Raw genomic sequence first — 51174 nt, 5'->3', positions numbered from 1 at the left:
TTCGTATTAGCAATTATCATCGATCTCTTATGAATTTATATATTTTCATTTTAGCTGCTGCATGCGTTTTTGTTTTTCACTTAGATTGTGCTTTATAGTCCATAGGAAAATATCAATCTGTTAATTGGATGAGTTTGCAAAATTGATTTTGAATGAAATTTATTTTGGTTAATGAAGTGATTTATTTTTAGATGTTTTTATTATAAAAATAAATTGAAAGTGAAGAGGTAAAGTATTATATACATATATATATATATATATCAACTTATCAATTTAAATATATTATACTAATATATTAAAATTTTCTATTTTAAAAATGTTTATTAATATAATTCTAAAATATATATTAATATATTAATAGTGATACATAAAATAAATATGTATTATATTTATTAAATTTAATAAATATAGTACTTAATACTACTATTAAATTTAATTAAATATAATATTTAATAAATAAAATAATTAATATTATGGTTACAGACTTAAAAATATATTAATTATATTTTATAGTATTCTAAATTATCCCTTACAATTAATTGGTTTCTTTATGTAGTATATGTAGATATTAATACTACCATATTTTTATTTCATTTATTAGAATTAGTTTGTATGTATTATGGTTAGAATTGTGTATATATATTTTTCTTATTTATTATATTATTTTATTACCATATTAAAGTATTAAAACATGCAATATATATATATATATATATATATATATATATATATTAGTTTGAAATTTTAGGAATCGTAAAATAATATTCAATTTTTTCTTTATAGTTCAAATGTTTTTTTTTTATTTTACCAATGTTAGTAATTACTGCTATATATTACGTTTGATTACCTGAGCAACTGCTTCAAATTCTGAACCAACCGAAAGCCTTATTATGTTGACAACAATATCGATTTTGTGTTCAATGTATAGGGACCTTTACTTCACCAAATGGACATAATTGGCAATATACACACACACACACACACATATATATATATATATATATATATATATATATATATATATATATATATCGATTTTGTGTTCAATATATATATATTCATCCTCTATGGAACAAAATTGCATCAATTTCACAGACTCGAAAACAATGCATCATATCTGCTTTTGTAGACATTACAAGTGGAATATGAGTACCAATATACTTTCAAATTCTTTAGGAATGAGAAATAACTTAATCTTCATTAAATCATATATGTATAGCTGATAATGAGTATTTTTTATGGTATATTTTAGTATCTCATCAATCTCCATTATGTTCTTTATTTGCAGTAACCTCAAAATGATACAGAAGATATTCCAAACTCTTTCTCTACAATTTTAACTCCTTTGAAGACAGCTGGTGAGTCTTTCTCTTCAATTTTGACACCTTTGAAACATAAAGTGTCAAACAAATTGCATATGGAAATATTATATTATGTATGGAAATATTTAAAAATATCTTATTTATATTTATATATTGGTTTATATATTCTTCTTAGAGTTTTATCCATTTAGAAATCATAAAATAATATTTATAATCATTTCCTTATATTTCAACAAATATAAGGAAAGAAATCTTCTTATTTATATATTCATGATAAGTTTTTATATATTATCCCATCCTATATCCATGAAATAAGTTTTATCGACGAAAATACGAAATAAAATGAAGGGCAAAACTACTGCAGTGTACTTTTATGGATTTACTTTATCTTTTGGGGGATTAAAAGGCAATAAATCAAACGATAAATGACGCTATCTCGATATAAAATTAATTTGGAAATCATTAATTTTAATAAATAAACAATATATACACTGATAGTATAAAATTTTTACAATACCATTATATACTGTCAGAATAAAAATAAAAGATATACAATTAATTAATAATAATATTTTAAAAATAATTATTGTAAAAATTAATAAACTTTAGCAAGAGACGGTTTATGATTAGATAAATTTTTTTTCTTACATTTTTAGTACATGTATTTAAATTAAATCGTTCAAGAAATAATATCACAACATTGTAATATGGGGACTGAACTTTTTAAACATTGGTAATTCTAATCCAAAGCGCGAAGCTACCATGTTTGTTTTGACATTGATTTAATTACTTAAGATTGGATTCATATTAGACTCCAATTATCACTTTTCAGTACATCACCTTTCTCTTATTTTATGTAATATTTTAGTGGCGTGTTTCGCTCTTTCCAGCGTAATTCATTCCCACTAATCCCGTTTCTATGCCTATTTCTTTTCTCCAATCTCTTGCTATTCAGAACTGCGTTACGTGGCTTTCAAATAATTAAAGGTAACCATTTCTTCTTTTCATTTCTTTTTCATCTTAACTTTATGTGCCTGTCCCTATGACTATTTATATATATATAGAGAGAGAGGGTTGCTTTCTCTTTCATTTTCGATTTTTCGTATTGGCAAGTATCATCACTTATGAATTTATTAATGGAAGCTTATATACTTTTTCATTCTAAGCCTTACATATATGCTGTGCTTTTGTTCTTCACTTAGATTATGCTTTTCATATTAGTCCACATATAAAATATCTATAGGTTAATTTGCAGATTTACACTCTTTGATCAACATACCTTTATCTTATTGTGACCTATTCATTCAACTTATACTTCCCAGTTTATTCGCTGTTTAGACTCGGTCCAATCTTTTTAGCCCTTATTTTTTTGTGATGATGTCGCGTTCTACTCTTTAGTTTCTCATTCATTGACATGTTTGACGTTTTCTTTTCGTTTATTCCTCTTTTATAATCTGTAACCCTTGTTTACATTCTGGGTACTACAACGTGTTTTGTGATTTTTTTGCCTTTGATATCTGTTTTTCATTGAGTGTTTTTTTGTTTGTAGAGCTTTAGAAAAAATAATTTTGAATGAAATTTATTTTAAAATGAAGTGATTTATATTATTTGTATATTTTAATTTTAAAAACAAATTAATGATAAATTCGGTAATTGGTATAATTTCTTTTTATCCAATACAAAACCTATCTGAAACTATTTTAACTCAACCAATTTTGTATTCATGATCATTTTTTCAAGTAGAAATAAACATGTGAATATTTATTTAAAATCGGATGCATGTTAATAATTTGAATGTGGATTCAAAGTTTAAACAAGCACTAATTATGCTGGAGTGTTTCTCTTTCAGTGACTGAGGGTAGTGAACTGTTTTGAGTTTTGAGAGTGATATTTTCATTTTTTTGTTCTGTTTTTTCTTTCATGTCCTTTTTGCACTTTCTTTATTACCACAAATAGTCAAATTATATTTATCCCTATTTTTCTTTGGTTAAACCAATGCAACAGTGTGCCATTGATTCCTAACGAGGATAGCTACCAGAATGAGTTTGACAGAAAATGCCACTGGCTGCTGCATGGCACCTGATGAACATATAATGACAGGTCATCACTCTTGTAAGCTTAGAAACCAAGTGGATGTTATTTGCCTGCGAGTATCATCAGACAGCAACATGAAGTTTTGGCATTCGCTATCTGTTGAAGACAAAAGCTATGCTGTTAATTCATTTCATCTTTTTGCTAATGTGTTGGTAGCTTTTTGGTTGTTCCTGGTGGCAAGCTCTTACTTTCTCTTGAGCAAAAATGTCAATCTTTCTGGCGGTTGTAGAGGAAAACGTGCAGAGAAAGTTTCTTCATCTGTCAGAACTATCTCAGATGCAACCACAGAGAATGATGCAACTGCTGCAAATGATACGTTTAGCTGTTCTGAGAGTTTTTCGTCCAATAATAGCTGGGGTGAGCTATGCACCAAGTGTGATGCTTACTATGAGATTTCAGATTTTGATAAGGCAAGTTACATGCATTCTTTACTCAGTCTTGAAGGTGAAGATTCTGAGTGGCTCGCAGATTCAATGCCTTGTGAACTTTCATATGAGAACCCTTCAACTCCTCTTAGCAGCTACAAGTGTGATGCTTACCATGAGATTTCAGATTTCGAGCAAGGAAGTTACATGCATTCTTTACTCAGTCTTGATGATGAAGATTCTGAGTGGCTTTCAGATTCGAAGTCTTTTGGATGTTCATCAGAGAACCCTTCTACTCCTCTTAGCTACAAGTGTAATGCTTACTTTGACATTTCGGCTTTGGAGAAAGCAAGCTACATGCACTCTTTACTCAGTCTTGAAGATGAAGACACTCAGTGGCTCTCAGATTCAAAGTCTTCTGTACGTTCATTTGAAGAGCCTTCAACTCCTCTTAGCTACAAGTGTGATGCTTACTTTGAGATTTCAGATTTTGACAAAGCAAGTTACATGCATTCTTTACTTAGTCTTGAAGATGAAGACTCTGAGTGGCTATCAGATTCGAAGCCTTATCGATGTTCATCCGAGAACCCTTCAACCTCTATCAGCTACAAGTGTGATGCTTCTGAGATTTCAGATTTGGACAAAGCAAGTTACATACATTCTTTACTCATTCTTGAAGATGAAGACTCTGAGTGGCTCTCAGACTCGAAGCTTTTTGGAGGTTCAATATCCGAGAACCCTTCAACTCCTATTAGCTACAAGTTTGATGCTGCTTCTGAGATTTCAGATTTTTCCAAAGCAAGTTACATGCATTCTTTACTCAGTCTTGAACATGAAGACTCTGAGTGGCTCTCAAATTCGAAGCCATTTGGATGTTCATCCGAGAGCATTTCAACTCCTCTTAGCTACAAGTGTCATGCTTCTTCTGTGATTTCAGATTTTTCCAAAGCAAGTTGCATGCATTCTTTACTCAGTCTTGAAGATGAGGACTCAGCAGAGTGGCTCTCAGATTCGAAGTCTTTTGGATGGTCATCTGAGAACCCTTCAACTCCTCTTAGCTCCAAGTGTGATGCTTTTTCTGATATTTCAGATTTGGACAAAGCAAGTTACATGCATCCCTCAATCAGTATTGAAGATGAAAACTCTGACTGGCTCTCAGTTTCCAAGTCTTATGGATTTTCATCTGAGAATTCAACTCCTCTTAGCTACAAGTTTGATGCTTATAACTATGAGATTTCAGATTTGGACAAAGCAAGTTACTTGCATTCCCTACTCATTCTTGAAGATGAAGACTCTGAGTGGCTCTCAGATTCGAGTAGTTGGAGTATTGCGGTTCCTCCTTCAGTCTCTACTAGTTCCTCATTCACTGGAGTAAACTGTGGCAACTCAGAAGAAGAGTTCAGTGCTGATGAACCACTTTTTTGGCCATTTGAAGGGAAACTCAATTGGAATTCTGAGGAACCGTGGACTTCATTTTGTAGCTCCCCGAGAAGAAGGTTTGACTCTAGATCAACGACATCAAGGATAAAGGGGTGTAATAATAAACAGAAAGGCAATGAGGCTCTATGCATTGTGAACTATGAAACTTCAAGGTTAAGCATGTGGCCTAAAAGTTCAGAAAAGATAGTACCTCTAGTATGTGAGGATTTCTATTCAAACAAGGACCACCTTTTGGGAAAGGAGTATTCTGCTTTGTGTCAAGAGCTTACTATTGAGGCATTGGTGGGGCTCAAGGAATTTGATGGACATGAAGGGCTTGATTCGGAATTCGATCAAGTTTTTCTGATGGACCAATATCTCCAATAATTTAAGCAAATGATCTTTCTAACCGAGTGAAGACTGAAGAACTAGTAGCTACTAGCATGACTGCAATAAATTAAGGCCTTTAACCCCCTTTACATGTTTATATGATCTAATGTTTTTCTGTGTCTTAATTATTAAATATGTATTTCCCCTGATTGAATAACATATGTAATTAGGCATGGTTGTACATATAGGTCACATCGTGTTCCAGCAGAAATAGTTAGGTTAGTGGCTAAACTTTTGGCTATTGCTTATGCATATTCATTGTTAATTTCTTCATTTTGTTTTTGTTTGATGTCTATTACAAGAGACACTTTTAGCTAATATTATATTATCATCGGCAGTTGATTTTACCTCAGTTAATTTGTTCAATTGCTTTGCACTTTTTTAGAGCAGTTTGTCAATTAAGTGGTTGGTAATTGTTTTATTTTAAGCGTTTACTTTTGATTATTTTTTGTAACAAATTATGATTAAAAATTTATACTCAAGAAAAGTCTACTTGCTTTTCAATTTTCATTGTTCTAGTTTCTAATATATTCTTTGTAAAGAAAGGCGTCTATGGGTTTAAGTCAAACAAGAGATAAACACGTTTATACGTCAGGTAGAAGGATTCATGTTAGGAATCTGATTATACGTATATATTCTCAGTATGTGGTCTTTTTTACGAACACACCTTTTATTTAAGTGACAAGGAATTTAGTTTTTTAAACCAAAGAATAAGTTTTTCTCAAATGGGTTTACTTAATTGGATTTAGATAATTTTTAGATATGAGAGATTCTGATTTTTTCTACCATCACGCAAAGAGGAGAAAATCTACAGTTCCTGCATAAGCATAAACCTGTAACTTTTTAATTACGAGCCTACAGTTATATATATGCCAATAGTTTTAAAAGAAAAAACCGAAAAAAGTTCATGTTATGTAAATAATAAATCATTATTAAGTATATTTTTTTTTTCTCATCATAATATTATGAAATAATTAATATCAAAAACATGAATTAATCTTCGTCACATACCATAAACACATATATAAAATAAGTATTTCTTTTTCATCATAATTTATTCCATATTCAAAGTGTCACACCATGCCAGTTGTTATCAAGTATAAATTATGAATGATAAAATGATATAAATACCGTATGTGTATTCTTCTTACATATCAGACGGAGAGATTTCTATACAGAATAAAACATTATACTTTAATTACAAAATAATAATAATAAATTATACGTATATAGATATTCTCGTACTGTGGGAGATTTGGCTACCTAAGTCTCATTATGGTTAATGTAAAAAAAAAATATGATAACGAGTTTTGCATATTTTGTATCGGTGGAAATCACATACGGTGTAAGAAATTTACAATAATTTATAGATCATACTCAGTGAACTCAATCAAACCGCTTTACACAAGTTTTGCATTTGTGAAGCAGAAAAGAATGAAAAAAAAGGAGAGAGAAATGAGGGAGGTGGACCAGCTGGTGGTTGAGCCTGTTTCAATCCTTCAGGTCAACTCATTGTCATGTGGCGGAAAAAAAAAAATACTATATTCCAATAATTGAATATTTGAATGAATGCGGCAGGTAAATCCAAACAGGAGAATAATAACTCAACAACAACCCATTTTATTTTTGTCATTTCATCAGGAAAAATAAAAATCTTTATTTATATCTTCATTCTTTAATTTGATATATTTTTCTTTAAAAAAAATTAAGCAACTTTAATCTCACCTTGGTTTTCACCTTTCTAAAACTTTCAAATTCTTATTTATTATGAAAAAATTGCACTAGTATTCTTTGTAGTTTCTTCAAAATTCATTCAATGTCCTTGCTGTTTTAATTTTTAACAACCCTTTCTAGGAATACATGATCTAACTTGTTTTTATTTATTTATTAATAAGTGATATTGGTGTAATATGTTTCAAATAATTATGAAAGTTAGTATAAGAAAAAATAGAGATATTGTGTGAATTTCAAAACAAGGGGTGTCATTATAAATATACTCCTTTTCTATTCAAAATATTACACGTCGAACAATTTAATTAAATTCTTCTTAAAAATAGCTTGTAAAAACATGAAAATTTGTTCAAAATATAAAAAAAATCATAACTTTCCTCTTTAAAAGACTTACTATTAAAAAAATAGACTTTTAAATTGAGATAAAAAAAATTTAAAAAGACAATTTAGACCTTAAAATGTATATAATATAAATAGATCGATAACAGATAAAACTCTTAAAAGAAGACATTTTTATCCCTACGTGAGATTATAGCTAGTTTGGTAAATTTTAAATTATTTACAATAAATTATCATTTACTCTCTTTAATTTCGACTTTGGAGTTTGAACTATTTAAATATCATATTTAAATATAAAAAAAGGTTTTTAAAAGACTAGAGAAAATGTAAAGGTTTTGGTAACATTTTTATTAGAAATGTGATATATTTTATTAACAGAAATATTTTTTTAGAACAATAAATCTGTACGAATTTGACAATATGGTAGTAAGAGTATTTTTTAGTAAAAAACTTTTTAATCCTTCTTTTCATATATATATTCATGTAAATTACTGTTTGAAATTTTGAATAAAAATTGAATTCTGTTCATAGTCGGAAAAGAAAAATGAATTCGGTATTTTTCTTATATCAGGATTTTGTACTAAAGAAATTTTATTAACTTTTAAATAATTAAGCATTTCTTAATACTTTTACTTTATATATCTAATTATTTTTAAATTCATTTAAAATTATGAATATTCTTTTGATAGTATAGAAATATTGCTCTGGAAAGATAAATGATCCCAGCACAACATGAACAGTATACCTACAAAAAAACTCCGACACAACATGAACAACTCACTGCGCTATTATTAGCCGTTCCCTGTTCCAAAACAATAGATAATTAGTAACTTTTTTTTTTTTAAAAGTGTATCATGGGGTTAGTGTACCTAAAGATCCTATACAGATCTTACCTAAAATTGAAAAATGGGTACAGTTCATTAAAAATAAAAAGTATAGAGTCTTGAGAATCACTGAATCTGAGAGCAAACCGACTTGAGAATGTGATATGTGCCTATTAAAAAAAGAGCCATGTGATATTTTTATATAAATAATTAGTGATATATATATGATATAAGTCTAATAATATTTTATATTTTTGATAAATTTAAATCAATAAAAAGAGTGTGTCAAATAATATTTTTTAATTATAATTTTGTATTCTGTAAGTTACATTCTTATTAATATCTCATATTCATCTCTAGTATATAAACTAAAAAAATCTATAATATAACATACTTTAATTCCATTTTTTTACTTTTAAGCCGTATTTATTTCATCTCTTATTAAATAAGAAAAAATCAATTGAAGATTTTTTTTCTTCTTCCTCTTTGATTGTTTGAACAGGTAAAGAAAGAGAGCAAATAAAGAATTTGAACAGGTAAACAAAGAGAGCAAATAAAGAATTTGAACATATGAAAATTATTTTTATAATAATTAAGCATTCAATTATCACTCTACTTTTTTCAACATAAAATTTTAATTTTTTTTGTTATAAATACAAGTAGAAAGAAATCATTTCCCCATTTCATTCCCAATTTATTTATTTTCCCCAAGACCGTATCTTTTTTGTATTTATTTTCTCAAATAAATGATACAAATTTAATATTTTTACATTATTTCCTTCTGTTTATTAATTTATGGAGCGAAACATATGATGGTTTATTGTTTCAGCTTCCTCAAAATCATCCCCATACCTATTTCCATTTCTGATGGATATGAAATTTTTTCTTTAGTTCCGTTCCCGCTGAGAGTATCAAGTATACCCGTACCCCATTCCTACCCGGCCTATAAATATAAAATTATAAATTGGATAAAGTTAAATATATTATTTATTGAAGGAGAAAAATTTAAAAAATAATTTTATAAAATTGAACAAAGCTAAAATTATTTTTTTTATCAATTTTTAAAAAATGAACAAATCTAAAAAATTAAATAAAATAAGAGTATTTTAATAATATATGGATCGTGTATGAGGCGGTCATACTCGTTCCTATCCCTGTTTTAAAGAGTTGGGTATTATTCATACTTGTCCATGTGTCTGGTCAAAGCGAGATTATCCCGGAGGAACATAGTCCTAATTATAAGTATGAGTTTGTTTGTCACATCTAACATCTATTATAATAACATTGTGTGTCTGTTTTATTTATTAAAAATTATGATATTGAAAAATAAACATTTATTTTTGTTTCATGATTTAATTTGAAAAAAAATCAAAGATTAACACAAATAAAAAGATAAGTACAAAATAAAATCTTTAATTTTGTTACTCATAAAATCATGGACAACTTTTTATCATAAATACAAAATATTAAAAAAAATATTCATATTTTTATATCTTTAATAACCAAAAAATAATAACTAAATATTTTAACAAATTTTGTTTTATTTTATTTATGTTATTCATTATTCATCAAATGATATATAAAATATAAAAATTATCTTTATTACTTATATTTTTGTTATTTGGTATTCTTCTTATGCTCTTATCTTGTCCCGTATGATAAATTTTTCTGAATACAGTGAATATTTATTAATTTAGTTACCAAAAAGAAGAAAAGTGAAAAAGCTGGAGTCTAGAGACAAGCGTGTGATCTGATCTGACCCCACCCCACCCCCAAAATTACATAGAAAGGGCATTTTGGGAATTGCAACTGTTGCAGGCCTCTGACGTCGAAGCTTCTCTGTTTCTGCTCTTCGTTTAGAAATAGAAATCACAACTTTGAACTTTTGGCACTTTTTTCATTTCTCACTTCCTCACCAAATCCAACTCCTCTTTCTTCTTCCACACTGCCATTGACCTCTCTTCAGGTATTCATTCTCCTCGCTGTTCCAATTCCTCTCTCTCTCTCTCTCTCGCGCGATTCTCCTTCAACTGTCGTTGTTCCTCAATTCAATTTATTATTATTGTTCCTGATCGTGTCTTATTCTGCTTTCTCTCGTACGAATCTACTTCCAACTTCTGTAACTGATACTATTGTTTAATTTTCCTCTTTGAATTTGCATCGCTTTAATTCCCTAGTTTCTTACTCGCAGCACCTTCGATTTGAAGCTCCGTCTCAATTGGATACCTGCTACTGTCTTTTCCTTTTTGCAAAAGGTAAATTTTCCCCTCTTTTTTAGCTTAGTAGCGAAAAAACTTTCAATTCTCCGTCTCCTTGCATTCAATCGACGGCCTGAGGCTGTGTTTAAAGTTTATAAACTCTTTTTCTTTAAATTGTCAAAAGGTTGTTTTATTTTCTGATTATAATTTTGTTTCTTGCTTTATGATTATGAGCTCCTCGCTTTCTTATAGACATAGCAGCAGCTAAGACACACTGGATATTTGTGATTTTTGTCTATTGTTCTTTTATGTATTAATTCTAATATATAGTTGTAGCTTATTTTATCAGTTATCCCAGGAGATTGCTTCTAAATATCAGTTGCAATGCGTGCACCAGCATTACTTGCGCAGTGCTTACCTGGCCTAGTGCCTCATGATCGTGGAAGTCTCAGCATATCGTCCGTTCCTGAGAAAGATTTTCATCTCCCATCACCAGCAGTAGAGATTCTCCCTTCCAAGGTACAATACTACAATTCCTGTTTATACCATCAGCCATCCAATCACCGCTCACTCCCCTAAATAAGTTGAAAGGATTGTGCTTAAGAAGAGTAACACTGATTTAAATTTGTCGTTCTTTGCAGACAGTTCACACTGAAAAAGATAATGGGGAGAATATAGATCATTTTAAGGTACATCTTAATGTGCTTCATATTATAGTATTTGTTTTATCAAGGATGGCATAGTCACATTGCTTGTCTCCTAAATGCACAATTCTTTATGGGAGAGTAGTGTTATTGTTGAATCAATGATAGTGGAAGGATTATAGGTTGTTTTTTTTAATCATTCCTTTTTGTAAATATCTGTGAGTTTTATTTCTTGACATTTATGTATGAAAGGCATTGTTTCCATAAAGATTATGCTGTGAATTGTGACAATGAAATGTGTCGGCTAAATCATACTGAAATAAGACCTTTTGGTTACACTTCCATGATTTATTGTGTGCTTTTGAAGTGTTTTACACGGCGGGTTTTCATTATTTCTTAATAAGAACTTTAATTTTTTTCATTTTCTTGAAAACTGTCTTTCTCTCTCTCTCTCTTTTTTTTAGAGTTTTCTCATATACATTTTATCTTCAATAAGCTTGGCATATTGTAAGAGCTTGTGGTTGTATATCAGTTAGTTCTATAGTTGCATTGATGATCTCTTAAACCTCTGACAGGGTTTAGTTAGTGTTGCCGATATTGTTGGATTCAGTGGTTCAGAGACAATATCCTTAAAACCTGATGGTATGTGCTTAATATTTCAGACTTGTAGACATTGGACATGTGACCGATGTTTTTCTTGCGAACCAACATTTTCTTTCAAGTTCATTACTCCAAAAAATTAACATAGTCAAGGAATTAATACAGCATAGAACCTTATTAAGTTATAATGCTTAAAGCAAAAGCTTATTTGGCATTAAAGGAAAATGACAAACCTCCAAGGTTAGCTTAGTATTTTCTTAAGAAATTTAACCAAGCCTCAAATCCATATTATGTCAGAAAGAACAGTTAGCATGATTCTTGTTGAGGAAAGTGTCTGTTCACAGTTATGCTTTGTTATATGCATGCAATTTATTTTCTCATCAATACTAAGGACTGATGTTATTAAATTTACTCATCTGACTTTTTAGGTTATCTGAAATCCTGGACTAGTTCCATTGATCTTGTTAGTGTTCTTAAGCATGAGATTCGTGATGGGCAACTGACCTTCAGAGGAAAAAGAGTACTTGAGGTATATTGTCCATGAACATTTTTATTGCTTGCTACTGTAACTTGACTCTATTCAATTCTGCTTGTGCTGCATCATCCTTCCCTCGTTTTTCAAATGCTTTCAATGTTGGCTATATCTTCATGGGATTACTTTCTTTTCTTCTCCCTTAATCCCTATTTTTTCAATCATGTCTGTGCTATTTACAATTCATAATTTACAAATCTCTTTACTTTCTTGTATTTTGCAGCTCAGTTGCAACTATGGACTATCTGGAATTTTCGCTTGCTTGAAGGTATACAGTTTAGGATTGGAATATCACTTTCTCTTTTTGCTGGTTTATTTGTCACTAGTCTATGTGTAAGCTAGAAAGAATATCTTCATTTAGTTATATGTTTTCTTAAAGCAATGTCTATGTAGCAAGTTGTTTATACAATTGATGACATGGACTGAAATTTAAATTGTGTAGGCAAGTGGTTTGTTGTCATTGCTTGAATTACACTGTCTTCTTGGTGTGACCACCAAAAGTTTCAATATTTCTTTTGGGGTAATATTGCAAGCAGACAATCAAGTAACAAGTAGAATTTTAACCTGCATATTCAAAGAAATACACTGACTCTTTATTTAACAGGGAGCTTCTGTGGTGCATTTTCAAGATCAGAGTGCAGAAACTGTCAGATGCACAACTATACCAAATGTTCTTGCTAATCTCAAGCAAGCTCGTGATAGGCAGAGTCGACAGCCAGAGTCTCCTCTTACTCCTTCAAGACAGACTCTGGCACCATCAGTTAACTTTTATGCCGGGGACTGGGAAGAATTACCTTCTGTGCTGTCTATTGCGAAAAGTGATGGATATGAAGTGATGCCTGGAATGAGTTTGAGCTTTTCTGAGGAAGATTTTATGGATGGGTGTAGTAGTCAAGATGGTAGCATCATTGGACACGAATCTCACTCAAGGCGGTCTAGGAAGCTCTCAGGAAGTCGAGCATGGGAAAGAGGTAGTGAGGCAGATCAAGGAGAGGGTGGCTATGATATTATTTTGATGACAGAGATTCCATACTCTGTTACCTCTTTGAAGAAGCTGTATGCACTTATTAAGAAGGTTTGTTTCCCTATACTTGGTTGTCTATACTCGCCGAAAATTATGCTTTCCTTAGTCTGCTGTTATGGTAAACATCTCATATGGTTCATCATGGTCTGCTTGGATGTGAGTTCTGTCTTTCACACTTCATTTGTTGATTTATTTTTAGCCTTGGTGACAATATATTGCGTATTGTGATTTGTGGACAATGGTGCTTCCACTTGTTGCAGTGCTCTCATACACAACAAATTGGTACCGTTTCCAGTTGCATATTTATAATGACGCATGATCAAGTTTGATGCATTTTGTAGTAACTATGGCACTGTCCTGATGGCAGAAGTTTCTCCTTTTCTACTTTAACCGAATTGTTAATATTAAATTGAGTTTCAAATTGCAACCGCAGAACTTTTAATTCCTTTTTGTATTTTCCTTTTGATTTTGGTATCAGTGCTTGAGGCCTCCATATGGGGTGGTATATCTAGCTCCTACTAAGAGGCACTATGTTGGCTTCAGTAATGGCGTACGACAGCTGAGAAGTCTGGTAGATGAGGAGGGCATTTTTGGAGCTCATTTAGTCAAGGATTTGGCTGACAGGGATGTCTGGAAGTTCTTTCACAAGTAAACAAGAATTTGAAAATCAGATGGACTCCCTCAGCAAACATACGATAGAATATTCTAATGGCACCATACATTTTTATAATATGAATCACAGGCATTCTTTTGTTTTTTAAATCCTTGATTTTTCTTATTGCTTAGTAATAATGGAGGTCTGAATTTGAATGCTCAGTTTACGTGCATCATCAACATGAAGCTGCCTCATTTAGTTGAGTAAATTTCCACATTAATATCCTCAAGATTGCTTGGGTTGATCATTTTAGTCCTTGATAGTTGATATTGTGTTAGTCTTTGATTTTATAAAGTGACACTCATTTAGTGTCAAATGATAGTAGAAAATAAAGTAAAAAATAAAAAAACCCTGTAAAGTGAGAGACTAATAGAGGATATTTAAAGTCTTAGGGATTAAAAATGTAGTAGTACTATGATTCTACAATCTCGAGGATTGATGTGAAGATTTATTCCATTTAATTCTCTTGCACACTTATCTCGTTGGAAAAGAAATTCAGATATTGGAATTGTAAATCAAACCTTAGTTATATTGAAAAAGTAGTAGTACTAGTACAATATTACTACTATTGTTTATTGCATGTATCATTTTCAGTTTTCAGTTAACACTGAGGCTTTGAGCTTGTTTTGAAGTACGTGCCTGGCTGGATCAGAGTGGAACGCCAATTTATTAGAGGTGAGAAGGTGCGATGTAAATTTAAAGCATAAATGCCCACAAGGATTGAAAACGAATAGTAATTCTAAAGATCTTCATTACTAGTGTCCTAATATTATTGCTTAATTATCAAGAAGAGAAGAAAATAATAATAAAAATTTACTGTTAAAAATTGTGATAAAGGTATATTAATAAGATACAAACTCTTCCTATATATAAAAAACAAATATACAATTCATCAAAGCCACTAAAAATAGTTAATTTGGTTAACTTTAATTAATAATATCATAATTTGAATTTTATTTCAAAAATATCCATTGAATCAAATGATTTAAGTGGTGATTGCATTTAATGACATTACTCATTTTTTAAGAGATAATTTTTTCCATCAATAAGTATGATTTATCTAATTAATAGTCTATAAAGATATGAAGGGAAATTAATTATTAATACAATTAAAGATGGTCATATGTTTCTTATATTTAGGAAAAAAAAAAATTTTCATTTATTTTTTATATATAGGAATGGAGAGAGATAGTATATTTTCAAAAAATTTCACATTGGATGTACACTACCTAACGGATTATTTACTTAACTATAAATCATTTTATTAGATAAATAATAGGATGGTTTGTGAGAAAATACTGTAAGGGGTTATAATATTATTCAACAAAACAAATACCTAGTAAGTTAATCTAATGATGTAAATTCTCTCATGTATGGTATTAAATAATATCAGTAAGTTTGATCCTATAAAAAGAAAACTACCATGGATACAATGAAGTCAAACGGTCAAAGCGACAGTTGGACTAACCACTGTTTGGAATAAGTAATGGTGGTTTTGATTGTGTAGAAAAAAAATAAAAGAAAAAAAATATTTAAATTAAAGTAGAGAAAAAGAGATATGAAATCACACTAATTTTGATTTTTTCCCCTTTTTTTTTTATTTCTTCCCAACCAAACAAACACATAAAAAAGTTTGTTGTTATAATACTATAAAATATGGTGTAAGCTAAGTCAAAACAAAAATACCCAGAGTTAAAAGGTAAAATAAGTAAGGAGATATAAGGTGTGTTGGATGATTAAAAAAAAAGAAAATAAAAACTATTGGTTTGATTATGTCTATTAACGGTTAATAATTAACGCTTGTTGAACAAACAAAAAATAAGTACCATAAAAAGGTAAAAAATAAAAAATAAAATTGCAATGAAACAAAACGATGGAGGGAGATGTCTCACTTAAGGTGTGTTTTTTTTGAAAGAGAGAAATAATAAAAGAGAAATTTTATAATTTATTTTATGGGACTCACATATTTTATACTTTATTTTAATTAATTTTGTTATATTTCTTTTCTCTAAATAAACACACTGATAAACAGTATTGGGCTGACATAAGGAAGCCCATAAGCACAGCACAAGGCTTAAAGTTAAAACCCCGATCTAACTAAATAAAATTGTGTGCAGCGACTTGCGTGTGGAGTGAAGAAGATTAACGAAGGATGGAATCTGGGTCTAGCGAAGGAGAAGAGGTGCAGCAACGCGTGCCGTTGAGGGAGAGAGTGGAGTGGTCAGATGTTACTCCGGTTCCTCAAAACGACGGCCCTAACCCTGTCGTTCCGATCCAGTACACTGAAGAGTTTTCCGAAGTTATGGATTACTTTCGCGCCGTTTACCTCACCGATGAACGCTCCCCTCGCGCCCTCGCTCTCACAGCCGAAGCCGTTCAATTCAACTCCGGCAACTACACTGTATCTCTCTCTCTCTCTCTCTCTCTCTCACAATCAAAACCGTTTTATCGCATTTATATCTTCCTCTGCCACAAATCACTGTTAGGTGTCAAGTTAGAAGTAATTGCTGCCGGACGATTATATCCTTTGCATCTGTTTTTATTGTGATTGAAGGAATTCGTCTGTGTTTTGTGTTGCAGGTGTGGCATTTCCGACGGTTGTTACTTGAGTCGCTAAAAGTCGACTTGAACGATGAACTGGAGTTTGTGGAGCGTATGGCAGCTGGAAATTCTAAAAATTATCAGATGTGGTGAGATGCTCTGCTCTGCTCTTTCTTCCATACTTTGTAATTCGCGATCCTGTCAACTTGTTCAAAAACTTTTATGGGATAACAAAATAATGACAATGAATCAAAATTTTCACATAAATTCTAACCTAACTTTTCCAGAACCTCACTTATTTAACTTCTGTGCAACCACCTATAAGTTATACTTATATGGACTTTGTTGTTTGTTAGGAATCAATTAAGTACTTGCCTCAATTAAAAAGTTCTCATGAGCTAGAAGCTTATTCAAACATTCTGCCCCAATCGATGACAGTGCCGATGGGTGAAAGATTTCATTCAAGTAAATTTAGTCATAAATCTTGTTTGGACAAACTTCTCCATAAGCTAAAGAAGAAAATAAGAAGATAAAATGTATTGAGCTTCTGCACCGTAGTTTTTGGGGATATTAAATAGAAAGAGCTTCTATAAAAGTTGATTTTAACTCATGTGAGAAACTAAATTCATTTTACCTTTTTTTTCCTTCTCTTATAGAAGCCTACGGAGAAGTTTATTCAAATGGGGCTATAGTGTGGAAATTTATGAACTGTGGAATCTTTGCAGCTAGTGCTTTGAAATGCCTCTTTGTTCATAATAACATTACATTCCAGCTGCACAAAAGTATTTTTTTTTTTTACCATGATTCTTCTGTATTCTATGTTGTGTAGTTGTTTCTTATATGAACCATAATATGTATTCATGCTGTCCTGAATTGAAGTGCTTCTGAGTTATTTAACTTATTTTGTACACATGTCATCATATTGATCTTCATGCCAGATGTTCTGTAGGCATCATAGACGATGGGTTGCCGAGAAGTTAGGTCCTGAAGCTAGAAACAATGAGCTCGAGTTCACCAAAAAGATACTGTCCGTTGATGCCAAACATTATCATGCATGGTCTCATAGACAGGTTTGTTTATTTGTCACCACAAATCTAAAATGCTCACAATTTTAGTATTTGCACATTAGTCTGAGGCACATTTTAATTATTGAGACTCAATTAAAAAAAATTCTTCTTTTCTTGTGTGGACAGTGGGCTCTTCAAACACTAGGAGGATGGGAAGATGAACTTAATTATTGCACAGAACTACTTAAAGAAGACATTTTTAACAATTCTGCTTGGAATCAGGTACGCGACTATGTCGTAACAAATATTCAACATGGATTGCATGGTTGTTGGCTTTGTTGCCTAACTAATTGAGCACATCTACACAAATCCCTATGCCCCTAATGTTACATTTTCCAACAATTACTGGCAAAAAATAACCATCTCCTTGTACTTTGTTTAAGTTCCATATCATCTGTAATTTTAGCTATTGGTGGTCATTATTCTCTTTTTGGTTCTTTACAAACAAAAGAGCTCTATTAGTAAATTGATTTAAGTTTCAATCTCTTCAATATAATTGTAAAAAAAAATTCCTCCAAATATTGTGCTTGACATCTATGTGTCTTGCATTCTTTCCCTTCCCCTGCCTCAATTAATTAATGAGGAAGTATAATCTTTAAGAACATATAGTATGCTCAGGGGTAAAGTTATTAATGTGCTTAAAGCTCCCAAGGAAAAGTCTCTTGTGTTGTTGTTTAATTACTTGCTCACACAAATAATCAATTATTAATAGAAAAATAAAATAGAAACTTAGAATCTGATATTTTGCATGTGTACATACTTATTATTATATGCCGCATGGTTTACCTCATGTGCAATAACTTGACAATCTATTTTATTTTTAAAATGTTTTCTTCATTTTCTTTCTCAATTTAGAAAATTATCTTGTGATAATTTTTACAGAGATATTTTGTCATAACAAGGTCTCCTTTCTTGGGGGGCCTAAAAGCTATGAGAGAGTCTGAAGTGCTTTACACCATTGAAGCTATTATAGCCTACCCTGAAAATGAAAGCTCGTGGAGATATCTACGAGGACTTTATAAAGGTGAAACTACTTCATGGGTAAATGATCCTCAAGTTTCTTCAGTATGCTTAAAGATTTTGAGAACTAAGAGCAACTACGTGTTTGCTCTTAGCACTATTTTAGATCTTATATGCTTTGGTTATCAACCAAATGAAGACATTAGAGATGCCATTGACGCCTTAAAGACCGCAGATATGGATAAACAAGATTTAGATGATGATGAGAAAGGGGAACAACAAAATTTAAATATAGCACGAAATATTTGTTCTATCCTAAAACAAGTTGATCCAATTAGAACCAACTATTGGATTTGGCGCAAGAGCAGACTTCCTCTATCAGCTTAGTGACCAAAGTAATTAAAGGGCAACTCTGTGTTATGTGTAACCTAGTTTATTGAAACTGGATGTTTTTTTATTATTATTTTTTATGTTGTCATGTATCTGTTTGTGCAAATTTATCTTTTTGTCATGCCATTACTGGCATTTGAGTGTAAGGATTGAAAGCCATGCAGAATAAGAAATTTAAGTTTTTTTTTCCGTTGAAATTCATGTCACTTGAATAAGTTCATGATTGGGGTGACTATTGGATCCATTAATTATCCTTAGCCTATTTATATATAAATTTAACAAATACATTCAATTATAAAAATTAATGAATTTGGCAAATTGGGCCAATATGTATTAGTATTGGATGAACACTGAACAGTATTGTTGATCATTACAATAAATTGGTTGAGGGAAGGGAAAGGCTTGGATGATTTGAAGTTTCACACGACAAATATAATTGGATATAGGTTCTTACATTGTGCTGAAAGCGTACTAATATAATAAAAAGAAAGTCATGGTAATTGGCAAGAGTATACCACCAAAATCATAAAGTAATTACAAAAAAAGGATTCAGGGGCATTCCGAGAATTGAACTCGGGACCTCTCGCACCCTAAGCGAGAATCATACCACTAGACCAAATGCCCAATGTTGATTAATCGCATAAATATTATTACAACCATCGTACATCACAATTGTCTTTTTTACATCAGCACCTAGATAGCTAGATGTTGGGAGACAATGAATCAAGCAACAAAAGGCCAATAATACTTGACACTTGGCATCCAATTCTAGTGAAAGAAATTATACTGGTAACGAGTTGTAATACCAGTAAAAAAAATGTAATAATAAATTTATATTTTTCAATAAAAATGTGAGTTTCAGAAAGAAAGTCAAATTCTTATTTTTTTATTCGGGCCACAAGAATTATTTATTTCAATTCACAGAAGAAATATAAGATGTGATGCCACAAACTTATATGGACCTATTTTGAGTTTAGTCTCGAAATCCATCCAAAAGAAGATTGCAAATGCGGTGGACATGAGTATCTACACATATCCCTTGGACATTGTTCCATCCAACAATCATAACTTATAATGTCACTAACAATGAATTTAAAGAGGAAAACAAAAAAGCACACTAATATCACTAACAAAATGAGTCTAAAGAAGGTTTAAATAATAATTTCATCCCTATAGGTGACAATCATTTAGAAATGAGTCCCTGTACGGGAAAAAAACAAAATAAGTTTTAGTTCCTATATACCCTTATAAATAAACATTGATTCCTGTTGTTTCTAACTTTCTTAAATTTTAGTTCTTAAAAAACTTAAACTTTAGTCCCTATATGCCTTTATAAAGACTAAAACTTGAGTTTTTTCATCCTGGGACTAATTCCTAATGAGTGTCATACCAAATAATTATTTTAACCAAGAAAAAAAAGGAAAAATACTTTTTGAATCACAAAAGCATTTTGTACGCACCAAATGAGCAATCTTAGGACCAACTCCTGGCAGCAAGAGTAGTTCCTCAATTGAGCTAGGAATGTCTCCATCATATAGGAATGTCTCCATCATATTTCATGAGACAAATATTGGCAATTTTCTTCAAGTTACTGACTTTTCTCGTATAAAATCCAACCTTGGAAAAGAATACCATAAAGTACACGCATGGGAATTTAATTTATACAGTACAAAATGAACATAAGAACAAAAGTAATTGACATGCTAACATGAAAACTATGAAAATATTGGATGCTTCAAAGGTAGCTTCCTTCGCCAAATCCAGATTATTTGAATCGCACGAGTAAATGGTTTTCAGCAGATACCATAGATAGATTCTTTGGCAAAGAACATACAGGGCAAATCAACTTTTTGATGGTTTCTTCATCAGCTTTGTTCATTGCATCAGCGCTAAGCAGACCATTTTCACGAAGACTGAGTTGCTCCTACTCTTAAAAATACACACTTGTAATTAAAACAGTTTCATAAACAAGTTGAATATGATAACACTTAGCAACAGGCATTAATCACATAAAGAAGACAGGTGATAAACATAATTAGGGGGCTGAAGTACAATGGCGGTGCATCTCTTAAATTAGCAGTTGATTTGCAATGTATTGATTTTCATAGTTCAACCTTCTATATCATGCAATGTGTACTTACCACGAGTAACCTGTTCCTTAGTTTGGCTTGATAAAAGGGAAGATGCCAGGACAACAAATCTTCTTTCCTAATTATAATCACTAGAATTTAGATAAGAGGTAATTTTATTCATATATCATGCTGCAATTAGAAGAAAAAAATAATGCCCCGATAATCAAAATAGTTAATAGAAAGTCCCTATGACAACCCAAACAATTCAAAACCTACACTAATGAGTAACGACTAATAGGAGACAGCACATAGGCAATATATTACTTTGGTGAGAATGAGTAATGCATTTAATGGTCAATGGTTGACTTAAATTATGTTTGGATTGTTTAAAATAAGGTAAAATGTGATGGAACCTAATCAAACCTACTCCATGATCCCATCCAATACCTCTATCCTTCTTTTCCCCAATTTGGGATATGGGCTGAAACCAACTTACTGTTCACTAGTCTCCTTGGTCCTTACCATTCCTTCACTTCCTATCATACAATGGCACGACAAGTTTATTCAATTTCATCTCATTCTATCCATCATTACATATCTAAACATAGCCTAACTATTGAAGAAATCAAAGGCATGCCGGCATTGTCTTTTGTTTGCCCAAACAATAGACTGAGAACTGAGAACCAGTTCTAGAGAAAATACATATCATAAATTTATAATCACATTTTCAAAAAGACATAAACTGAAACATGAGTGTTTAGACCTTAGAAGGTACAGTATCAGCGGCTTTCTCACGTGCAACCGGTTGGTGTTCATCTGCAGAACTCCTCATTTGGCGAATTCCTTGAAGAACCATTTCCCAATGTGCAGGGGCCTCACCTACATATACATGGAACTGCATAATTAATTTAAGCTTCCTGAAAGCAGCGATTCAACCTTGAGGGAAGAAGTACTTACTAGTTACTACTACTTTGAGCCGATTCATTTGGTCCTGTATGTGCAAATCCTAGGATCTCCTGCTTAGGGAAACTGACACGGCATCAGAATGAAACTTACTCTTGCAGATGCAGTTAAGAAGTGAAAGTGTTTTGATAAATGGGACCAATTAAAGATTCAGAAATAGTGATTGAAAATTGAAATTGCTGAGGTAAAAAAAGCTCTGATGACAATGAAAGTGTCACTTTATGGTCTTCAAATTCCGTTTCCGGCACGTGTTGAAGTTGCGAGCTTTTTTTGGTTTTCTTGTCACTCTCAGAGACTCCAAGTTGGGACACTGAAGCAGAAGCAGGAGTGAAAGTATGAAGTTTAAGGAGATGGAATTTTGAGGAAAAGCATGTTCTTGTTTTGGCACACACATGGATTCGCCCCAAAGAAACCACCAACATTTTCAGACTAACCACAAACAAATTATTTTATGTCATAATCAAATTCAAAAACTTGATTTTGTATTTTGTGTTTTTTACAAATTTCCTCGCTTCCGAATTTCATGGTCGGAGATTTCAGTCTTCCCTTCCCAACGTCACTTCGTTTCTGAATTTGCTTTTGCTTTCATTTGTCTTTCATTTTTGCATTTTTTTAGCTACATAGCAATTGGAGAGATATTTTTTTTCCAATTATTTTTATCTATTCAAATAATATTTATTTTTCTTCTATTTTGCTTTCTTTTTGTTTCATTTATACTACTTCTTTCCTCTTTCTTCCTTCTTCATCCAAACAAAGTATTTAAATTAAAAATTTAAAAAAAAATTTTATAAAAAAAAACCAATAGATGTATATAATAAATGAATAAATAAATAAATAAGAAGAAACATGAAATAAGAGTGAAATAAAAGAAAAGTTGAGTTTACCAATATAAAAATATATATACATCTAGAAAAAAAATACAAAAGATATATACTATAATAGATAATATGAATATTAATTAAAGGTGTGTTTGTGAATCAGTTTCAAATTGTTAACGCACATTCCAATTTTTAGTTTTGGAGAAGTAACCTTTTCTTACTTTTAAATGAACCTATAAATAAGCCTCAGCATCAATTTGGCTTCCCAGCAAATGTTACAAACAGGAGTACACTGTCCTTTCGTCAAAGCACAGTGACAGTGAAGCTCTCTTCCTTTCTTTCTTCCAAGGTGGCGCCTTTTCTTTCTAAAATCCCTTGTTTCCTTCTGTCATTGTGTTTTCGAGCAAAGGAACTTATTTATGAGAATGTAGAAACATTTCTGAAACTCTTGTCCTGTAAAGTTGGATTTTTTTGTGATCATAGAGCATGTATGTCTAAGTAAAAAAAAAAAAAGAACTACCTTTCTGTTAAAATCCATGATACCTGTGTTCTGTTAGCTGTAGCCTGTCTGATAGCAACTCCACACTCACATAAACATTTTGACAAATGCAAGTTTGTTCTGTAAGTTTTAACTAGGTTGTCTTGTCTTGCATGTGACAGCTGGAACTCATGGCTTCATCATCAGATGTGTGTCCCACTGAGGATGCTCTTAAGGCATTCCTAGAATACTTGGTTGATCCAGTGCTGCCAGCTAAACCTTCTACACCAGATAACCCCCCTTCACCGTCTCAACAGCACTTAGTTGCAAAACAGGTATATATTATATCCTCACTCTTCTCTTTTATTCTTGTACAAACATTAACCTAGCAAGGTGATTTATTTGGATACCGGTTTAAGTTTTTTTTTTTTTTTTTATACTCTGCTTGGAGGGTTGTTGAAGATGTTGGTTTAAAGAAATATACATCTTAAGAATTTATTTTCCCTTTATTGTTTCCTTACTTTACTCTACAAATTTTTGTTACATTTCTTCTATGTTTTATCATATATATTATATTGGCATTCCCTAGTGATACAAAAATTCCAAATATTGTGATAATAATCATTTCCCATCCAAGTGTTATTCTATGCAATTTTAATAAATTCACATGTCTTTCTGATTCTACCGCAATGTCTCACGCTAAGATGATATCTTTGAGTTAGAGATTGGCAAACGGTGAGTCAAAATAAAGAAACTAACTAAATTGCCTTATTCTTTTTGAAAACTTATTTACTGAATTTTCCCATTGTACTTGGAGAACTTGAAGCCTTATAAACCCCACACCAGAATCCCATACTCCAATGTGGGACTCAGGTTTCATACTTTGCAATTGGATCCTAACATCCAACCATGCTCCACAGCCCTCAGGTCCTAGCGCCCAATACCAATTGATTTGAACCTTGAGAGGACCACACTACAAAAGCTAGTTGTTGTAGTTGGAAAGCAAGTCTTATAAACCCCACACCAGAATCCCATACTTCTAGTGCAGGACTCAAGTCCCATACCTTGCAATGGATCCTTACAATCTCAACACAATCTTTGAAAATAATAGATTTCAAGTTCCTATTCCATCATAGATTTAAGAATTGCCTAACTTATCATTAATTATTCCGGATTTTGGGGTCATTTGTGTCAGGTTCATTCTGTTGTGTTACTATACAACTACTACCACAGAAAACAATATCCAGAGCTTGCATTTCTGCCCTTTGTTGAATTTTGCAAGTTAGCTTTGGTTCTGAGACCAACTTTATCAGTGCATATGAAATCTATGCTGAAGCCTGATGAAACTGAGCTTGTGGAGCAGTTGTCATTAACAGAAGACAAGATCTTGAATGCATGTAATATATGTACATGCTTGGATGCATCAAAAAATGTTCCTGATGTAGAGGGATGGCCAATTTCAAAAGTTTCCGTCCTTTTAATCGACAGTAAGAAGGAGAACTGTTTCTTGCTTTTTAGTTACATCACTGAGGGAGTATGGTCAGTGGTTGAAAAAGATGTGGATACCTTCAGCCAAAGTTCTGAAATTACAAGTGGAGCCATACAAACATACAAAAAGAGAAGAGTCATAAAAAAGCCTACAAAAAAAGAATTAAATTCTGAGGAAGATGGAATTTTGCAAATTGGATATTCTGCTGTAAAGGAAGCTGCAGGTAACTATCCGCATACTGAAAGATTGCAACATCTATTCTTAGTGACTGCTGTATTATAGTTTTGACTTTAAGATCACAAATCAGGGGACTTTGTTCCATATAAGGATTTTTCACTATCCAATTTGTTCCCTCGATCTGTTTTGAGGTTAATATGGGGTCTTACTTTGTTCTTTACTTTTTCTCTCTTTAATAAATATTTTTCTGTACTGAAAAGCTATTGCATCATATTGCACATGTTAGTTAATGTACCACTATCTCTTAATTTTGGTTTTAATGGGTGTTTTTTGATTCATGAAAAATTGAATATGATTCTCATATGCTACACAGGTATTAATAAAACTGATATTACGTCTTTTGAAAGCTACACTGTGTATTCTCAGAGCAAAGTGAAGACAGCTTCACGCTTTTATATAATGAAGTGCTCCCAGTTGATCAACAAGGAATTTATTCAACCTATCAAATCTTTGATTGAAAGGTTCATTTCAATTGCTATTATTTTTTGTTGGCTGATAGCCTGATGACTTGAGAGTCCCAAGGGTGAATGACATAGATGTTGGGCTTGTCTGCCATTCAGATGGATTCATTTGCTCATTTTCCCTGGAAACTGGAATGTCAAATATATTCTTTTTCATACTACATTAACTTTAGTTGCTTCTAAATCAAGTTATGTTCTATTTTATGAATTTTTTGAATGGTAACTGGGGTATTAACATCAATTTTGATATTTATTTTCATTTTTCCTGGATTTATTTGGATGGCTACTTGTTAGCTAGATGTTACAATTTATCATAAGGGTTCTTCTGTTTTTGTTATATTTTTATATAATAGGAGAGCATATAATAATGTCTGTGGCAGGCTGACCTGCACTATCTTATTGGTCTTGAGGTGGCACTCCTGTTCTTCATTTATTTGGATATTTGTCCCTAGACTTTTCAATAGAAATAAATCAGATTGTTAACAAAATTTGCACATGCTTATGCATCACATTTTATATCTCATCTTTGAATAGGTTGCGAGGTCCATTGATCAATAGGAGTTCTAGCTGTTGGACAGTCACCTCAGTTGTTGAGTATTTCCATGTGCTTCCTTATTCTGAAATAATCTCAGAGTGGATTTCTAGGTTGGTGGTGTAGTTCTCTTTTCCCATTTGGTAACACCTGATTTTGATTGATTTGAATTTTTTACTCAATTTTACATCCTATATTCCATAAGTGATGCCATTTTAGTGTATGCTTCATCAAGTTTGCTTTTTAACTCCGGTTCTTATGTCAAGCAGCCTAGGACAATTTTGTTTTAACATCTACTGTTTTTTTTCAAAACCAATTTTCATGACCATGATTATGAACCTAACCATAATACACGAGAATTAGAAATACTGATTAACTGCATTGTTTTGAGTTGCTCAATTGGACTGGTTGCACTTTGTAGAGAAACATTCTCAAATAGTTTGCAAGGTTCAAGGCTGGCAGAGAAAAACACGATGATGGGCTGCCCTGAAGTGAAAAAATCATATATAAGTAGTGAGGGCATGTCTATTGGCCTCGATATTAAGCCAAGCATTGATGCTATTGAAGCACTTAATCAGAACGAGAACAATGGAAGCTGTGCAGTTACATGTTCTGCTTCTATCAAGGAAACCCAGAATGTGTATGTGGACAACACTTTAGCTTCTCCATCTAAAAATAAAGAAGAATGCCAGCATATTGCCAACACTTTACAAGTTAATGAAGATCAAGAAATAGAAAATCCATTTGTACAACATTACTCAAATCGATCTAAAAACCCTATCAAGGTTCAAAATTTATCTCCTTTCAAACTATTTTTCTTTATTATGCTCCTTGATCTGACTGCAGTTGATGTACTAATGCAATGAGTCGATAGCTGAGTGGAAAGTGTTTGTTATTTTTAGTATTTTCAGTGATGATATGAATGTTGCAAAATGTTTAAATGTCTTTAATTGCCTATGCATGTGGCTAGAATACTCCTTATTAGGCTTGGATAATCCTCTTTCCTTGATCTTGAGTTCAATTTTACCATCCTCATTCTTCTAATCAAAAAGTTAAATTCTACATGAGCTAAGTGGGCCTATGCTTTAGCCATGCTTCAACCCCAAAGGACTCTTGCGTTGAGGGGGTATTTTATAGATTAAAATAAAAAATGTTCATATGTCTTTGCCTCATAACTATTGCTTTTGGGATTGATGGTTTGTGACATGGTAGCACAACCTATCTAATCTTGGTGTTGAGCCACCTCTAGAAGTCCAATCATGCAAAGTTCATGCTCCTGGTGTCTAATCTTTGGCATGAAGGAGGTCTGTTAAGATGTCCCACATTGATTAGGAATGTGAACATGATAACCTTGTAATACTTGCACAATCTCCTTCCTTGACTTATCTTTTGAAGTTGAGTTAGGTCCGGACCATCTGGTCCATTTCTAATACATATTAGTGAGACCAAAAAAGACACCATTGTACCCTGATTTTAACTCTTTGTTTTTGTTTCTGATAATTCTTTTTCTACATAAAAAAAAGTTATTTTCAAAGTATTTTTCCAATATTTAGTATCTCTCCAGCTAAATGTCATTGGTTTGACAGGCTGAGTATGGTGGTTCTACAAGAATGCTCATCACTGAGGGTGGAACCAAAGATCAATCAAAGGGAAAGATTTTGTCAAAGACTGCAAAAGCCTCTTTTGAAAATGATCCCACAGAAGAATGTGTCTTGATTGCATATAATCCCATCTCTGATCTTGAAAAGTTCCAAACTATAGCATCAAATGGAAAGACATTGTCAAAGACTGCCGAAGCCTCTTTTGAAAATGATCCCATAGAAGAACGTGCCTTGATTGCATATCATCCCATCTCTGATCTTGAAAAGTTTCAAACTATTGCTTCAAAAGGAAAGGCATTGTCACAGATTGCCAAAGCCTCTTCTGAAAATGATTCCATAGAAGAATGTGCCTTGATTGCAAATAATCCCAACTCTGATCTTGAAAAGCTCCAAATTATAGCTTCAAAGGGAATGACATTGTCACAGACTGCCAAAGCCTCTTTTGAAAATGATTCAATAAAAGAGTGTGCCTTGATTACAAATAATCTCAACTCTGATCTTGGAAAGCTCCAAATTCTTATAGCTTCAAAGGGAAAGTCATTGTCACAGACTGCACTCAATGCTCTTATGCAAAAGAGGAATGCACTGGTAAAACCTGTTCATTGCTTTTTCTACTGGCAAGCATGTTTATATCCATTTTCACGGTTCCTGTTATTTGCTATGCTAGGACACATAGAACATATACACTTGGTTATCTAGATCATATACACATGAGAGACATGACTATCTATCAGTAACTTGATTGAATAGTGAAACACGTTTGTTGCTTATTAGCCCCATTTATTGGATTAATAAAATGCCCTCAAACTTGTAAATATAACAATGAACGCAGCTCACTATTTACATGCTTCTATTTGTTCTGTTTATTTAGATCTTTAAAATAGTATTCTGAGTATTTCAATTTTCAACCATGGAATGCAATAGTCAGCTACTATACTGCTTTTCCTTAATTATAAGGATTTTCCTCCTTACTATTCTTTGAAGGTAAAAAGCTCTGCATTTGCATTTATCTTAAACTAGTTTCTTTTTGCAGGCTCTTCAGCAGCGCATGATAGAGGATGAGATTGCTCTGTGTGATAAAAAAATTCAGAGAATGTTAACTCGTATGTTTTCTTTGTCATTTTCTTTTATTTTACTACTGTCAGTAAGGTTTTGTCCCCCTTTAACCTTTACAACATTTTTCAGTGTTTAACTAAACATTTTTTTATTGATTTTCTGGTCTAGTATCAAATAAGCTCTGAAGAAAATATGGTTAGAATAGTGATTATTGGCTTCTTATAAGCATTTGTCCCCATTTCCGTATCACATGCATCTAATTGTAGGAAACAAGTGTTAGATTTCATATATTCAACAAGCACATTAGGTGCAAAAAGTAGTTTGACAAAAAGATAGGGTATAAAACCTTGAATTTCAAATCTATCAAGGCATCCTATGTGGACCATATGACTTATTTAGAGCATCTTGAACTTCATCTATCATTATATCCTTAAACTGAATCTAGAGCTATCTGTGAGGCTCTGGGAATCTGAATTTTCAATTTACCAGCTGTTTTGCATTTGAACCAGAAGATCAAAACTGCACAGCTCCAATTATAAGCCATTGTTTCAGTTCTGCAATGTGCTATCCTGATCATTTTTCATTTATATTTGTGGCTCAGAGTCTGGGACAATAATTGAGTAATCTTGACTGATTTATTCATCTATTTAAATTTTGTTGACATAAAAGATGAAAAAACTATTGCTTGTGTTTTCTTGAAAAAAGTAGGTGGGGAAGATGACTTGGAGTTAAGTATCGAATCCCTCATAGAAGGCTGTAATGATACATGGGTAAGAAATCAAGGAAGGACGTGCCAACATCTTGAGGATCAACACTTACCTCCATATATTAAGCAGAGAAGACTGACAGAGGCAGTGCTCATTATGCAAAGTCCTTGTGAGGCAAGACATTTAAATTACTAGTTTAAACATTTCAGTTCTTGTGACTATGCATAGTCTGAACATGTTATGGACAGGTTGGTTAGCATTTTATAATTCACCTGTGATTGGTGTTTGTGGTGTATTAAAATGAGTCCTTACTAGCCTCATAAGTTTGAGTAAAACAGGAAAATATATTTTACCAAATACATGATGCATTATTAATTTATGACTTAAATATGAATTTAGTCCTGGTAAGTTTGCATTTTTCCAATTTTGATCGTTGTAAGTATATTTTTTTTTTAGTTGTTGTAAGTTCACACTTTTTTTAATTTTGGTTCATGCAAGTTTTTTTTGTTCATTTTTAGTTCATGTAAAATTGCAGTTTTTCAATTCTAGTCCCTTTCATTTTTAGTCCTTATAAGTTTATGTTTTAAGGGACTAATATTGGAAAAACACAAACTTACAAGGACTAAAGATGAACAAAAAAATTTACTGGGACCAAAATTGAAAAAGTTAGGGACAAAATGAAAAAATAAATTTATAGGGACTAAAAGTGAAAAGGCATGAACTTACCAGGACTAAATTCATATTTAAGCCTTAATTTATTCTGTATACACTAAGTTCTAAGAATGTTGCTAGTTTCTTGGAAGTACTGTTACCGATATGAACATGGGTATGATATAACACTGCTAGAAAAATACAGCAATTTCAAGGAAATATATGGTCAGCATAGATATGTTAATCGAACAATCTAAGAGATTATTAAAAAAAAAAGTTATAATTTTGTTGAGTGTGTTGACATGAGAGATGGGTGTGTTAATTATATTTGGCATTTTTTGTTGGGTTTGGATATGGGGGAGCTTAATTTTGAAAAAAAAAATATATTTGTTCTCAACAATGTCACTTAAACAATATGGGTGACTGGTATCAGCTTTGTAAATATAAATATACACATACTTTGCTATGTAACAAAATTTGATTAATGCAAATCTCCAAATAGATAACAAAATATGAGCAAATCCACTTTCAAAGATTACCAACGTGACCAGTTATAATTCATGTTATTTCATGTTGTACGCATCTCTTCAAAAAACAGTTATAAATCCACTTACAGATCACTGTTCTAAGACCTTGTCTCTTTCTTGTTTGACATTTTTACTTGGTATATATTTTGGGAGAGATGTATTGTTTTTAATTGAACATGACTTATTAGTTAGTGGTAAACATCAACTGTTCCCTTCATCTTTAGACAGTACTTCAAATTCTGTTTAATCTTGCAGGAACTAGATGGTATATGTCGTGAAAATAGTTGGCTACTACCAATTTACCGTGTATCTGAATCAAATGGTAAGACTATCTAATCTATTGGTAGAATCCAGGATTGTATAAAATTTTATTGTCATTTGTGTGAATAGGTGCCCGTTAATTCAATTTAAAAATAGGGGTGTTCACTGGCCAATAGGGATCGGTTTTTGCCAAATTCAAAATTCAATCAAATCAAATTTGTTCGATTTGGTTCAGTTTGTCTTTTCACAATTTGTTTTTGAAACACAATTCATTTATGAACGGTTTGGTTCGGTTTGAACTAACAGGTTACCCATTTAAATGTCCAATACAATATTTTTTTTTAGAACTACTATTTTATATCATTATTCATCTAAATATCCATATAATTAACTCAATATTATCAAATGATTGAAAGTAGTAAAATTGATTCATTTAATACCATTAACATAATATTCTAAAATAGACTAATACAAATTAAAACAAAATATTCTTTAACAAGATTTATTATAATAGCATGAATTATAACTGTTTTCTACAAACTAATTTCTTGCAATAGGCTTTGTTGTAATCAAATTTGATGCAACCAGATTTGTTGCAATCAAATTTGATGAAACAAATAAACAAAATATGATCCATTAATATTATAAACATAATATAAAAAAATAAATATAAAAAAAGTAAAACAAATAACAATATATTTAAAAGTAATATCTTAAAAAGTTTTAACACTAGTAGTTCTAACACATGCTGTTCTCACACTTGGAGTCCCAATGATAGTAGTATTTAAAATCAAATCAAACACCTCCAAAAATTGATTGGTTTGATTCGGTTTGATCACATCTATAAATCTAAACTTGTGACTCAATCCATACATGAATTTTTTTATCAGTTCGGTTCGATTTTGATCCAAATACATAAATGACTCAATCTAAAGTGTTTGGATTGGTTTGGATCAATTCAGGTTTGTGGTATACCCTTGAACATCCCTATTTAAAGAGATGAGACCAATTGATTTTTTTTGTTCCATATACACTTACCCTTCTCAGATCATCTTTATGGAGTTTAATGACACTAAGTTGTTTATTTGTTGATATATCTATGTTGGGAAATTATCATGTACGTGACTTACATATAAATTTGTTGAATACCTCTTGAAGGTGGATTCCAAGCTACTGTAGCTGTTAAAGGACTAGACTTTGAGTGTTCCTGTGGAGGTAACCTCTGTGCCCATCCTCACGAAGCAAGAGATTCAGCCGCTGCTCAGATGTTAGCCAACTTAAGAAATATGGCAAAATCAGACCACTGATTTTGGCTCTTCTGTCGTAAGCATAGAAATGGCATGCTTCTTTGGTCCGTGTCTTCCTAGGGTTCTTGGTTTTTACTGTAAAGTAGGAATATTGGGGAAACTGCAGTTTGCTTTTATGATTGAATTGTGGCTTAAATATTTTTTTGGTTCTTGTAAGTTAGTGTTTTTTTTTTTAATGTTTATTCCTATAAGTTGGTGTTTTTTCATTTTTGGTTTATGTAAGTTTTTATGTTCATTTTTTCTAAAAATTTTTTATTTATATTTTTCAAAGTTTGTGCTTCCAGGGACCAAACTTTAAAAAATACAAACTTACATGAATAAAAATAATAAGTAAAATATTTTATGAGGACTAAAATAAAAAAAAAAACCGGCGGTTTGTGTAGTATCATTCCCGTCTCCCAAGTAGTTAACTTATCTGTTAGTTTACTATTTTACTTTAGTTCTTATAGTTAGTTATCCCCATAAAATTGTAGTTCTGGGTGTCTTTCACTTCTTTGGACTTGGGATTATTATGGTAGCGCCTGATGAAGGATTCGAATCTTGCACCATGGGCGGGTGTTGTCAATAAGCAGCCTATGTTGCCATTGTTTTGGTACGTAACATACTAGCAACCAAGCACAAGGGTATGGTTGATTTCTACTTTGAAAGACTGTTTTTAGTTTTCGAAAAACAATTGAGGTTGTTCAACAAAAAAACAACAGTGCAATTGTGGTCTAAGACATGAGAGTAGAGTGTTGAATTGAGGGAGGTGTTGAATAAAATGGGAAGGAAATAAAAAGGAAGAGACAAGGAATTTGTGGGTTTTGTGCAATCTGTTTCTAAAAAAATTAATTTGTTATACTTCTGGAATTTCGTTTTTAATTAATATATTTTGGAATTTAATTTTTCAAATGTTCTGAAAATTAGTTTATGGAACGTATGAAGAGAAATTTAGTTTTCCAAATGTTATAATTTTTTTTGCAGGTACAAAAATGCAAAAGGAAATATGAAGAGAAAAAAGAGGTGCAAATCAAATCCACCTAGACTGGAACATTTTAAACAAAGCTCGTGGGGTGGCCTTTTCAGTACAAATCTGCCATTGAAAATGTTTTTTTTATTAAAATATTTGATCATACTATTAAAATTAATAGTCAAAATAATTCTACATCCTCTTACAATATCTTTTTACCAAACTTCCCCCTCTCTAAATAGAAAAACTAAATGCATTTTATGATTCTAAAATATTACAATACATTCATTTTATATAGAGTATTAAAAGGATTAATAAAATATAATAAATATATAGCATTAGTTTCGTTGCCAAGAATATTCTCTAACTTGAAAGTCAGGTATTAATTGTTAATCATTTGATCAAATATATCAAATGTGTTATTATTTTCACACACATTTTTTCTCCCATCCCATTTCCCCCCTACCTCTATTTTCCATCAAATTTTCCCTCTATTTCACCCGTACACCAAAAAATGAAGCGTATATTTATATTAATAATTTATGTATGAATATCTAGAAATAAAATATACGAATGGTAATACGCCCAGAGCTCCGCTTTATTGGCAATTAAGATGGGATAAAGTGGAGCAGCCAGCCGTAGTACAGGAATTCATTCTTCATTAGGATTTAGGAGCTTCTAGCATTTGGTCCACACTAGAGAACGAGAGAAAACAGTTGCAGTAAAACGAAAGTATCAACAAAACCCTTTATTCAAGAAAAAAGTCTAAAAAATATATTTAAATATTGACAAATAATATTACTATAATTTATAGACAAAATCATACATTTGCTGGAAACAAACATCCACCTCTCCCAACAAAAGAAAGAAGAAAAAAATACTCTCCCGCATATTTCACGTATTTATGGTAGAAACCATCTAAAGAAACATTTTACCAGCATTGCAAAGAATGAAAAAATGGCATCTATTGCAGGTTAGTGTCATTAGCATCCCGCTGCTTTCAAGAATTTATCATACGGGCTCGAAGGTGGTAGTCTCAAAGAGTGTTGCTGCCCAGATTCATGAGATTGGTGGCGTGCTTGATCCTGTGCTTGAAATTGCTGCTGAGTCACTAACTTCAAATCACCATTTGAATATTCCAGTGCCTACACAATGAGACAGTGCCAATAAATAATAATCAGTTCCAGAAAACAAAACTAAACTCTACGCACAGTGATTCTGCCTGATTGACATGCACTTCGGGATTAATACATCAGTCCACTAACAACATAAAACATGACACAAGACATGAAGACGTAATCATGGACTCAAAACCTGATTGTCACGGAATGGTCCTCCTATCGATCAAAGTTAAACAAAGAAGAATATCCGCAATACACTATTTAACACTCCTTTTATTAAAAAAAAAAAAAAACTATTTGACACTCCTAAAGTATTCTTTATTATTGGTTTAGATCTCACGTTGACTCCATTAAATAGCCTGTGTGCACTCTGTTAGAGAGTCTTGGCTGTCTTGCATGAGATTTGATCTATAACAAGGAGTGTGTACTAGTGTTGCTAGTATTAGTCATAAAAAAATATATGTTCATACTAACTCCAGATATATATCATTAACAAGTATCTAGTTATTATATAACAAACTGGGTAATAAATTTCAAAAGAAATAGAGTTGATGAAAATAAATTTATCATTGGTTTAAATTCAGCAGTATATTATGACAAATGAGAATTCATTGCCTGCAAGTTTATGGGTGCAATTCATTTTTTTTTTTAAAAAAAAAAAGAAAATTTGGTTAATTAGTTCAACCATGACAGTCAATACTCCAAACATCGAAAACATTATAATCATCGAATGCCAAACAGATCCTGAAGAATTCTTTTTTTTTTTCATAATATATTTTCTTGCTGAAAAATTAAATTTCTGTAAAAAATACTAACCTTAGCAGGTAGAGAGGAAACGTTTACTTCATTTTCACTTGAAAGAATTATGGCCTTACTCTCCTGTTGATGCTTGAAACTCTGAATGACTGACATCTTCTGTTGTTTCCCTGTTACAAGTGCCTCGCACTGATTCTTCATTTGGTCATAAGGTAAAGGAGTTGAGGAAGTGGAGAAACTTGCAACTTGCCGTGCAGTTTCCAAAACCTATCCATAAAATAATCCCCATAGTATTTTAAGGGAAGAAGAAATAAAATATCCTCTCCACTAGATGCATGAAAAATAGATTCAAAATACAATCAATTGCTTTCCAATAAGCTAGATTATAGAAATAAAAGTACACAAGTTTTTACCGAATCCAAGAGTTGATTAACATTTAGAACATCGGGGTAGTTGGCTGAAATTGATGTTTTGCGATCTGGCTGACTTCCACTATGTTCAGGTTCAGTCTCTTCCTCCATCAAATCATCTGGAACCATTATCTGGAAAACAAATTGCAGCATTTGCAACATGCAAGTTTTGACAAGTCACTTATGAAGATGCAATTTTGGAGACTTTTACCTCATCATAGTATGGGAACTCAATCTGAGCAAGAGGAGGACATAGTCTTGGTGTCTCCATAAATAATGGAGGTCCTGATGGATATGCATCATCAGGGGAAAAACCCTGTAGAAGTTGATTCTTTACACTAGACAATTCATCCTGGTAAATAAGGGGGGGAAAAACATGTTATCTCCACATACTTATAGACCAGTACACGACCTAAATATTGAGTCCACAACCCCATACTTTCACACTACACTGCAACTTCTGCTAAAATGATCCATATGCTGTGCAGCATACTTCACAAGTATTATTTTCTAAGAGAAAAAAACTTCAATAGTTTCCAAAACAAATGTGTGCGCATGTGCCACTGGAATACATACAGAGAACAAAAATGTAAAAGATTGAACCAAAAGCAACCGTTTAACTTCATATGTTCAATCATTATTAAAGACTTGATCAGACATCCAATTCATTATGTCATAAAGTTCCACATCCTTGCTACTCAGAAGTTCAACGGTGATGCAGTAGAAATTATTTATCACTCTAGTAAATACTATTGTTCATGTATCACACAATAAAATGCATTAACCACTCATGGGCATTGCACTTGATTAATAGCAGCCTAGGAAATAATCTCCAGTCTCCATTTAGTCTATCAAGAGACTACATATACGGATGACATGCAGAACCTCTGTAATATTGATAAATTACATTCTGCTGAATAATGATAAAGCATTTCCATTCTCTAAATTCTCTCTAAAATATTAAGTTCTATTTTTTTTATCGGCAAATGTTAATTGTTAGCGGGGGGGATCAAACCTGTGACCTTTTTCCCCTTCCCCTTCTTCCTTAATCACCTAACTAACCTTATATCTCCAAATATTACGTTCTATCTTTCTCTAAATACTCCCCCACTAAATTTAACATAGTGAAGCAAACCAAAATACAATCTGTCCTCACTATTACCCTCCAGCATTTTTCCTTATTCCTTATTGCACGAGAAGGGGTTGTATGTAGGTGCACAGTATCAAAGACACATTTCTTTAGGAAATGATTATCCGACTATTAATTTGGGCAAAAGGTACCACTATTAATTCTATAAACGCATCAAAGTATTCTTTGTCGACCCAAGCAAACTCATTACCTCAGACAATTTTGTAAATTTAGTCATAAAGTATGATATTACAGTCTCTTTCAACAGCTTGTCATCCAATTCTACAGCTGAAAGAGACTTCACAGCAGTGAACTCATCTTCCTGAGATCCATAAATTATCTTCTCTGATTCTATACAGACAGCCTGCAGCCGGATATCATCAACCAATTCAAGAAAAGGATCTACCTGTGGATTTATAACTTTAATCAGTTAATCTAATCATAATTAACAAGGGAAAGAATATAGTGACATTCTATTTTAGAAACAAGATGAAGGCATGGAATGGGGATCAAGTCCAGAGGTTAGGAAAAGAAATTAACTGTTGCCTCTGTCAGTGATGCTTTAACTTTTGGAATAAGATCAGGGACATTGCCAGCCCTGGCAGAGGAGATAAGCATGTATGAAGCCAAGGTAAAAAGGGACCTCCTGCGAGATGGTTGTAAACCTCCTTTAACAGGCATGTAAAGAAACATGTCAGAAAATTTTCACCAGAGAAAGTATTATCCTCAATTAAGATGTGCCTATATATAGTAAAACATTTGGAGAACCCAGGAATTTGACTCTATTCTTGCCTCCATTCCATGGGAAAGAACATTTTCTCAATAGGGACAGGAATTCTCAATGTCAACTCTGCATGCAGAGTAAAAAATTGTCTGTACGTTTCATTTACCTTCTTGGTCCAAAGAGATGCTCCTGAGGGAGAATGCAAGTTGAAAACATCTTGCTAAAGCCATGTAATTTGACACCTGTGAAAAGCAATTAAAAAACTTAAGGAAAATCAATCATGCAAAATTACTTGAATTAAAAGTGATCGACATTAATTTTAAAAATACATGTAAGGCTTTGTTGTTGTTGGAATGTAATATGCATTCGTTTCTGAAAAGATGAAAACTCCAGTCAAAATTTAACTTGTGCCACTAAATTGATTACCAATTTAAGCAAGGATCTTGTTAATAAGTGCCCTAACGGAACTAGTTGGGTAGCATTAAATACCCTATTAAATGTTTCTAGTAGTTTTAATAACATTTTGTATTTCTAATATAATAAATGCTTCCTTTCCTAATAAAATTTTCTACTTTTTATTTTTTTAAAAGACACTAGTTAGCATTTAAACAATTATAATTATAAATGAGTAACACTAAACAAAATGAGCAAAGTAACTTTGGTTGTCTTTACTGATCATAATCTATAAGCAACCACAGCACTTGGTAAGCACCAAGCTCACCTTGGAACGAGAAAATAATAAAGCAATGCTATAGGTGTGTGCCATTGCCTCATAATTTGCAGGGCCATTTTCCACAGATGTTGCCTGAACCCAGATTGAAGAAAGCAAAAGACTCACTTGGTGACTGCTCAGCCTGAGTGAACTTCGATCCTGAAAATTTCAGACACAACATTTGATTTGGAACTAGAGCAAGGAAAGATCCAGGGTCTCCATAATTGGAAATAGGGAAGAAACAATCATACTAACTGAACCATGTGTTTAACTTAACTGAACTCAACAAGAAATAATTAAAATTAAATTACAATGAATAGGAACTGCACATCCTTTTCCCTCTCCAACCAAAAAAACACTATTATATACATACAATTAATAATGATAATTAAAAAGTTTCTTACATCTTTTCCATCAGTTAGCTTCGGACTAAAGCTGTAGCGATGATATGGATGAATCACATATTTCTTCCCATTGACACTGGCTATTGCCTTTCCTTCTTCCAGTTTCCCATTCAAGTTTTCAGCTCCAGAAAAAGTTTCATGCTGAGTGGAGAAGCTGTCATTCTGTGCCTTCTGAGCAATCTTTGTTTTGTGGTCTAACCAAGGAGAAAACATGGATGGCATAAGCACCATGGAGAAGACACTATGTGCTCCAATTTGTGTTTCACAGTCAGGATGAGCCATGGCCAGGAGCAATTGATGAAACAAGGCATCAGGGAAAGCCTGGATAGATTAAATAATAAACCAAACGTGTAGACATTTACTAGAGCTGAGCATGTAAAAACCCATTTCCAATCCAAGTAAGAACACTTGCCTTATTGTGATATGACACATTGGGGATGGAAGTGATTAATTTTGCTGTTTGATAGACAGCAGTGATTGTTGATCTTGCTATGATGGTAGTAATTGGGATATTCTCCAGTGCCACAGCCATCAAATCAAGAATTGGTCCTATATCCCCAACCTGTTATAGTAGAAACAGTGTGACAAGAAACTCAATCCAAATACTTCTTTTGAAATTTGTATGCTTACAACATCAAGGAAATTTCTATTCAGAAATTTAGCTAATCTTCTACAGTCAGATTCAAAGGTGACTTATCAACATTCTTGTCAGGGGACTGGTAATGAATGAATCATACAAGGCTGTAAAGAAACTTATTATGTAGGGAGAACAGATAACAAATGGGTCTATAGATATCTAGAATCCAAGAAACTTTACTCAAAAATCCCTGGAATAATGTTAAGTGTCAGATATTGAAAGACAAGCAAAAAAGCGACACATAATGTTAGGACAAATACCTTCTTTGAAAGTTGTAATATACACATTTCTAAGGAAGACTGAAGTTCAGCATTCAACCTATATGCATCATTTCCATTGCTGGATGCTTCAGATAAATTTTGCAGACATTTCCTTAAATGTTTAATGAGGTCAGATATTGCACCAATTATTGCAACTGAAGCCTGCTGCTTCACATTTTGTGCAAGCTGCATGGTGGTGTTAATAATATCAATCTGAAGGATAGGCTTCTTAGCAACATTCTTATGATCCAAGTGCTTGACCAAACTGGACAACAGAAGATGGGAGTTATCTCCTGGTGTTAAAAAAAATACTATCAATTATATAGAAAATTAGAGAAAACTGCACACAAAAGTAAAATTATAATATTGAATGTTACAACGCTACCTGATTCTGCTAGAAGGGACTGCAAATACATCAAAACACAAGAAGCAACTCCCTTTTCAGAAGACCAGTGGTTTTCACTATCAAAATTATGAAAAAGCAGTTCGAGGACACGCCGCACAGTTGTAGCTTCCTTTGCCAATTTGGCAATATTATACAAGCAAACCTTTGACCAATAAGCAGGATCTTTAGTGTCCCTGTAAAAGCAGTGAACACAAGATGGCTTTCAGGATCTCATCTGTTGGCTTTATACAAAGAGGGAAAGGGGAGAACAGTATGAGAAGACATACAACTTAGGCTCTGTCTCAGCTCCTTTTTCGGGAAATCCTTGGACCAACTGACTCTGAGATTGTGAATTCAGTTTCTCTACTTTGGCAAGATTGGATTTGGATTGGAGATCCTTGAAATTCTCCAAAATCACTGATATAATCTATTCCAAAACCCACCCATGACCCACCAAAAAATTAAGGGAGGTAAAAAAGTTTAGCTTCAAGTGTAATAACCTTTAAATTCAACACCTGAATTGTGGTCATAAATAAATACACAAACTAAATTTCCACGTTTAATGCAACCATTTGCTTAATGTGTCTGCCAGAATCAATAGATTGTAGGAATAAGAGAAGGGAAATGATACTCACTTTGTCAAAATCCATTGAAAGATGTGAGTGCTCTACCATGAACTGCACCTGGTCAAAAAACATAGGGAGGAAGAACAAAAGGTGTAACATCTCATTTTTCATAAAATAAATTAAAAATAATTTTTTATTTAAAAATAAATAGAGTTTCAGGAAAATAAAAAGGTTTTTGTAATTAAATAAATAAGGAGAAATATTTTTTATTAATTAAAATAATGATTTTAAGATAAATAAAATAAATATATGTTCTTAAAAATAAAAAGGATGTTTTATTTATTCATTTGATAAGGAGTAAAATAGAGTTCCTTTTATAAAATAATATAATAAAGAAAAATAGAGTAAATAACCGGCTGAGAGTACCCTAATTGTAAATAGAGACATATTAGGTTAGTTTACATCTCTATACTCTTTATTTCTCTCAAATTTGTTTTTCCTTCTCCTTCTTCCAAAACCTTCTCTTTTTCCCACATACACTCAAATTTGTCACGGTAAAACTACAATCTCGGACACTGTTGGATTGTCATAAAATTTGAACACCAAATTTAGAACTCATTTTTGCACATTCTCACTGTTGGGATTTGTGAAATAATGTCAATAGTGAGAAAAATATATTTGGCACGTAGCTCTCTTTTTCCCGCATTCACCCAAACTTATCCTAGTAAAACTACGATCCCGAACTCGTTAACCGTTGGATCGTCATAAAATTTGAACACCAGGTTCGGAATTCATTTTTGCACATCCCCGCCGTTGGGATTTGCGAAATAAGGTCCGTGGAGAGAGAAACGTCCCTCGCACGAAGACAGTGAAATGAGGATTCCAACCTCTTCTCTTTCTCTCTAACGCTTGGAAACCCTAGCAAAGCAACCAGAGAAAAAACTTGATGAATCTTAGGGAACCACTAGAAACGCCACTATCGCTGCCGGACTACACACATGAACCCACTTAGAGGTAAGAGATGAGTTTATCGCAATTAAGATTAGAATGAACATATGTAGGGATCCTTAGAGGATTAAATTAAAATTTAGTTTGGAATGTTTATTGTATTGTGATTCTTCCTTTATGACTATAATTATGAGATTGTTGTGTTTGATGGACCAATTGGTACCCTGATGCGAATTGGTTGATAAAATTGAGTGCTTTCACTATTTTCATGTTTGTGACCTATGATTTTGATATGATTATGTGAAATTGTTTAAGGGGTTTAATCATATGAAAATAAAATTAATATTATTATCGTGTGACATTTATATAATGCATAAGGCGTGATAACATGTTGTCTTGGGATTATGAAAGTGAGATGAACTATGTGTACATGACAAGTTGAGTATTTGTTAAATTGTGAGATCATACATGTGTATTGAGATATTGTGTGCATTGAGTTGTGAGCTATGAACCGTACAATCACATAACTGTAAGACTCTTTAAGGGCAACGAGTTACTGCGATTGTGATGGGATCCAGTGGAAACCCGACGAGTTTAATCACTTTGAAGCGCGATGAGTTAAAATTATTTTGAGAACAATTGAGTATTTGTGTGTTTTATATAGTTCATAGATAGAATCTACATGCTAAAATATTTTTTGGGTTGAACCTGAATCAGGAGGGAGAGGTCCTGACGGACTCTTCGGAGTGTAGGTCTTGGGGGTAACTATATTCGGTTTGAATGTTCTTTGAAGCCTATGTTGATCCCATATGGTTTGAGTGCTCTCACAAAACAAAGTGACCCTAACTTGACTTGCCAGTGCATGGTCTCTCTTGTCATGTACTCCTAAGCGTCCGATGAGGTTTTTCACTGACATGGTACCACATTGCATATAGGATTGAGTCTTAGTATATTTGTTGCATAATGTTTGTGTATTAATCGATATTGATTGGTTGAGTGCTATTATGTTTTGATCCTTGAGTACATGAATGATGTGAAAATGTGTGAGATATGTAGTGTTGAGAAGTGATGTCACGTGATAAGTGGTGGAATGACACGAGCTGTGTTAAGTAAGTTGTATTTCATTTATATGATATGTATATCTATGTTTTCCGTTTCTCTCTATTAGTTAGGAATGTGATAACTCACTCCTGATATGTTGTTTGTGTTTGAATCCGGTGATGATCTCGAACTTTGTGTCCGTGGGAGCACATGGTTAGGTGGATAGCTATGAAGAACCTTATGCTAGAGAACGCTGGAATACAATGTTCTGATAAGGTGTGACATTGAGACATGGGTTCCTTTGTTTTTTGCATAATATTCTGAACATGTTACTTTATGTTATTCTTCTGCTTAAATTGTTTCCTTTTATAAAAGAAATAAATTAAATGGCCTTGTTTTGGACCAGAGATGTTTTCATACCCTTATTTGATAAGTTTTTAATTTGGTGATTAACGCGAATGTGAATCTTTTACCCGCATGAGCTTCTTTATGTTTATTGAATAAAATCATTTTAATTAATTATATATTTTCATGTATGATATTATATAAATATGTATGTCAAGGTAGAGGGTGTCACAAAAGGTATCCAGGGAAGGTATAATTGACCTTGAAAGACAACTAAACAAAGGTACTGTGGTAGAGACAAGGTAACTAATAAACAGTTTGAATGATTTAAATGTATCACTATAACAACTATTTCCAAAAATAAAGCTTCTAGTCTTCTATAGCTTAAACATTCTACTAAGTTAAATAAAGTTGCAAGTTCGTATGAAGAAGTTCAATGTTTAATGACTATTAATCAGAAATAACTAAAACTGTTAATTTTTATATTCTGCAGAGGCCCTTTCCGTAAAAATCATCAAAACGTGCAGATTCTTGTGCATATTGATAAAAAAAAGAATAGAGAAGTCCTTACAAGTTACAATTATAAACTAATGGAAATGCGTAAGCAAATTCTGCAAGAACAAATAAACCGGATATGGAGCATTACCATATGGGATAGAGCTTGCAGTCCAGCTGAACGTAGAAGTAGAGCTTGTTCATTATCACCCACTTCTTGAGCCAATTGACATAGTTTTGGTATAAAACCCTCTAAGTTGAACATGTATGTACCATCTGTCTACTTTAACTCAGAGGGTCAATATCACTAAAATTTATGGCATTAAAAAAAAGTGAGAAAAAAAAATTGGTCTACAAAATGCAATATACCAAGTAGCATGACCTATAATGCAGACTATAATATTAAATTTAAATTAGTGAAACCACTTTAAAGAGATGGCAAATCTCTCAGCATGAAATTGAGGCAATCCTGCAGTGATTTTAACACTAACAAGTCAGAAAGATCGAATAATAACCAAGTACCTGGCTATCTATAAATTCTACAAGAGTGTTGCAACCTAAGATCTGCATTTCATCTGCTCGAGTTTGTTCTAGAAGAGTCCGAATGATCCCTAATAAACTATTGGCAAACAGTGGCCTGCAAGATTAAGAAGCAATACTAGTACTTAGTATAGTCAAGAGATGCATCTAACAAAAAAATCAAATGAACCGGAACTTTATTGTTAGATGCTTTCGTCACTAGCAAATAGGACTACAGGAGGACAAATTGACACTGCACAGCCCTGCTTCGGAATACTAAGAAAATTAAATTAAAAAGAAAGAGTTCTACACAAAAACATGCCTTAAAAAGTACCCATAGTCCCATAAGACATGGACACAGGGAACTCAAAAATGTCCATAAATTTTAAAATGGCTTCTGCAATGTAATACTCTTATGGTGCCTGAATCTTGGAATTTGTAAGATAAGTCCTCCCCCCAGCACCCAAATGTGTTTCAATGAATTTGATTAGGATCAAATAATAATTCAATCCAAGGAACATGCACTTAACTTATATGGTGTAAAACTTACATCTGCTCCTTACATGTCGATAACAATTTCCTGTATATACACAAGACCACTTTAACTGAACCATAGTTTTCATTACGCAAATCCTTGTAACATCTTTGCTCCAAGTTGTCAGTAATCTGCCAAGACAAAACACCACATAAATTTAGGATATATGTCACAGATATCACAAATCAATACTCGAAATGAAAAGATTCAGTACTTAACGTGACTTGATGATGTTTGTTTAAATTTATTAAATTCCAAATATGATTTTAGGTGAAGAAATGCTGAAAACATTCGGCACATGGGAGGTCACTAAATACATTCAGTAGCAGTTCCTTTATTTAAAGTATTAAATAGCACTGATTTCCTTCAGCGTAGCCTCGTTCAAAATATTAAATGAGCCTAATGGTTGCATGAAACAACTGGCTTAGAAGTGACAAAAAAGGGGAGATTTATGAAGAATAATATTACCTTTGGAATTCTCAATGGATTCTTAGAAGCATACTCACATAGCTTTCCAATTTTCCTATCATTAGGCTCAGCAGCCTGAAAAACAGAGTAATAATCATCATGCAATGTGGATCGGAAAAGTGCTTAGAAGAGCTCCTAAACACACTTTCTTGGCTAAATTCGAATATATAAGCTTAACCAGTAAAAGAAACAGGTATTATCATAAAGCCCCCCCCCCCCCCCCCCAGCTTAAAAACTAAGCAAATACCCATCTGATGCATACATTAGCAAATGAGTGCTATGCCAACTTAAGCTGAAAATCTCACCTGATTACGGGGGAATATATCAGCAATGAACTTCTTGTACCGTTTCACTGGTTGCCTTGATCTTGCACGAAGAGAAGGACAAAATACACAGAGGTTACCACAGACGGGGACAACCCGCCTGGACATAACCCCCATTTTCCTATGAATTCACAAACCCTCCCCTGAAACATTTGCAACAACAAAATTCACTTCCAAAATTTCCTCAACCATTCACATCCCAGTAATCAGAACATCAATTTCACACGAAATTCACAAACAATATTCACAAACCGAATCAAATTCAGCTCGATTACAGGGTTTAACGAATTTCCACGCACAAAAAAAAAAAAAAAAAACAAAGCCTCAACGAGAGATATAAACTGAATTAACTTATCAACAATTCGCAGAGAGGAATCTCAGAAACCTACCAAACCTATTCGAATTATTATGGAATTTCCACTTCTCCGCAAAATCAACCGTCTCCGATCGCGATCTATACTGAAAACAGAATAATGGTTTTTTAAGCTTAGGAATATAGAAAATTGATCGAATAATGAAATTCTAGCGATGAACTCGATCAAATTCAACGAAAAACCAAACCAGAGAAAATATTTTTGTTTTTTTAAAAAAAAAAGTTACCAGGGAAAATAGCAATGGGGTCAGAGTCAGAGGTGGTGCAACTCTTCCCCGGCCATTGACATTATTATTATGGAAAGTAACGTTTTAATTCGAAGGAGAAGAAAATACGTATTATTAAACCATGAACATGAAACCATAGCTGCCATTTACCAATATTAATCAATATTTAACATTAATATTGTACTATTAATTATTATTAAAAAAAACACGCTAACATAGCATTGCACAGCACATCGTGGAAAATTTATGGGGGTTAGTAGTACAAACAAGAAAATTGACTACATAAGCTTCATAATCACATGCTATCAATCTTTCCTAAGAATGAACGTTTGCGATTGGGCTGTCGCAGGATTGGTCAACGGCCGGTGAGTTTACAATGGTTTTTTCTTATTTTATTTTTTAGAAAAAGGAATATAAAAAACAAAATTATAAATTTGGCCCCTCGATTTATTTTCAGGATTTGATCTCCCAATAATTTAATTCACAAATTTTATCTTTCTATTTTATAAAATCTTATCATGTTTTTTTATTTATTATTTTTATTGACCAATCAGAATTTGACTTTTCTTCTTTTTCAGGATATGACACGTGACGTCAACATCATCATTTGTTATGGTCAATGTGAAAACATCAAATTTGTGAATTAAATTACTGAAAAATCAAATCTAGAACTTAAGATCCGTTTGAGGGACAAAAAATACAATTTTGTCCATATAAAAAAATTTCTATTAGGATGTTGAGTTGTTAATGAGAAACAAGGCTGCAGACTGCAGTCCCAACGGTTCCGAGAATTATGGGTTGATGCTTTTTTTATTGGAATGGGATTTTCAGAAGGTAAAATTGGAAAAGAAGGAAAGTCACTCCATACCTTTTTTTTTTCCTTTTACTTTTATATTCTCACGCCATATCATTTCTTCCGTCTTTTTGCCAAGGCTTTGCTTACTTGCGCATGTTTGTTAATAGAGCAAGATCATCTAATGTTAGTTTTGGCATGTAAAAAACAAAAGGCACAAAAACAATTATAATAAGACTTGCTATTATTTAAATAATATAGTATTCATTAAAAAATTTGTGTGACCATATTATTTATTTAATTGAGAGGATTTATATTCTTTATCCATAAAATGCTAGTACATAAAATGAGAGGAAATATGATTATTTCTTCCTAAAAAGCCACATTCATACTTTCTTGTGAGTTATTATAATTGATACTCTAGCACAAAAATAGAATGAAGAAAAAACACAGAAGTAAGCGTATATTTACTTTTTAATTAAAATAAAATTTAATCTATTAGACATTTTAACTTAAATTAATAGTGTATGCAATCTCACTTGTATATTTTAATAGAGTAAAAAAAAAAACTTGTATAGTTTAGAGGCATTCTCATTTGAAGGGATGTTTTTCCCAGAGTTTGTAATTTCCTAAAACAAACTGTTTATTCTTTAAAAAAAATCTTTCTGATTGGACATTCCAAAATTTTATGTGAGAGATGATGTGTTGAAAAAGAAAGAAATGGAAACAAATGTAAGAGAGATGAGTGTGAAAAAAAATCATTCAGTACACATAATTTAATTAAGTGATTATTTAATTTATTTCAATAAATTTATTAAAATACTTTAATCCTGTGTTAGGATACCAAAGAATTTAGAATGAAAGTAATCAGATTTCATTCAATTGTGAAATAACTTGTTTGGATAATTAATTTGTATCAATTTGTTAATATTGGCTCCACCAACTGCTTTGAAATACCATTGTATTTTTCCATAAAAACCTCTTCCACGATCTGTAATAATAGCAGCGATAACCACTGCAACGTTATGGATGGAAGACCAAACATAGTCATTAGCCACGTACGAACCTTCACATATCACCACCACACCTCTGACACAAAGTCCCGCAGGAACGATACTCCGCCATCTTGCTCGTCTTCCCGTTGGTGGCTCCGATAAGTTTTCGGTAGCTCGAGATCGCGCTTTACAAAATTACATTACCCTCTTTAAAAGATTTATCCAAACACAGGCTAGAAGAAAAGTAAATGTTAACTAAAAGAACCATGGCTGAAAAAGCATTTCATTAAAAAATCTTTATCAACACACTTTTATTATGATTTCAGTATACCACTTACATAATTTTTAATAAAGATTTATGATCTTAGACAAAACCTAAAAAGAAAATATAAAAGAAAAAAAATACACCAATTTCATTACTCAAGGTGTATTGTTAAAAGATTATTTTGACATTAAAAAATTCAATAAATTTTAAAAGACTTTTATAATTAGGATTTTAAAATTTAGATTTTAATAAATTTATAAAGTATAAATTCATAAGATTTAAGAAGTCTTTATAGATTTATAAAACTTTAAATGATTATGTGATTTTTTTAAAAAGATTCAAAATTGTATAAGACTCGATGAAAAAATTAATAAATAAAATATAAGATTTAAAAAAAACAACACAATTTTTTCAATCGTTTAATAGCAAATTGATTATAATTCCATACCCACCTCTTATATAATGTTTCTCCATGTCATAATTTATAGAATAATGTCTTTACAACATTCATAATCATAAGTACATTTAACTAGCAATTTATAGAATCCTCATCTCTTTTGATATTAAAAAAAAACAAAACAAAGTATGTTGTCCCATTATGGATAAAAAACAAAAGCATGTAACTTTTTTTTTGGATTTGCAAATAAATTTTATTGAGCAAGCTACAAGAAGTAGCTTGAAAAACAAGCCAGCCAGCAAACACACATTACTACCGCCTCACTACAAGCCAAACAGCAGTAAACATAATCTACTGCATAACAGGCCAACAAAAGAAGAAGAAACAACCAAAAAAATTCATTACATGTTAAAGGAATGGAGGGGGTTATATCGCTGGTGCTGATGGAATGTCATGTTCTCATTGATCTATGGAATGTTGAGTTAACATTTGATTTAGGGATTTGAGTGACATTATTTGATGAATATTTTTTATTAAAAAATCTCATGAAATTCATCAAAATTTAATAAAATTTGTATATTTTTAAATATTAAAAGATTTTTTATAAGTTATAAAAAAAATCTTAATTAAATATCAATCGATTTTAATGGATTTTTAAAAAAAATCATGATAATCTTAATTGAATATATAAAATTTATTTTTATTATTTAAAAATATTAATGGAATACCACGAGATTTTTTTAATAAAAAAAATTAAAATCCTTTAAAACCATAATTGAATATACAGGTTAGTTTGATATGGTATTTGAAAATTTACCTATGAATCAGTTTACTTAATAAGTCACAAGCCCCAGCACTTTTTGGTTTGTGATCATCATGAGTCATCACTGGGCTAGTTTCAATCCTTTTGACACCAAACACTTTCTTCCAATCACAACCACATATTTACAAGCATCAATCCATCGACACTTACCAATAACTTCATAACCAACAAATAAATAAGAATGTGTTTCGATGAGAAAATTTAAAATTCTGAGAAATTTTAAGTTCTAAGAATTTCAAATACTTCAATTGAAATTCTTTTATTTTTAAAATTTTGTGTTTGGATAAAAAAAATTAAAATTGTGAGGGTCAAAGAAAATGAATGCAAAGATAAGAGAAGATATGGTTGGGGTGCTTCCAAAAAAAAAAATATTGATGCAGTATGGGAAGTCGTAGGGAAACCAGGACATGACGGCGTACACCATCACACTCGACCACAGTATTCAGTCAACGGTGTAAGACATGATCCAGGCCCTCTGTGCCAACAAGCACCTCCACCACATGATGGATAACGATGGTTCTTGACTGGCTGGTGCAGTTCTACGTGTTTCCCTACGCCCACATCCAATTGATGTTTCACGAGCTCAGACGGTGTTTCTTGAAGAAGAGGGTCATCGACGTGAGAGAAGAGTCGCAAGTTTGAGAATGAGATTTCAGGAACTTTTAGGTGGAAGAGAGTATGAATGTTATAAAGGAAATATGCGAGTGTTTTAGAAGATTCTTTTATCAAGAAGATAATTTCAATTTCTCACCTTTTAGAAAGAAATTGAAATTTCGCATTTTTAGTTGCTTAAAATTCTATTTTAAAATTCCAAAAATTTAAATTTTTGACAAAAAAAACATCCCAACAATGAATTTTAGATTACAAAAATTTAAATTCTCTGATAAATTACTTTCCTCAGTTTAAAATTCTCTATCCAAACACACTCTAAATTAAATTCTAGCAATTGGAGCAAGCACAAGCACATTATTAGCGTTGATACGAACAAATAACAAAAACACTAAGCAGTTTCTATTGCGCAGGCAGCACGACAAACAATTTGAGATCCAAATAACAATAATAGGGTAAAAAATTATTGTGTGTGAAGAGTTGACACAAAAATGGAAAATCCCCAATTACAACACTCAAAATTGAAACTTACAGGTAATTGACTTAGTCGACGCCGGTGTTTTTGATGGAATGGAACAAGGAGGAGAGCATGACGCGATAATGGACGGGACGAGACTGTTTCTCGTGAGGGTCGAATTGAACGTTGGTGACGCCGATTTCTCTGAGGCGAAACTCTAGCTTCTCCCCGACACGAGATGCCACTTCAGAGTCCCAAAAACCATGCGATCTTGGGAAGCGATTAACAAGAGCACGGTAGTGAGTGACAAATTCCTGCTCTGATGATGAAGCCATGGCTATGATGGAGGATGTGGTGGTGTTTGTGACCTGGGCGGTGATTTTCCAGCACGACAACACCAGCTATAGCATGTGCCGCTGATGGTTATGGTAATTACCCGCCATCTCTCTCTCGCATCACACCACAATGTTTCCTTCGTTAGTTTAGAATATCACATTCACATTCAAATGCTAAAGAAGGTGCTACAAATAGCAAAAATGTGGTGCGAATGCGAATAGTACAAACTCTTCAGGCCTACTTTCCAAAAACCCACATTTTGTTTATGAAATTGAGAGAAGATACTTATTTGCCAAACAAGTCGTTGGTAGAAGGAAGACTTAGGCCTTGGGATGATGGTTGAGAGAACTTAGATTATCCACATAAATTAGTTATGAATATTTTTTTGTCATTTTAATTAGGTTTAATTAAGTTTTTCATATTTAGAATATAGTCCATTTTCAAAAAACTACTTAACATTCATTTTTGTTCCTTAAATACCTGGAAAAATTTTGTGTTGCATTTTAGTACCTACCGTTAGAATGCATCCGTTAATTGATAACATGACAGACAAAGTGTCACGTCATCTCTCCAATGTGACTCCATGGATCACTACTGTAGGCACTGGCACACTGGATCGTGACTTCCTCGCATATGTGGCACTCAAGAATGGATTCAACTTCTCCGGCGTTTCGCTTTACCACGGTAACGCTTTGCCAAATTCCCATTTGCCTTTGGTTTATGCAGGGAATGTGAGTAACAGTGCTATGAATGGAAACTTATGTACGAAGGGAACAAAGTTGTTTTGTGTGACCGTGGGTTGATCGCTAGGGTTCAAAAAGGCTCGATGATGAAATCCACCAGAGCATTAGGGATGGTGTCAACACTGTCGCTAACGACGAGGAGCTAGTGGCGAATGCTCATTTATTACTAGGGTA

The 51174-nt window shown here is 32.4% G+C and overlaps 5 protein-coding genes and 1 non-coding gene across 28 annotated transcripts; 3 read left to right on the top strand and 3 right to left on the bottom strand.

The window, feature by feature from the left end:
* The first annotated feature begins 10307 nt into the window (after positions 1–10307).
* Positions 10308–14694, top strand: LOC114386332 (histidine protein methyltransferase 1 homolog). Of its 8 annotated transcripts, none has more exons than XM_028346314.1 (10): positions 10308–10450; positions 10676–10739; positions 11041–11201; positions 11324–11371; positions 11902–11968; positions 12355–12455; positions 12682–12726; positions 12901–12978; positions 13063–13533; positions 13961–14694. In XM_028346314.1, exons 3-10 carry the CDS (start codon positions 11067–11069, stop codon positions 14132–14134), a joined length of 1119 nt encoding a protein of 372 aa, XP_028202115.1. In that variant the 5' UTR covers positions 10308–10450; positions 10676–10739; positions 11041–11066; the 3' UTR covers positions 14135–14694. The 8 variants fall into 8 exon arrangements, with proteins under 8 accessions (XP_028202115.1, XP_028202112.1, XP_028202114.1 ...); XM_028346311.1 differs by having other exon boundaries at positions 11032–11201; XM_028346313.1 differs by having other exon boundaries at positions 11019–11201.
* Positions 14680–19292, top strand: LOC114386333 (protein farnesyltransferase/geranylgeranyltransferase type-1 subunit alpha-like). Of its 2 annotated transcripts, none has more exons than XM_028346320.1 (6): positions 14680–14812; positions 16255–16538; positions 16718–16827; positions 17628–17748; positions 17872–17967; positions 18628–19292. In XM_028346320.1, exons 2-6 carry the CDS (start codon positions 16290–16292, stop codon positions 19090–19092), a joined length of 1041 nt encoding a protein of 346 aa, XP_028202121.1. In that variant the 5' UTR covers positions 14680–14812; positions 16255–16289; the 3' UTR covers positions 19093–19292. The 2 variants fall into 2 exon arrangements, with proteins under 2 accessions (XP_028202121.1, XP_028202122.1); XM_028346321.1 differs by having other exon boundaries at positions 14685–14820.
* A 355-nt stretch (positions 19293–19647) lies between these two features.
* Positions 19648–19719, bottom strand: TRNAP-AGG. Its single transcript has one exon. It is a non-coding gene; the product is annotated as a tRNA-Pro (tRNA).
* A 982-nt stretch (positions 19720–20701) lies between these two features.
* Positions 20702–32205, bottom strand: LOC114388246 (endonuclease III homolog 1, chloroplastic-like). 11 transcript variants are annotated; one of them, XR_003661469.1, is made up of 6 exons: positions 32098–32201; positions 22349–22440; positions 22125–22183; positions 21931–22046; positions 21237–21303; positions 20702–21024 (listed from the first exon to the last, which is right to left on the bottom strand). XR_003661469.1 is itself a non-coding variant. In XM_028348643.1 (4 exons), the coding sequence occupies exons 2-4, from the start codon at positions 22150–22152 to the stop codon at positions 20861–20863; spliced, it is 303 nt and encodes a 100-aa protein (XP_028204444.1). In that variant the 5' UTR covers positions 22153–22183; positions 32098–32205; the 3' UTR covers positions 20702–20860. The 11 variants fall into 11 exon arrangements, 4 of the variants coding, with proteins under 4 accessions (XP_028204444.1, XP_028204446.1, XP_028204443.1 ...); XR_003661468.1 differs by having other exon boundaries at positions 20702–21019; XR_003661471.1 differs by having other exon boundaries at positions 20702–21019; positions 21237–21298.
* LOC114388245 lies at positions 23196–32461 on the top strand. Of its 2 annotated transcripts, none has more exons than XM_028348639.1 (11): positions 23196–23297; positions 23609–23761; positions 24622–25138; positions 25466–25613; positions 26148–26258; positions 26567–26930; positions 27732–28334; positions 28780–28849; positions 29511–29683; positions 30943–31009; positions 32107–32461. In XM_028348639.1, exons 2-11 carry the CDS (start codon positions 23618–23620, stop codon positions 32253–32255), a joined length of 2346 nt encoding a protein of 781 aa, XP_028204440.1. In that variant the 5' UTR covers positions 23196–23297; positions 23609–23617; the 3' UTR covers positions 32256–32461. The 2 variants fall into 2 exon arrangements, with proteins under 2 accessions (XP_028204440.1, XP_028204441.1); XM_028348640.1 differs by having other exon boundaries at positions 29508–29683.
* A 1476-nt stretch (positions 32462–33937) lies between these two features.
* LOC114387939 lies at positions 33938–45772 on the bottom strand. 4 transcript variants are annotated; one of them, XM_028348224.1, is made up of 21 exons: positions 45583–45772; positions 45372–45441; positions 44965–45125; positions 44660–44734; positions 44207–44322; positions 43660–43774; positions 43289–43417; positions 40378–40425; positions 40030–40169; positions 39743–39936; positions 39358–39650; positions 38873–39022; positions 38461–38781; positions 38066–38215; positions 37511–37586; positions 37161–37288; positions 36832–37026; positions 35703–35843; positions 35495–35623; positions 35142–35348; positions 33938–34349 (listed from the first exon to the last, which is right to left on the bottom strand). In XM_028348224.1, exons 3-21 carry the CDS (start codon positions 45097–45099, stop codon positions 34188–34190), a joined length of 2904 nt encoding a protein of 967 aa, XP_028204025.1. In that variant the 5' UTR covers positions 45100–45125; positions 45372–45441; positions 45583–45772; the 3' UTR covers positions 33938–34187. The 4 variants fall into 4 exon arrangements, with proteins under 4 accessions (XP_028204025.1, XP_028204026.1, XP_028204029.1 ...); XM_028348225.1 differs by having other exon boundaries at positions 45372–45436; XM_028348228.1 differs by lacking the exons at positions 44207–44322; positions 44660–44734; positions 44965–45125; positions 45372–45441; positions 45583–45772 and having other exon boundaries at positions 43289–43444.
* Positions 45773–51174: the final 5402 nt, after the last annotated feature.

The sequence above is a fragment of the Glycine soja genome, chromosome 15 (genome assembly GCF_004193775.1).
Source record: "Glycine soja cultivar W05 chromosome 15, ASM419377v2, whole genome shotgun sequence".
NCBI classification, from domain to species: Eukaryota; Viridiplantae; Streptophyta; class Magnoliopsida; order Fabales; family Fabaceae; genus Glycine; species Glycine soja.
The sequence above is the reverse complement of the archived record's forward strand: the minus strand, read 5'-3'. Positions and strand labels throughout refer to the sequence as shown.

Bases quoted from the DNA above. Each gene is read 5' to 3' on its own strand.
- LOC114386332 (XM_028346314.1), top strand. From the start codon at position 11,067: ATGCGTGCACCAGCATTACTTGCGCAGTGCTTACCTGGCCTAGTGCCT. The intron at 12,727-12,900 runs GTATACAGTTTA...TAAATTGTGTAG, and splicing joins GAATTTTCGCTTGCTTGAAG to GCAAGTGGTTTGTTGTCATT. The intron at 13,534-13,960 runs GTTTGTTTCCCT...TTTTGGTATCAG, and splicing joins TGTATGCACTTATTAAGAAG to TGCTTGAGGCCTCCATATGG.
- LOC114388245 (XM_028348640.1), top strand. From the start codon at position 23,618: ATGGCTTCATCATCAGATGTGTGTCCCACTGAGGATGCTCTTAAGGCA. The intron at 23,762-24,621 runs GTATATATTATA...CATTTGTGTCAG, and splicing joins AGCACTTAGTTGCAAAACAG to GTTCATTCTGTTGTGTTACT. The intron at 28,335-28,779 runs GTAAAACCTGTT...TTCTTTTTGCAG, and splicing joins TGCAAAAGAGGAATGCACTG to GCTCTTCAGCAGCGCATGAT.
- LOC114387939 (XM_028348224.1), bottom strand. From the start codon at position 45,099: ATGGGGGTTATGTCCAGGCGGGTTGTCCCCGTCTGTGGTAACCTCTGT. The intron at 44,735-44,964 runs GTGAGATTTTCA...TCTGTTTTTCAG, and splicing joins ATATATTCCCCCGTAATCAG to GCTGCTGAGCCTAATGATAG. The intron at 37,587-38,065 runs GTGAGCTTGGTG...TGCTTTTCACAG, and splicing joins TATTATTTTCTCGTTCCAAG to GTGTCAAATTACATGGCTTT.
- LOC114388246 (XM_028348643.1), bottom strand. From the start codon at position 22,152: ATGAATCGGCTCAAAGTAGTAGTAACTA. The intron at 22,047-22,124 runs GTAAGTACTTCT...ATGTATATGTAG, and splicing joins GCTCAAAGTAGTAGTAACTA to GTGAGGCCCCTGCACATTGG. The intron at 21,020-21,930 runs GTCTAAACACTC...TTTTAAGAGTAG, and splicing joins CTGATACTGTACCTTCTAAG to GAGCAACTCAGTCTTCGTGA.
- LOC114386333 (XM_028346320.1), top strand. From the start codon at position 16,290: ATGGAATCTGGGTCTAGCGAAGGAGAAGAGGTGCAGCAACGCGTGCCG. The intron at 16,539-16,717 runs GTATCTCTCTCT...TTTGTGTTGCAG, and splicing joins TCAACTCCGGCAACTACACT to GTGTGGCATTTCCGACGGTT. The intron at 16,828-17,627 runs GTGAGATGCTCT...GATGTTCTGTAG, and splicing joins TCTAAAAATTATCAGATGTG to GCATCATAGACGATGGGTTG.